The following is a 72,089-nucleotide window of genomic DNA, read 5'->3' on the forward strand; positions in this document are numbered from 1 at the left end:
AGTGATTGAAAATCAGGTACAAGCTTCTCCTTTCATTTTGGACTTTTTTCAAATTAAGGCCCCATTTGGAACCTGAGTTTTTTAGAAGTTTGTCTAAAACTTTACTATAGTGTATGTAGAAGTTTTTGGAAAAATTTTTTAAGATGAAAAACTTTTTTTTTCCTTTTCTTTTTTTTCTCTTTCTCTTTCTTTTTCTTTCCTTCCTTTTTCTTTTCTTTCCTCTCTTCTTCTTCTTCTTCTTCTTCTTCCTTCCCCCTCCCCCTTCCCTCCACCGTTACCTCTGCCTTCCCAGCAGCCATGGCCCTACCATTTTTTTTTCTTTTCTTTCTTTTTCTCCTTTTTCTTTTCTTTCCTCTCTTCTTCTTCTTCCTTCCCCCTCCCTCTTCCCTTGCGGTACCAGACGAACCAGCAGCCATGGTCCCAAAATTTTTTTTTTCTTTTTCTCTTCCCCTCTTCTCCCTCTCTGCTCCCCTCTCCCTCTCTACTCCCCTTCACCCTCCCCCTCTCCCTCCTGAAGCCAGAGAACCAGCAGCCATGGCGTGCACAAATTTTTATTTTTTTTTGCTTTTTCTCTCCCCCTCATCTCCATCTCCCTCTCCCCCTCTCCTCCCCTTCCCCCTCCCCTTTTGCCCAATCCGGTCGCGTGACCAGATCGCAGATGCGGTCTGGTACCGCACAACCAGATTGCAGCTAGGAAAGGGGAAGGTGGCCAGGGAGAGGAGGGAGAGAGTGGAGGGAAGGAGAGGGGGAGGAGGAGAGGGAGAGGGAGAGGGAGAGGGAGAAGAAGAAAGGAAGGAAAAAAAAAAGGGAAGGCTGGCACCGGAATAGGTGGCTGGCGCCGGAAGCAACGGCGGAGGTGGTGGTGGCAGGCGGCGGAGGTGGTGGCCGGCGGCGGAGGTGTTGTGGATCAGGGTGGGGGAGAAAGAAGAAGAAAAGAGGAAGTTTTTTGTGTATTAGATATTTTGAAGTGTGTAGGTTAAAAACTTTGATAAGTTTTTTTGGATTCCTGTAACTAAAGTTGTTAAAAAACTAGTAGCTAAAAAACTTGGCCTAAAAACTCGGTTCCAAACAGGCCCTAAGTTACTGGGGTAACTGTTTCTTGGTTGGATTTGCTAGCTAATATTTTGCTCCATTGAAATCATGACAAAATATTTGAAATTGTAACTAGATGTCAAATTTTCATTTTTGCCAATTGACATAACTTTAACAAATAGAAGTTTTTATGAACTCACGAATATTGACCAAGGCAATGGAGTGGGATAAGCTTTTGGATTAAGTTTTTATGTTAACTTTCATATTGTTTAGTTCAGCTTTTTATATTCTTATTGTTCAATTATTAAATTATGTGCAATTTTACAACATAGTGCATGGATGAAAAAATTTTGGCAATTAGGCGTACTGGCATTATAAGTACATATTTAAAATTAATGATGGGTGTAAAGGGTGGAGCGGGATAAGTTTTTATGTTTACTTTCATGTTATTTAGTTCAAATTTTTATATCCTTATTGTTCAATTAATAAATAATATATAATTTTGCGATATAGCGCACGGATGGAAAAAAAATTAATAATTAGGCTTATTGGATAATATAAGTAAATATTTAAAATTGATGGTGGATGAAAAGGGCGGTATAAAATTAATAATTTAGTTCACAAAATGAATTTAGATAAGTTTGTAAAAAATTAGAATAAATGGGTTGTAAATGGATAATTGGGTTACCCAACTCATTTTTTGACTTACCCACCCATTTTAACCAACTCAAACCCACCCAAATTATCCATTTTGACACCTTTAGACTGAAATAATAACTTTGATATATATATATATATATATATTCTTGAGCAAATTTAAATTGCCATCGCATGGTTAAAATTCAACCATGAACCAAAATTTTCTTTTCTGTTTACATTCATTTCAACTGACAAAAAGAACACCAGATCAATCACATTAAAGTTGTACTGAAAACAATATGACACCCCAAATCCTAAATTGCATCTCTAAGTAGACATGGTCACAGTTTTAGAATCGTTGTTTCCGGTTAAAAATCTGACGATTCCAATTCTTTTGAAAGGTGAAATATAATCAGCCCTTATTAGGATGGTTATGGTTATGGTTCTTGAATCTCCTATTCTGGTTACGGTTCCGATTTCTTCCGATTATGGTTCCAGTTCTTTTAGTTATATTTAAACACTTGTTGTTATAAATTTGATTCTAAAAAAAATGACAATGAATGTAAAAAAAAAAATTATTGTATTATCATGTGCAAGTAAAAAGAAAAAATGATGCAAATATTGTGAAAAATATCTCATTGTTGATTAGATTAGATTGATTTTGGATTTAAATTAGTCAGGGGGTATAAACCTACTAATGGAATGGGACAATGGGTTATTGGATTAGCATTGAAACTATTAGCATTAGATTGTGAGTATTAGTATTGAATTCTAAACTGACCAAATAGATTTAGATAGCAAATGTATTTTTAGATGGTTTGAATGGATCGTAAATCGCTAGTCCGATTCTGATTCAAAATTTTGATGAACCTGAGCTCGAACCTTTAGCCATAGTTATGATTCTGATTGTAGTTTCTAAAATTTGGTTGTGGTTCAACAAACTGCCGAGCACAATTTATACGATATGTATGAACTAAATGATGATCTACTTTCTTAATTTTAGGGATATGTGTGTTTGTATCTGTGGCTCGGACACATCGTGATTTTCGGTCGCTTAGACTCTCGAAAACCATTTTCTTGCTTCACAATCAGAAACACGACAAACTGTCATTGTCCAAATGCCAAATTATTTCAACTAGCACGGTACAATTTATACCATAATTTCCTCCACGTTTTGAAACTGGACATTTAGACAATTGAAAAAGTGCAGCACTCGCACATGTCATGTCTATAATTAAATGGTTATGTTATAAGTTTTAATTTTTTTTCTTGTTTATGTTGACTTAATGTCATGTGCACATTACGTGAGCTAGATTTAGAAGAAACTAAAGTAGAGGCCCGCCTTCCTTGTTGGAAAAAAAATTTAAAAAACAAACTCTTAAAAATAAAAAGAAACTAAAGTAATGTACCTAATTTACCCTAGAATATATCTTAGGTTGTCATTCTAGGACTAATTTGTTCCGTTTTTCGAAATAGGAGGGATAACTTTGTTTCATTTTAAAAGAAAAGGATAAAAAATATTTTTTTTTTTTCAAAATATCAAGATGAAGTCAGTCATTTTTCCTAAAATAAAGCAAAAAATTGGGAAGGGGAGAAAGGGGGCAGGGGTACTAAGACCTTAATTGTATGGAAAGGCCAATCATAGTAATGTCGCGAGTTTTTTGGATGGAAGATGGAGGAAGAAAGAATATACTAAAGGTGATGGGCTAGGAGAGAAAAAGAAGAGCATGGGAATAGGGGCATGGCGGTGATTTGCCAAAAGGGCATAGGGAGAAAAAGAAGAGAATGGAAAAATGTCGATTGGACTATTTTTTTTTTTTAACAAGTAGCGCAATTCATAGGTTAAAAACTCCATTTTCTTTAAAATCTTATACATTGTCTCAATATTATATAGGTAGACATGGCCATAGTCCCAGAATTGTTGATTTCGATTCAAAAATCAATGGTTTTCTAAAGGGTGAAACCTAAACTGATGCTTATAGGAACGGTTACGGTTACGGTCCTTAAATCTCTGGTTCTAATTATGGTTCCAGTTTCTTTTGATTATGGTTCAGTTCTTTTTGTTATGTTTAAATACTTGTTGCTATAAATTGATTCTAAGAAAATATGAAAATGAACATAAAATAAAACTATTGTATCGTCATGGGTAAGGAAAAAGAAAAATGACAAAAATTTTATGAAAAAAATTTCATTGTTGATTAGATTAGGTTGGTCTTGGATTTAGATTAGTTAGGGGATATAGACTTACTAATGGAACGAGGCCATAGGCTATTGGGCTTGGATTGGAACTAACAGTATTTGATGTTAATTATTAATATTGAATTCTAAACTGACTAAATAGGTTTAAATAGCAAATATTTATTTAGACGGATTGAATGGATCATAAAGCGCCAGTTCCAATTCTAGTTCAAAGTTTTGGTGAACTCAACCTAAACCTATAGTCAAGGTTATGGTTTTGATTTCCAAAAATCGGTTCCAATTTCGATTCAACAAACCACGGGCTAATTTTGGTCTGATTTCGATCCAAAACCTGAACTATGATCACCCCTATATATAGTAATGGCAAGGAGACTATTTTGGAATGGGAGAGGGTCTCCGCCCCCCCCCCCCCCCACCCTCTTTAGGTAACTATCCTCACCTCGCTTTGCTCCACCAAGGGTGCCCATGTGTGGCAATTTCAATTTTTTTGGGCTTTAGTCCAATCGCTCAATTTACTACTATTGCTACTATTGATAGTACTATTATTATTGTCACTATAATTATAATTGGAGCTCACCTATAAAAAATGACTCTAAAATGATAATTTTTAAAATGAAAGAGGTGAGTTATCCATTAGTTTGTTTTTGTTCTTAAATCGTATGTCACTTAGTATAGGATCTTTCTTACCATTATGATTGCTACTACAACTAGAAATATCAGATTAATTTTATACGTGATATGTCTCGGAGAATGAATCCCAGAAATATAAGTTACTCCATTTGTAATAAAAAAGTAGCATCATACTACGTAGATAGATTCGAGAACAAGACTTTATCAGATAAAGAAATAAGGATTCTAGGAAGCTTAACTTATCGATTAGCAAATTCAACATGCAGAATTCATTAGTATAGATTGTGGAGGCGACAAAAGTTTCACTGATCCCAGTACAGGCTTAGTATGGAACTCGGATACTGGAATTATGGCTCATGGAAAATCGGTGGAAGTGAAAAACACAAAATGGAAACCCGCTCCAGTACAGCACAAGGAGAGAGTTTCCTATAGACAACAAGAAGTATTGCTACACTTTAAAAACTGAAGAAAGAAGGCGATATATTGTTCGAGCAACATTTCTGTATGGCAGCTCTGAAACTGAGGAACCATACCCCAAATTTCAGCTTTTCTTGGATGCGACAAAGTGGTCAACTGTATCAGTGGCTGACGACTCTCGAGTATATGTTAAAGGAAATGATCGTCCGGGCACCTTCGTATTCCATTGATGTATGCTTGTGCTGTGCAACCACGGGATTTCCATACTTTGATTTACTACCATTATGACTACTACTAATGGTACTATCACAACCACTAATGATTAACAGCCAAAACTTAGATAGATCCAATTTTCAAAATCTAATGATTCATATTGTATCATTTTTTTTTCCAAAACGACATTTGATTATACTGATTTCAAAAGTAATATAATTGCGAGCAAAAACTCGAGTTAACTTTACCGTCAGTGTATTTGACACTGAGGAAACATGATTTCCTCATCTAGTGTGATGCCTAAAGCATAAGTGCTAATCTTATAACTTATATGATTCTTATCATTTTAAAAATAAAAGGAGCACATTTGAAACAACCCTCTTAATTGAATAATATCTTCCAACAAAGTAGCCGTTCTGATGTCTTGTGCCCTCTTAATTGATTCAGATTGTATCACATTTGTAGCACAATTTGGACCATTGAGTATTTGAAAATCAGGTTTATCTAAATGTGAGCCATCCTAATTAGTTACAAATACAAATAACTAGTAAAGAATTTTATTATAATTAAGACTCATTTGCAATTATTAGGTTATAAGATATATTGTTTTTATTTTTATTAAGTAGGGCATGAGAAGGGATGGAGAGAAAAAATGCTCCCGCTCCCGCTCCCGCTCCTGTCTTGCTATTCACCCGCCCTATTGCGATTCCAAATATTATACACGGAGAACGAGACCTTTTTTTTGACTTTCTAAACAACGTATACTTTCTTACTTGAACAGATTCATATTTGCCATCACGTTCTAGAAATTCAACCACTAACCAAAATTTTCCTTTCTATTAGCGTGGATTCCAACCGACAAATTACAGATCATTGCATTAGAGTTGCATTCCAAAAACACGACAAATTTGCATTTAATGGCCCTGTTTGGAGCACTTTTTTTTTTTCCTTAGCAAACAACTTTATGGTTATTGTAAATAATTTTTAACAATATTTCTCGATCATCTTTTTATCTCGCATACATCATATTTTTAAAAATAGTACATTAAATTTTTCCTAAAAATTCTTCAAAAAATGCACTCCAAAGAGCTATGAAATTTGCATCAATATCGTATGCTATTTTCTTTTATAACAATCAAAATAACCCAAATAAACATCTCATGAAAATACTTGTTACTTCTATAAATTTGTTAGATTTTCCATTTGAAACGCTATTTTTAGAGTTTTTGTAGAAAAATAAATTATAATAATTTAATATATATAAAATAAAAAATAATTACAAAAATATATTTAAGAAAACTGCAACCCAAACATAAATGCAGCTTGTCGTGGGTAACACGACAAACAACTTTCATTATCCAGAGCCAAATTATTTCAACTAGTACAGTCCAATTTTACACCATAGTCTCCTCCACGTTTGGAAACTAGACACCAGAGGAGAACACTTGAAAAGTGCAGCAGTCGCACATGTCCTATCTCCATCACTATAAATACGCTCTGCTTCCGTTTCCCTCTATTATCTCTCTCCCCCATTTCTCTCTCTCCATAGAAAATCCCCGAAACAGAAGATACTTCTAAATATCTCCAACCGACAAGAAAGTTCAGAAATGGCGGAGAAAGGAGAAGAGCGTGATACTGGTAGTTCCGGCGGTAAAAATCACGGACAAGGAGGAGAAGCAGCAGCAGAAGGAGGAGGAGTAACTTCACCGGTTCGCCGAGTTCTAGTCATCTCCGCCGGAGCAAGTCATTCCGTTGCTCTCTTATGTAAGTCCGTTTGAATTGTAAAGTTTTTGGAGTTTTTCATAGAAAAGATACTGTGACGATGTGATGTGATGTACGTGTAAGTAAAAATGTGATGAAGAAATGTGTCGAACGAATTTTGGAAAAACTCACAATCCAAACAAGGCCAGGCCTTGTTTTTTACTTTGTTCCAATTTTCTATGCAACATTTTATTTTATTTATTTTATGTTTTTCCTTTTGTTCCGTTTTGCTGGAATCTGAAGAAATTAGCTGAAAATTTAGTTGGTGAGGTATTAATTGCGTGCATAAGACCCCGTACGTTATGCATTAAAAGCTGTACATTCTTGTTATGTCTAATCAGGCTCAGTATTAGTTAATGAACTTGCCTAATTTTAATTGAGCCGGTTCTTCTGTGGACTACAACGTTACACGTCTTCCTCTACCCTTTTTCCTGTTCTTTTCCATTTTTTTAATTTTCAAAATTTTGACTGTTTAAGCTTAATGAAGGATATTCTTGGATTTTTAAGGTTGACTGAAAGACTTTTCCACGTAAAATTCGTATTGTGATAGTCTAAGGATTTTCTTTGTACCTGTTTCTGAACAAAAAAAAAAAAGAAAAGGAATAATAAGGTTTTTTTTTAATGAGAAAAATGTTGAAGTTGAATTATGGGCATGAATCAGGGGAAAAATAAACAAATAAAAGCTGGCTTGGATTAGCTATGGATACTTACTTGAATGTCTAAAACTTGAGGATAAAATAATGTACATAGCACAGTTTGATCTTACTACTAAAACAGTTAAAAGCATCTTGAAACAGCCTTGAAATTAAATGTTGCTTTTTCGTCGATCATAGTCCAAAGAATGTTAATTGGGCTTCACAAGAACCCCAAGTGAGGACTTAGGGAGAATAAGTTTTTTTTTATGTGATGAATTGGTTGAGTGAGCTGATATCCAAAATGTAAGTCAAATGTCTATTACTCAGTAACGGGTGGAAAAATGTAAGTCAAAGCTTTGCTTTTTCATGTATTGCAGCTGGAAATGTAATCTGTTCATGGGGGAGGGGAGAGGATGGCCAACTGGGACATGGAGATGCTGAAGATCGATTTTCGCCAACTCAATTGAGTCCACTGGATGGACTTGAGATAGTATCTGTTACTTGTGGAGCTGATCATACTACTGCATACTCGGAGTTACGTATGGAAGTATACAGCTGGGGATGGTAAGCAAGCTCACTCCTGAGTCCTGATTAAATCTGCATTTGTTTACTTGTTTAGATTTTGTTTGAGTTTTGATTTTGTTTGAGGAAAGTTGCAATAATTTCCTAATATCTGCTTTTTACACATCAAGGATTTCAAAGGCTTGGTTCTTGGACTTGAGGATGGATTGCCAATGAATTCCCGCAATTACTTTTGATGCATGCAAGGAAAGCTAGTTTAATCTTATAAATGGGTATTAGATGGTGTAAATTCAAAAATATATCCAAAGCTATTAGATATTGCTCCTTAAACACCACAAGTAAATAAATGGTATTGAACACAGCTTCCTGATTTGCAGAATTGTGCCCGACATCACATTGGTTCTAATGTTTTCTCCTTTAACTTAGCTTAGGTCAGCTTTTTCTGATCCTACGGGTGTATTTTCTTGTACTTGATCTGCATGACATGATTCCACTCTCATCCCATAGACAGAGCAAGAAATCTATTACTAGAGATAGAGAAAAAGAGGCTATATGAAGTTGATGCTCCTCTTCTGGAATTTCAGAACTGATCTTGCATCCAAAACCTTGTTTAGCTCCATGCTGCTTTGATCTTCAGTTTGGGCCTTTCCAAGTTTAAATTGATTGCCATTTTGAAAATCCACAATGTACATGAATCGTACAGCCAATATGATTGCCTCAGCGCTCCCCATTGCTCTCTGGATTACCCGGGCCATTTTAGACTAATTTCCTATGTGATGCAAAACTAATCTCCCTTCCAGTATTAAAACCTGAAAATGAGTCAGAGCGAAAATAGTAGGGAGACAATTCATGTCCTTTCCTTAACCTTCAAGGAAATCAGCTGATTTCAGATACAAAATAATCAGGACATATAAGATGCTTCTACTGAAACTATATTTTAGTATCATTTGCAAAAGGTAAGTGCCAGATGGCCAACCGCATTCTTCCTAGTTAGGATTTGGAAAAACTTCAATCTTTTTGAGTGAAAATAAAAAAGTAATGGTGACTATGAATCTCGCTGCATTGGAATATTTCAGCTTAGCTGTTTAAGTGATACTCTTGAAGTTCATATATGAAGATTACTACAAAAAGAATAGTATGTCATGAATACCCTTTTTCTTTCGGAGAGGATCAAAGCAGTTACTAAATTTCGCAAAGTGTTATATCACAAGAGTGTCTCTCAGGTCCTTAAAATGAAATCAAAATAAGAAGGTGTGAAATGAAAAAGTAGCACCACAAGACATTAAGGTCCTGTTTATTAGTCCTCCTGCAAATACTGTACCAGCATATAAATGAACTAGTTACAAAGAAAAGAATGTTTAAATTCTTTTTGAGCCCTTTCCTGAAGTAGCATATAATTTAACAGGTTAGTTTATAGAAGTAAAGTGGAAAGAATAGGCAAGGCAATAGATGAAGTAAACAAGCAAAACTCCACGGAAGGACGAATGAATTTGATTCTACAAAGAAAGCAATAAAGATCTTTAAATGCAACGATACAGACTTGACTTGGGTTACTGAAAGAACTGCTTGTGTTTAATTGATAAAAGACTTACTGTCGTACTCCATGCTGGACCAACCATACAAGGTCTAATTTGCAGAATTACGTCAAACAACGCTTTAAGAGTTCATTCCTATGCGAAACAATTATACGAATTTCTTGAAGCTATTCAATGTCATGCTGATCTTCTCTAAAGGAAGAGATTCCATTGAGAAAATGTTTCGTAAACGTGAGAGATTTTATGTTGAAGTTCTCCATACTTTTCAACCTTACTGTTTTTACTGTTGATTGATTAAAAATTCAACAGGTATTTTTATGTTCTCTCCCTAACTTTTTTATGCGTTTTGGTTGAAATTAAATTACTGTGGAAAGGAATTAGAGAGAACTCAAGCTACATACTTATGGATGTCTGATTTAATAACCTATTTGCAAATAATTTGGTTTGCTCGATTGATGATTAAATTGGCTCCATAGTAGCCTGGTGATTATGCTGGTTAGATACAAGGTACTTTTAATTTTTGGAACACCTGCTTAGGTCCTCACTGCTGAGATCAGACTTATTAATTTATGGTTGCTACCATAAATATGCAAGTGGTTCTCTTGCTTTTGCTATATTATTTGTTTCTATGCACTGATTTTAACTTCTTGAGGAGTCAATTTTATTTAAAGTGGTTTTCTGGCATCAGAACTACGTAAGATTCAAGCAATTTCTAATGATATCTTCATCTTGGACTTTTGTAGGGGTGATTTTGGAAGGTTGGGTCATGGAAACTCTAGTGACTTGTTTACTCCTCAGCCAATAAAGGCATTACATGGTCTAAAAATCAAGCAAATTGCTTGTGGGGACAGCCATTGTTTGGCAGTGACCATGGAAGGCGAGGTGCAGAGGTTAGCTGTGCTCCTTAGTGTAATTTTTCCTATACTTCTTTACTTAGAAGCTGGCTTTTTTTCCCCCGCCATGCTACCCAACATGGTGTAGTAGTAATACAATCAAGATTTCTGATCTTGGGTTCTGAGTCAGATAAGTTGTAGAACTCTTTACTTCTTTGCGCATGAACTGGTGTTATACCATTAGCGATTCTGCATTCTATTTTTCCAGTTAAATGAAAGCAAGAAAAGACTTTAGATGGATATTCAAACTCACAATTCTACTGTACAGTTTTTCCCCTAGTGAATATGGTAAACAATTCATCAAAAATTGACAAACACATTCAACTTTGAATTGCATGTCTTATAAAAAATGCTCAAACACAAATGTTTGGCATCTTCAGTGAACTGGATTTCTTATATAACTAGAAACCGGCTAAACAGATAAGATAATAGATTCTCACGCATAAAGAAGATAGCAGAATTTGCCTCCTTGAAAGTTTCTGAATGCAGTGGAGGATATCTCTATTTTCATTCTTTTGCTTGAATATAAAGCAGCCATCAACTGAGTCTTTTCCTTTTTCATTTTCTGACTGTAAGTTTGGACCTCAACTGAAGATTTGGTTATGGATTATGAAACATCCTTGGCTTTTGTTGATTTATTTGTTTGACATGTGTTGGATAGCTATATGACCTGGACATGTAGAAAAAGTCATTCTTAATTTTCTAGCGCATTAGACTTGGATGGGTAAAATTGGAGGATCTCTTAGGGTCATACGGTGGATGTGTTCGGTAAACGCATTTGCAAAAAGCCTATCAAAAAAATAAATGGCTAGAATTATAGGATTGGTAAATGATCTAGTAATGGGATTGGCAAGATGATGGCCTTGAATTATCACCAAATTATTAAAACTTAGTAGAGCATGTAATCGCAGAGAATATTTCTGAACAAATCATTAACTATAACAACTTCGGAATTTGGTGTAGAATCTTAATGCATTTCAAGTACTTTGTGTGATCTCTAAATCATTTTTGAGTCTAAGAGTTACAGTGAGAATTAGAGATAAGAGATTAGAGATAGAAGAAAGAAGTGACTAGTTGGATAGAGTTCACTTTAACAGGCTTTATAACAGGTAATTCATGCGTAGAAAAGGAATACTGCGAGATACTTAAAATGGCCAAAGTATTCCTGTATTGCTAACATTAGTTATCTTTTCAGAACATTGTACCTTTTTTTGTTTCTCAATGTGCTTTGAGAATGTGCCTATCATTGCTTCTTTTTTTAAGTAAAAGACGGGGATGTCTACCTAGGAACTTCTGAAATCTGGCTAGCACCTGTAGGTTCCTCTAATAAAACTTTACCTTCTGAAAAAGAAATAGATACTGTAATCGAAGTTCTTATGTTTTAGCTTGTAAATCGAGATTGAGGATCTATATGATTCTGGATTCTGGTAGTCATTGTTACAATAATAGGGTGTAACTAGAGTTAACAACTAGGCAATAACTCTTTGCCTAAAAGCAGTAACTTTTTCTATTTGAATTGATCTATGTGAATTACAAACTTCATTTAATTCAGTATTTTGCAAGGATATTGTGAGTATTAAACCATTCATTGGATCTGGAGAAGTTGGAGGAAAGAATTCAATTGCCAATGAAAGTTATGCACAAGAATTACGTTAACAAACTGATCCTACTTCCAGCAGGAGCAGCCACTCCTGTCTAACCCTTCCATTTTGTTCACTTAGCATCCTTCTTTTTTTCTTTTTTTTCATCCTTTTCCTGGTCTTCTTTGGAATCTAAAGTGCTGAAAGTATATACCGTGTACAACTGACAGTTAGAGTTGACCAAAAACATTTGGTTAAACTGTATTACCCTGGAACAGGTTCAATGGGAGTTAATGGCTCTTGTTCCTTAAATGTCCGTATCATGAAAATGAATTGTGAAAAATCTGGAAGCTATTGATACTGTTATCTAATCTCTAATTACATATTTATGTTTTGATATTGCTACAGATAATAGAATAGAGGAAACAACATACTTTATTTTTTCATGAATATATGTGACTTCTCTAGACAACAAATTTTCTTTGTACTAGCAATGCAAATACTTGTTTCCAATTCTGCAGTTCATTGAAATGAATTCCATCTTGTTTGGGTAATTACCAGTATATATCATATAAATTCATAGTTAACTTGGACTAAACCTGATCATAATTTTATGGAAAATTTCATGTCGTTGCATCTGTTGCATGACGTGTATTTGTTCATAGTTGTGCTTCATAAGCAATTAAGGTGAACGACCATTTGTGAATGGATGACTGGTCTTGATGTACATGAGTGGAAGGACGATTAATATTCTTGTTGATTAAACTGTGTCATTGTTTTTCATATCTTGATTAAAGGTGGCCTGTATATTCTAAAATTTTTGTTTTCATCATTTTTACCAAATTTTTTTAACACCAAATTGGTTATCCAAGTTTTGTCTTTCATTTATCAAGATGGAGATCATTGCAGGCGATCATGGTTTTTTTTATTTATTTTTTATTTTTAACCACCTTCTAGCTAAAATTTTGTGCTAAAACTTTAGAGTTCTACTTAAAGAAACCAACAAACTATTTTCGGTGTTGAAGATGATATTGGACGTATTTAGGCTCTTATATGAAATTTAAACAGCATCCTTGCTTCTTGTTCCTTTTCTTTGTGTTGTGCCAGACACGAATTACTTCTAATTATTTATGTGTTGGTCATTTTTTGTCTAAAAGTTAATTTATTTAAGCTATATGCACTCTAGTAGACAAACATTTTAGAAGGTCATTCATGCATGATGTGTTAGCTTATGAGAGAAGCTGGTAGTAATCTGTCACTGACATTTACTAGATGTACCAAAGTCTGTTTCCTTTTGACATTTTATTTTGGATGATCCTTTTTCATGTATGTTTGTCAATTGAAGTTGGGGTCGGAATCAAAATGGTCAGTTGGGCCTTGGCACAACAGAGGACTCTCTTGTGCCACAGAAGATTGGAGCTTTCCAGGTAGTTCAAGTCGTAAGATTGTTTTTGTGTTTATTTGCTATACTTGCTTCACTAGCTTTTACACCTCAGAACTTGCTTCTTTCTTCTGCTTTTGCTTTTTCAGCCATGTTAGTTTTATGAGATTTAATCTGTACTTGATCACGTGACTCTGTATTTTATGATAAGTGCGAAGGAAATACATAGGCGACGTATTTTTATCACATGCACTCATGTGCTGGATATAGCAAGGGTTGGCGCTACATTTTCTAGTTCCATTGCTTGTGCATTGCGAAATTATATGTGAGACTAGATTGTCAGTGAGGATCAATTTTTCTTTTTCTTTTTTTTTACTTACTTTGACATAGGTCATTGCTAAGTTTCCTGAGTTTGTTTATTAGGCAAGATGAAGCTTTTCATTCACTGAGCTTATATAATTCTTTAATGTGAAAAGTGGAAAGCAGTACTCATAAAAAAGTTGCATGTTTTAGAGCTTTGACTTTTGTCATTTATGTTCCTGCAAAAGAAGAATTAAAAGTGATACTTGCTCGTTCAGCTGAATGTGTTAATGGCAGAAATTGGTTGATTCAGTTTGAGCACTTTACCTTCAGGTTATTGCTTTCATTATCAACTTTTAAACAATCTCATACATAACCTTGTGGAATGTAGAATCAGCAAGGCATGAATGACAACAAACTACAAAGGCCTCCAATGAACCGTTGAGCCTTTCATTTGATTGCCTGGGTGACCTGTGGTTACTTTTATAAAAGTTGCTGAGAACATAGCTACATTGATCTGCAAAATTTATTTTTTTGTGATGTACCATCTGTAGGGAGTACCTGTGAGGATGGTTGCTGCTGGGGCAGAACACACTGCTGCTGTAACAGAAGATGGTGAACTTTATGGTTGGGGCTGGGGTTGTTATGGTAACTTGGGTCTAGGTGACAGAAATGACCGCTTAATTCCTGAAAAAGTTTCAGCTGTCGAGGTCTATCTCTTATCTGAATTATATTAATAATTGCATGTTTTTCGCTTTGTTGTAGATGGTAAAGATGGGAATAAATTAATTCTTTTATCACTTAATACATTTCATCCATTAAAACTGGTAGTTGATGTTGGTAGATTCAAAAGAAAAACTGAATTTAAGATAGGATATTCTGGATTGTGTTCAGAAGCTTCTGACAATGATAAACATCTACTACCTTAATCTTGATGAGTTTATTGTATGAATCTCTGAATACTAGAAGTTTATATGATAAATATTTAATCGGTGATCACAGATGTAAGCTGAAAGTGCCTGATTGATCTCTGGTTAATTTTAAAAACGTAGGATTTGAGTATTTGTCTTGCTGGTAATTTGTGCATGACCATCTTATCATCGAATCATTAGCAAATTTTGGTTTATTTCCACTCCTATTTATTAGAGGTATTTATTTATTATTATTATTTAAGTTCTAGTTCCTTGTAACAATTGATTGCATTATTATAATTTTTAGGGTGAGAAGATGATTCTAGTTGCTTGTGGATGGCGACACACAATATCCGTCTCCTCTTCTGGTGATTTATATACGTACGGCTGGAGTAAATATGGTCAACTAGGCCATGGAGATTTTGAAGACCACCTTGTACCGCATAAGTTGAATGCTCTTAGCAAGAGTTTTATTTCTCAGGTACCTTTTATTCTTTGCCTGCAATGTGTATTCTTCGATTAGGTCTCCTAGGACATCAAAGAAATAAAGAAACATTTGCACTCATGATGCTTGAGATATCCTGCTGAAGATTATCAACTCTTCTTATTCATTTTAAACTGATTTTTTGATGGCAAAACTAATCAAGGCAAATTTGAGAAGTTTTAGCTGGTTTTTGCTTGATTTTGTAGGATAAATCCCAAAACAAACAGTAAAGGAAGACTCAAAAATGTGTTGGTTCTTGCACAGTTGGTGCAGACAAGATAATAACTTAAAATGCATGCTCGGTTTCTCCTCCCATGGCATTAATATTTTTCCTTTTACAATTCATTTGAAGTCAAATAAGATTTTGACAGTACTTTTATCCTTCTTTGTGTCAGTTTTCAAGTTGGTGGCTATGCAAACGGTGATAATAGCTTATATCTCCATCATTCTTATAAATGCACTGAAGTGTTAAGAATCCATAGCAGACAGATTGAGAGGTTTTTTACTTTACAAAATAAATATGAATTTGAGCTATGACATTTTATATGTACAAGATATTTGTCTGCATTCTGATACTGCAACACTTGTCTAAAACTGCAGTTGGTGAAATGCAAAGAAATCTTCTGTACATAAAATTATGTAAACACCTACCCAAAATTTGTCATGTCCCTTGCAATCATTTAACTCTGTAAATGTCTTCATAAGACTATTAAAGAGCAGACAAGCATCATCAAAAAAAAAAAAAAATATTGACGATAATTATGTCTTTATGATTCTTACGCAGTATGGTCGTATTCTTTCTTTTATTCGTTTCAGATATCAGGTGGATGGAGACATACAATGGCAATGACAGCTGATGGCAAACTTTATGGTTGGGGATGGAATAAGGTACCTTATGCTTCTTCTTTGGCTTTTGTTTGATCACATTGCAACTCGACCTAAATATGTGCAATCTCCAATACCTGTAATAGTGAGCTTATTGGGCGCAAACAAATTCCTTTTGTCAGGTTTCACTCTAATTTTCTTCGTACATACAACCTCATGTTTTGTACATCTTGTACATTCTAAGTACATTCTAATGTTTAATAATTAAATTACAAGTATTGGTTTTTCTTTTTTTGTTTATCATGGGTCTTTTTTTGTTTACAAGTATCTTTTTATATTTTTTTGTTTATCATGGGTCTTTTTTTTAGTACTGAAAAAAATCAAATTACATGTTGAGGTTACCCTCCAGTCTTTGAAAAAGAGGCTAAGTGCAAATGAGAAGTACTTACTCCCTTACAAAGATATGGAAAACTAAATTAATATTACCTAACAAATTTTAAGATCTATTTTTTAACCCCATATGAAAGAGCACAGGGCCGTTTCTTCTCGGATATTGAGCTTGCTTCATGTTAATATCTTTTCACACTTGCACCTTGCTTCTTGTGTAGTACGTGGTTTAGTAGAACTTTGATTCTTTGAGAGAGGTAGAATTTATCATGGGTCTGTGCTTTTCTTTAATGAATGACTTCCTAAAGTTCCCTGTAATTTACATGATGTTGACTTCAGCAAAGCCTTCTAATGTTTGGATATTTGACTGTACTTTTTGGTCTTAAGATCTCTAAGCTGGAAACAGATTAGTACATTGATGTTCTGCTGTGACTTAGCTTATCTTGGCTTTCTATTTTTTCAGCTCTCTATTTTAGGAAATACTTGACCTCAGTTGTGAGCTGGTCCTGACATGGTATTTGTTGCATGTCTTATGAATTTCTCGGGAATGCTATCATATGATGTGTTGTTATTTGGCTTTTTGTAGGTGATGTCTACCTTATGTAGAAAATTTATGACTTATTAGAATGTCCATGGGTCTTTAATTTTATAGCCCACGTATTCTACAAGGCCCAGGCACAATAATTATTACTTTAAACGATTTACCTATTAGCATGGTCTGGCTAAGTATTTAATTTTGGGTAAGAGGTGGTGCTTCCTTTGTTGAGTGATCAAAGTATCTAGAAAAATTATACTATTTTGTAGTGAAGTAATGCCAAGTATCATGATGTAAACCTCCACTACAAAAGGAGGTGAATAGAATTATTTACTGTTGTATGCTTTAGATTTCACAGATCTTATAGACTGTTCCATATTTTGGTTGTTAAAGTTCCTCTTCCTAATGTAGGAGAAAGTAATTACATCATATAGCTGTTTATTTTGTTTCATCATATCAGGTATATGGTTTGTTGACTTCGCCTGTTTCTTTCCTATATTTACACAGTTTGGACAAGTTGGTGTAGGTGACAACATAGATCATTGCTCTCCTGTGCAAGTTAGATTTCCACTTGATCAGGCACGTTCCTTTTTAATACTTTTACACCTCTGGTATTGATTATATGTCCATTTACTCTTGCACAAATAACGGCTCTTTTTCTGTTTGAATATTCATGTTTCTTCGGATGACAGAAAGTAGTTCAGATATCTTGTGGTTGGAGACACACTCTTGCTGTTTCTGAAAGGCAAAATGTCTTTTCTTGGGGAAGAGGCACAAATGGACAACTTGGGCATGGGGAGTCTGCTGACTGGTAATGCTACTGATTGAAAATTTGAAACTAGCAAGTCCTAGACATATCATTTTTCCTCCTTTCCTTTTTGGGCTTTAAAGGTGTCAAGAACCAGGAATCTAACTGGTCAATGATGGGAACATAGAAAAGTTGGGTACGGATTGTAACGTATACAGGGTGCTAAGAGTCCTGATTAAGAGTTACAAATGTAACAGAAACAATGTAAACTCTATGAATCATTACCACATGCTATAAGAATATTAAACAAGAAGAGGCTTTTTATTAGAATAATGTTGATATTAATCAAGTACGTATCCTTCTTAAGTAAGTTTTTAGTGCAGGTCTCAAATCAAACACAGAGTGAGATAAAGTCATAGTGAAAACAATTGGAGAGAAAAAGTATTTCAATTTGAGGAGAAGAAACAACCATATTGTACAAACTAGAATGTAATCAATCTTATCTCAAGCTTACAGGGATTTTATGTTTGTTTTTTATTTTCATTGTTGTGTAATATGTCATAGTTGGGTTGTATATAGATGCCATGATTCCTTTTGCTAATTCTGATTATTTAGTTTTATTGTTATATGCAATCCCAATGTAGCTTGGTGTGGAACCTTTGTTTAGCTTCACTTGAGGTTGTTTTAGTTATTTCTTCCCCTAAAACTTAGAAAGACAAGACATAAGAACCTTTGTTTAGCATCACTTGAGGCTGTTTTAGTTATTTCTTCCCTAAAACATAGAAAGACGACATAAGGATAGCTGATATGTTATTGCAGCACTCAGGACTGTTCCTAGTACCAAACCCATTTGCTTAGCCCCTGATGATATGGTACCCCATATAGATGTTTGTAAATGTGTGCTATGAGTGTGGAGAGGTTAGGGGATTTGATTACAAGTGTACACAAAATCCTAAAGTGAATTAAGATTACGTTTCTGATAGATTTCAGATCAGTATCACAGAGCTTCATAAGCCTAGATGACGCTGGCTTGGACATCAGGAATTTTCATTATATGTTATGTAGTTACCTGTGCCATGAAAAAATTTCAAGGAAAACTGGATTGACACTTATTCCTGTAAACATTCCTCTGACGTATTCTTTTAAAGCTATAGGTGAATCTTTCGAGCTAAACAGCTATTATAATTGTAATTTGCCTCACAGAGAATAGAAGCTTGTACTCTCTTGCTGGTTGTTTACTTTATCTTCCTTGCTGAGCGCAAAGCTTCAGGAAACCATACATTTTGTGTCTCTTATGGTTTTGGGGAAAACATTCTTTTGCATGGCTTGTAGAGGGGATAACATAAAAGTGAGGAGGTCTTACAACTTAAGGACTTTACTCATGGCAATTCACTTGTCTTTTGTATGCTTTCTAGCTTTGTTAGTTTATTCTATTTACTGGACAGAGCTCCATGTGCAAAATAACTCCTTTTTGTCATTGGCTTATGCTGCTAAATTTGAACATTGAAGCAATGTTCCCAAGATCATAGAGGCTTTGAGTGTCGATGGATCCACTGGACAAGTGATAGAGAGCTCAAAAGTTGATCCATCCTCAGGTGTGCTTTTGAGTTCTTGTGGTTTTAGTTTTTATTAGGTTTAGACATAATGGTAGTTTCATGTTCTAAAAATTGCTTTCATGTTTCTTTTGAGCAGAGAAATTTTCGGTCTCACCCACTGATAGATATGCAGTTGTCCCTGATGATAATGTATGTATATTCTGCGAAAGTTGTTCTTCTCTTTGTAATGCTGAAATTGTCATGTTAGCTTTTTCGTTTTACCACTTCTCAACTATGTCGTATCCTGGGGTGGGAATGGGGTTTGTTGGTTGAAGGATTTGTGTTTGTTGAAGCTTGTCTTTGAGTTTGAATTAGTGGATTTAGATTTGGAGAAAGATTTCAAACTAATCGATGTTAGATCATCATTAATAATGCTTTTGATGAAACAAACAGGTTGCTTGATGGATAAAATTCTTCTTCTAGATAGAATAAATTGAGAGATCAATGCACGTTAAGATGTCAGATAGTCTTCACACCAATAAAAGCTTTTCTTGATATGGAAGTACCTGGATGGGTACATACAGCTCCTCATACCATTTTGCGGGTGAAAAGGTTATGTTTGCATTGTTATATAGTTGTAAGTGCATGTATTCTTGCATGTGAGGATGCTCATAACTATAATTTGTTGCTGTGTGTTTTGGTGGAGATGTGAATGTTCGCTTTTTTCTGGTGGGCTTGGGTGATTTTATGTGAGAATGTTGATGAGCATGGATGTATGGTGAAGTGGGGTTGTGCTATGTGAACACTGTTAAGTGTTAGTTATGTGATTTACATGTGCTCATAATGATTTTTGTGGCTGTAGGTGTCTGTAGGTTAATGCATCTCTTTTTCTGCAGCAGGGTGTATGGGTATGTATAAATCTTTTTATAAGTGGCATGTCTCTGTGACTAAGCAACTGTATGAGCGGGTAGTGGGTTGGTGGGGCTTTTTATGGGTATATGCCTGGGGTTATGTGTCTTGGAAGTTTCCAATAGTAAATTGGGTTGATATATAACCTGTGGAAGGGAGCTTGAAATTCTTTGGATCTATATATGAGAGCAACATTTTCTGTAGAGATTTCTGGTATGGGGCTGAAATCCGTTGGAGTTCAAAACTTTCTGGGACAATCAATTCAAGTGCATCATAGGTCTTTGGTGTTAAATTTTTGTCGTGGATTGTTTTATATTTTACAAGACATTGTATATAACGGAAAGGACCATACTCATTGTTTTGAGATATTTAATACATTTGTCTTGATGTTCACTCTTAGATAGGAAACCTGTGTGCATGATCCTTCGAGGAAAAATAGTATATTAGAACATTTTGCAAATTGATAATCTGGTGGAAGAACAAAAATTTGATCGTAACGGATACCAAAAAGGAAGAGCATTCTTTCATTTTTTTTTTTTTTTGAAAACATATGCAGAAGTTGCAACGATGTAATTGAGGGTCTATTTATGTCATTTTGATTCATCTTCAATTTCGTTTTTCCCTAGCTGCAAAGTCAGACAAGCACATTGCTAGGTGGCAATGGGAGTGATGTAAATGTCCCTGAAACTGATGTGAAAAGGATTAAAATGTGAGCTTGTCTTCTATCCAGCATTTGCTCTGGACTTATCAGCATGGACTTTTCCATTTTTGGAGAACTCAGGTGCTGTTCTTTTGGTCCATAAAGTATTTGACTCCTATAGGCATTTTGTTTGGTTTAAGCTACCAATGATGTGTTTGGTTATCTGTGTGGCTCACTGTTTACCATATGTATAAGGTTTGATGAAATTTGTATCTACAAGAAACAAGAAGGGATTCACATGGCTTGCATATCCTTCCTTAGGTACAAAAGATTGATGAGTGTTTTACATCTCCCTATTTCGTCTTGGTTGTATGCTTGATTGGTGTTTATGTCTCCTTAATATGTAAGAAGCAAGTGGGAAAAGAGTTGTCAATTATCATATCTGATAGTTTTATACATCCCGATCCCTTCTCATCATTGCTGACTTTGTCAATTCATCCAACTGTTGGAATGTATCTTGCTTCATGAAATGATGTCAATGCAACCATAAGGAATGTTCTTAAAATTTGAACTTGCAATAAAAAGGGAAACTGATACACAAATAACTTGAAAAGTTGATACTCTCTTTTTTTCCTTTTATAACAAAGAAGATTTTGTTACTAAATTTGCTGGAAAAGTTTCTTATTTATTCATTTCTGATAGCTTCATAATCCAGGTTCATCTTTTTCTTTTTTTTCTTTGAGGGTAAAACATGATTACTGCTACCTCCATTGCGTTTATTACGATAAGAATTTTGGATGGACTTACTCTTGTAGACCAGTTCCCCAAGTTAAAGGTGCTAATCTGTATTATTTATTGGTTCTTTTAAAAAGCTACAAAGCTTTTAAAGTGTATAGTTATATGGTCTACAAGAACAAACTAAACCACGAATTTGCTTGCAAAATTCATGCCCACATCTCTTAGGAATTTGTATTAACCTTGGTTTAGAATCGAAAGCAAACCTTATGCGTGGGCATTACGAGAGAGGTCACTGAACGTTAGTTATAACGGAAAGTAAGTGTGGGAAAACAAAATTATTTGAAAAAAGGTTATACTTTTGTTGTAGCAAAAGATTGTGAACGGACTTAAGGCCAGGTTCATGCTAAAAAACTCTCTCTCTTCTCTCTCTAATAGAAACAATATCAATTTTCATTGCAATAAACCATCTGTACTAATGGCAGAAAAATAATTAAATGACAAACAATACAAAATTAGATTGAAATCAACAATACAAACAAATTAACAAAAATGCATTGCTAAACCGTCGAACAATCTTCCAATTTGAAATTGTAGTTGAACCATTGTTGGCTAGGTTTTCATATTTTGGCGTGCAAGTCCTAAAATTGGATTTGAGTGGGAATCTGTTGACATTCTTAGACAAAATTAGAAATAGTGAAAGTATTCCCAACGGGAAATTACGGTTAATATCTGACGAATATTTTATTTGAAATCTGAAGAATACACGAAATTTTTAATAGCTCTAGAAAAATCCATTTTGCATATTTTAGACCTATTTTGGTATGTCTCTAGGCAACTTATAGTACTGGACTTTTTTTTTTTTTTTTTGCATGCTATAAAATTTGTTTCATACAACTTCATAGGATTCGAGCTACAGCCTCTCTCAAATGTAAACTACAATTAATCTTTTAATCTGTACCATAACTATTTTTTTTTTTTTTGCCCCCTCTCTGTATGTGTGTGTGATTGAATTCCACTTGGTAAAAGTAAGGGGTTTGGCATGAATTTCTACTAGTTTTTGTTAACCGAAACAAAATTTAAGACGAAGAACTTGGCTTCCAAGCCATAGCTTAAGATGTAGGAAATGAGAACTCATGAGAACTACAATTAAATGTATGCTAGCTTGTAGATCAGCTTCCCAAAAGCACCGACCAAAATCACTATGTAAAGATTAAATTGCAGATCAGCTTTCCAAAGGCAACATATCCCCTCATCCATCATTGATAATTATGCTTACCTTAAAAGAGTAATTATAATTTTTAAGCCCTCAAAGTATAGAAGTATCTTTCAGAGAAGAATTTTTGCATCATACCGAATTGTAAGTTCAGAATTTTTTTTTTTTTTTTGGGTGATTTGATAAGAAGGGGAGATGGTCGAAATTTTCTTGAAATTAAAATGTAAACCAAGCAATAACGATCTTGAGGTTGTTTAAATTGTAGTTCTAACCTCAACGATAGCTGTCTTTGTAGCAAGTTTGCTGCAAGATCCAATTTAAAACTTCTATAAACAAACTGCATCAGCATAATCTGTGATTGAAGACATTGTTGATGCTTACTCAATAGGGAAAAAGATATTTTTGTGAAGACAATTCTACAAATGTTATCATCTTTATGGGGTCATTATTCATCCCATTCATGTAATCAGCACTAAGAATTGGCTTTTTCATACAAAACCCATAGATCCTTAAAATGGATATCAAGAAAGAACTGCAAGTTTGGTCCCATATCTTGGGATGTGCATAAATATGGTCCCTTTTACTGAGAACAAAGTCAATCATCTATATTTTGGAAATGAATTAGTTGCCTTAAAATTTGGACACATACAATACTCTCAAATTTACAAGTTTACCTAGTGTACTAATGCGATTGATGATTGAATAACAAAGACTTTTACAAGTGCTAAAAGAAAATTAAAAATTTTATATGGATGCATATAGGATAAAGCATATCTAAATAAATTTATCATTTACAAAAAAAAAGTTGAGAAAAATTCCCCAACTTCATTTTTCCTCTTTTGGCAAATAATAAGATTTTCATGGCAATTTTATCTTGTGCACATTGTAATAAAATTCACCATAGTGCTCAACAAGTTTTCTTGCTTTTGTGAGAACAACAAAATTCTATTGTTTGACAAAATCTAAAAATTGGCACTAAGCACGTTTCTAAAAAATAAATAAACTCTTTTTTTTTTCATTTTAATAAAGGGATGCAATGACAGCAAATTTAAGTTATTCTATGGGAATTTTGTTTTACAACAAAAGAAAAAAAAAGATACTATGGTTTTTCTAGGTGCCTCTTTCTCCTATTATTAGAGTTTTTACACCTATCCATTCAATTCTAAAAGCAGCTTCATGTTTTTCACTTTCAGTGTTTCTTTTTGACTTTTTTATTATCCTTAAATCGGTAAAAAGTACCTTTCCATTTATGGTATTCGTCTGTCTTGCTCATTATATTCTTTTAAGTTTGTCATCAAATCTATAAGCACTTATATTCTCAATTTGTTTAGAAAATTCTTGCCCATTTTATATTTGCTTTTTCAACATTGGAAATGCTGATTTTGTGCTTTTTTTTCAATTTGATTGGGTTTTGTCCTTTAATTGGATTATTGATTTTATTCACCAAGTTTACAATACATTATTATTGACCAATGAAAAGACTATTGCGGGTGTTAAAAGAAATTAAAAATTTTAAGTGAATACATATAGGATAAAGTATACGTAAATAAAATTTTATTTAAAATAAGAAATAAAAGAATTTCTGAGAAAAATTGCACAATTTTATTTTTCTTTTTTCGTCAAATAATAAATTTTCCATGATAAATTTTTCTTTTGCACACTATAATAAAATTCACCACAGTGCTCAGTAAGTTTTCTTGCTTTTATGGGAACTCTATTGTTTGACAAAATGAAAAAAAATTGGCACTAAGCACTTCTCTAAAAAAATAACTATTGTTTAACAAAATGAAAAAATTGGCACTGAGCACTTCTCTGGAAAAATAATTTTTTCTACTAGAGTAATGCAATGATAGCAAATTAATTTCGTGCATAGGAATTTTGTCTTATAACAAAAGAAGATAATATTATGGTGCTTCCAAGTACCTCTTTGACCTATTAATAGGGTTTTCTACACCTATCCATGCAATTCCATATATAGCTTGATGTATTTCACTATTAGTGTTCCTTTTTTCACTTTTGTATTATCCTTAAATCTATAAGAAGCAATTTTCCATCTATGGTGTTCATCTGCTTTATTCTTTATACTCTTTTGACTTTGGTGTTAAATCTATAAGCACTTTTGCTTGATTTGTTTAAAAAAGTTCTTGCCCATAAAGAAGCAATTTTTCCATCTATAGTGTTCATCTGCTTTATTCTTTATACTCAAGTTAAATCTATAGGCACTTTTGCTTGATTTGTTTAAAAAAGTTCTTGCCCATTTTATATTCACCTTTTCAACCTTGGAGATACTTATTTTGTGCTACTTTTTCAATTTGTTTGTGTTTTTCCTTTTACTATATTCGATTACTTATTTTATTCAAAAATCATATTTTAATATGGTTTAATTATCCTTTGAACACTTAAGATGCTCTTTATATGTAATTACATTACAAATGTATATAAGATTAATACTATATCAATTTTAAGCTCGCAATCAAATGAGCTATAAATAAAAGACTACGGGGAAAAGCCTGCGCAATGCCGCAGGAATGAGTACCTGTGTGTTAATTTGTTAGCATCATAAGATTAAGAGTAAAAAATACTATCAATATTGGTAAAAAATGAGAAAGTATAGTGTTTTTAAATGCACAAATAGAATCAAACACATTAATTTTGTTTAGTGGAGAAAAGTAACCAAATGGTCATTTAATCACATAATCATAAGTTAGTAGGAATTTTCACAAAATTTACGAGCAAACATTGACAAAAATTTGAATCAGTTTCGTCATTGCAATTATAATTATTAGAAACAAAATCAAACCATATTTTGCAGTACTTTCCTTTGTTACTAAAGGATTATGAAATTTCAGTACAATAATAAATTCAGCATGCTACAAAGAAATTGATCCTCCACAAACAATTCGAGACAACTTCCATTTGCTATCATGAAATTCTAACTGAATATGAGGCGAATTGATCTTGCAAATGTTATTCTTTTGTAATATTTTATCCCAACCCTATCAATAAAAGCAGAAAGTCATAATCAATCCACTTATATTAAAATAAGAGAAATTGAAGGAATATAAGATCTTAACGAAGGAGCTAAAGATGTAAGAGTAAAGTATAATTTATCAAATAAAAATCTACTGATATATAAGGTACAGTAAATAAGGTAATTTTCATCTTAGACCAATGCCAATTGCTATCAGCTCAAAAAAAAAATTACTAAAAGATAATATTATATCTCTGCAAATTACTACTTACAATATCACATCACTAAAGCAAAAATTATTATGAATCAAGAACATAAGGTATACAAATAAGAAAGAGAACAAGAAAGAATTGCAGACCTTCAATAAGAAGAAACATAGGGTAAGAAGAGGAAAAACTAGATAAAATAAAAGAAGATAGATAAAGTTATAAACTAAGATGAAGGAGGAACAAATAGCCGGTTACAACCATAACAGCTATTCGGGCAACTTAAAGGACCGATGCACATTAATTTGTAACTATTGCAATTTAAACCATTCTTGAAGTAAGCAACATGGAGGTTACAATTGGAATTTTCCAAACAATAGCTAAAGGCCAAAAAAATAAATGAACAAGCAAGAATGCAGCCAGCCATTGCACCAACCAAAAAAATAGTGTGCTGCCAGCACTCCAAATTATTAAACTACCCTTGGATGAGGCAGATGAAATTTGTGAAAGACTACCCACGAAAGTGCTTTCTATATATATGTATGTATAGACGTTTCAATTGATCTTAGTTTATTAGAATAATTAAAAGTAATGGCATCCAATAACAGACATTGTTTATACCCTATTCACAATTTAATTGTACATACGCCTATATATATATACGTGTGTATGTATGTATGTATGTATATATATATTTGTGACTAGCATGGACTAGCATAGCCAGTGGCCCACCGAAGGATGATGCATTTGTAGTTTTGAAATTGGTTATGGAATGAGTTGTGTTTTTAAACTTTTAGTTATATTTCTAATAGATGAGAAATAAACTACCATTCAATCATCAACAACAAACCAAGCAAAGTTAAAAAAAAAAAAAAGCCAGTCTATGGTAGTTAAACTTTAAGTGGAACATGTATTTAGAGAAGCAAATTCAAGTTAGCTCAAGTCAAAATGTAGGCCATTCATATATGACATTAAAGTGATAGGGTAATAGATCATAATATTATAGGGCAATGTTCCCTTCCATATTGTTACACCCTTCTATCCAAATGCAATAAAAAGGGAAAAATTAATCAAATTATTGGTGATTTTCTATCCATGCAACATTTATTTTGTGTTGTGGATGCAAATAAAACAACTAAAACAAATAGAAAATTCCCTTACCAAAGAGCACCGTGAGCACCAGTTGATTAATACTAGTTGTGAGCACTTTTTCTCCGAGAAAGAAACCTGTGCCTAAAAGTTTCCAAAGCCTTATCGAGGTTATGCTTTTCATCTAAAACCAAACACTGAGGAACAACAAAAGAATCTGAAACCGAAGAAATCAAAAAGACCCAAACTGAAGATTGCAGGCAATTAAGGCTTCAACTCATATTGTAAGAGTGAGATAGCTGTCTGAGTGCCTTCCCAATTTTCTGGCTCATTTAATTGAAATTGAAACGGTTAAATGAGTGATAAATTAATGTAAGGGTTAAATGTGTCCATACAAAAATTACTAAAAACTGTATGTATTTGTACCATATGCATCACTGATTTCAACCAAGCACTCATATTCCTAAACCAACCCTCCATGGTTTTTTTTTTAGTGTAAGTAGGAGGACTCGAACTCGAGACCTCTCACTTACACTCCCTCCCCCGGTACCACCCAATCCAACCGTCCATGGTTAAACATATACCAAAACACACATGTCAAGTGGTCAATTACAGATGACAATTGTTAGTGAAAGTAGTGTTAAAACAACAAATCAATCAAAGAATGCCAAGTCAGTTTAAGTTGTCCACGTGACATTTTTTGGTGAGGGTAGTCTTAAATTTTTAGATAGTAGTTGGATATATGTATGTATGTATTAGTGGTTACGCTAATACTTTGGAGAGTTCATGTGGCTGACACATGCTCATTTGCTCCCATATTTAGTGAGGATTCTGGAGTTCCACTGCTTTATATTTGTAATCATGCCGTTGTGCCCTATCGACAATTTGTTGGTTTTGGTTTGGTTACTTTGACCGGATAGTTTAATTTTAATGAATGATTACAATTTATTTCTTAACATACATTTTAATTTTTAGTTTACCCCCTAGCCCTTTTTTATTGTCAACTACCCTTCTATTATGGTGAAATTTGTTTTTCTTTTGACTTATCTCTTTTCATTTCTATTTAAATTATTTTTCTTTTTTCAAATTCCTATTTTTGAGCTAATAAAAGAATTTCTCTATCCAGTAGTTTTATTTTCTAAAATTTGTATTGGCCCAAAGAATGAAATTCTAATTGATTTTATGTTCTACTATTTTACACACACACACACACACATATGTTCTACTATTGTATATGTATGTATGTGTGTATGTGTGTGTGTGTGTGTGCCTATATATATATTTGTATAGTATCTATATTAGTTTGTCTCTCTTCCATATAATTTGTCAATTACAAAAAATTACATGCTAATTAGTTTCATCAATTTTTTCAATCTAAGAAATTAAAGGCAAAAATGTTTATTACATATCCTTATAATTATACAATTCAAAATAGGTTACTCATATTTTTGCAATCACCTTCACATGTGATTAATTTAACATCCTTTTATTCTCTTTTCCTCAAATAGATTTTTGCTTGTCATAATATTTTCTTTACCATTTATCCTAAAGTAATTAAATATTAGTATATTCCCTGATAAAACTACTTCTCTCATGTGATACTATACCACCATAATTGGAGTGCTCAAAATTGCACCATTGGTAATGATTATTTGGGAAAAGAAAGAAGAAAATAGAAAAAAATAAAAACCTAGCATGATAGAGTAGTTTTATCCCTCAGGTGGTGAAGTGACAAAAAATAAAGATTAGGGAGTAAAGTGAAATCAGGTTACATCTTAAGGGATGAATTGTAATTACCCCTAATTTCAATTATCTAACTAAATGTAGAGCAAAAGCCTTTGATGGTTTGTATGATTGACAAGTGTCCATTCCTTCTTCAAATTTAATGACAGTTTGGTGTTCAATAGTTTTTTATTAGCAACTTTACCATTGTCCTCAAATGACAATTACTTGATCTTTAACTTGGTTTTTTTGGACAAGTTTTTCTATATGGATATTTTTAGTTAGTTTTGGACCCACACATAGTTAAGTCATATATGTGTAGGTGGGAAAAAAAAAATTAGAGCAAACTTACAACAAACTTAAGCAGTTTAACCCTTTTTGTATTGGTTTAAAGCTCAATCAATCTCTCAAATTTAAGATCAATTTAGTATTAGATTTTAAAATATTTTGGTTTTTGGTGTGAATACATAGTAGAAATTTATTAGTGTGAATACATTGTAGTAGGCAATAACCTTAATATATATATATATATATATATATATAGTGACACACACACACACACACCAAAAGGTGATTATATCCTCCCTGTCATTGTCAAGCCTTCAAGATAATTGCTGTTTCAATTTTTGAATCTAAAATTTGAGCATCTAATACAGATAGAGAAATTAAACAACATTTATTTATTATTATTATTTTTTGGTTATGTCTATCCCTCTTCTCTAGTTTCATTTATCAAGATTTCATAAATCAAACTCATGGAACCCTGTATTTTGTTTACTTTACAGGGCTCAACATTTTTTTTTTTTGGTTATGCCTGGGGATGGCAACGGGGCGGGGTTGGGGCAGGGGACCCCTCCCCCATCCCCTGCCCCCCTGCCTACAAACTCCCCCCGCCCCTGCCCCATCCCCCGTCCCCCGCTCCCCCCGCCCCGCCCGCTTCCCTCGCGGGTGCCCCCGCAGGGCTAATTAAAATTTGTTATATCATTTTATTATGGTTAAATTTTAGCAAATAATCAAGTACTAAAATATCAACACATCATCAAATTATTATTCATTGTAATTTTACAATTGAAACTTATAAAAATAATCAAATAAAAATTATTTGAATACAATCCAACATGATGAAATAAATATAACTAAAGTAGTCAAGTTTTCACTTTTGGCACAAATACAATCACTAAATCATTATTGTGCTTGTGCTTTTTTTAAGAAAAAAATGTTATTGTATTAAGTGTAATTAGAGATTTAATATAAATGTATTAGTAAATTTAGTATAACCAATTAATAATTTGTATTAGTACACATATATAATTATTAATATAATTAATAATATCAATTATATTATATATACTAATAGACATTATATAATACATATAACTAATAATATCATTATCATAAGTTTGTAACTAATTAAATTATATATTATATATATAATTATATATATTTTATATATTTATTTTTTTAAAGCGGGTGGCGGGGCCCGCCCCGTTTCTAAGCGGGGGAGGGGGGGAGGGGAAATTCCCCCCGCCCCCTCCCCAACCCCCTCCCCATTAGCCCCCTGCGGGGCGGGTGACCGCAATTGCCATCCCTAGTTATGCCTATCCCACTTCTCTAGTTTCATTTATCAAGATTTCATAAATCAAGTTCATTGAATCCCATGATTTGTTTACTTTACACGGCTCAATATGTTTTTTTTTTTTAACTTTGAGGTTGATATAGATTAATTCATAGAAAAAGGAGTTTGATGTTGTATTTCCCATCTGTAAGACTGTTAAAAAATTTAAACATTATTTATGGACTAATGCAATTTAACTTTTGCCTAGGACATTTAGTAGTTCTGCTTTTGTTTCTCAATGTACTCATTTCATTTTGAAGCAGACTTGGAAGACCCTTTTTTTTCTTTTTTTTTTGGCTTTTTTTGGTTTAAGTTATGGGTTTCAAATCCCTTCTTCAAACCTTTTTGATGCCCCAAGCAACTTAATTTCGTAATTACAGATTTGAAATCCATTCCTTTGAAATTTAGCCCTAAATCCAAATTCTTCTATCCAACTCAAGTAACTCAATTTGGAGCAAACAAAGTCCAATGTTGTATCAAGGGCCCTGTAAATTTGGCACAAACAAAATCTTTCTATGGAATTAATCCGAAATTGTACTGCACCACATGAACATAAGAAAGTAGAGAGGAGTCTGATCAGATACCAAGGGCTCCTTAATACCAATGCAGGTAGAATTACAACATATATGTACTAATATTTAGCATACAACTTAGAAAATGCAGCATAAGAACTAAACGAGATTCCATCCAACATCTAGTGGCACTTTAGGCAGGACAAAGAAATGGTTTTAATCCAATTTTACTTTGCTGGATACAAAACCATCATCTAAACAATATTTCATTTACAACAGAGGCTTACAAGGTGCTTGCAATGGCAATTGCATCCGCGATGAATTGAGTCAATTTTTGAAACCATCTCTTGAGCTTCAAGGTACTATGAATAAGGAACAGGGACACTAAGGGATCCAGTGTTAAGCAATCTTGGCAGTATCTGCAAGATAGATGCATCAACATCAGAAAAGGTTTAATGCCATATGAGACTGTGTTCAGAAAAATGTGATTTAACTGAAACCGTACCTCACCAAGTCGAGCGTTGATTTTTAAAGGCACAAATTTATCAGCTCGTGTCTCGCCAAGGTTTACAATTGCAGTAGCAGCACCAGCTTCATGAGCAGCCCTAACAAATAAGACCAAAAAATAATCTTTATACATCCCTTATTGAAAAGAGATCTTTGTGGAAACTGTCCCATAACCGTCTTTTAATACATGACCTCTTTATTCAAATAATAAACACCCGTGCATAAAATCTAATTGAAAATGATACTCTTAGCAAGTTCAAAAAGACATCGTAATGCCAATTAGAAAAAAGAAAAAGAAACTGAACCAGAAAACAGAGACCCTTATAAGCACCAGTTTAAATTTAATGTTCATAAGTTTGGGTTTTAGGACTTCATAATGAATATCTATACCACAGCATGGCAGGAACAGACGAAAATCTTGAGTTCATACTTGGCTTATTGTATGGAATTATAGAGATTGAATGAGAACAATGTCTAAACTGAGAATGGATTCCCTCCAAATGAATTACTAAATCCAAAAAATGCAAGAACAAAGAGAACATATCAGACATCTCATGTGGCAAACAAAAAGGAGGGGAAATCTATTAGTAACTGCTGCAGAAGCTGCCAAAAAACAAAGACCTATAATCAAGTCGACAAATAAACAATACAAAAAGGTTGATGAAGACCAGACCAAAAGATAGGGGCATAACTAACAAACCAAACCTTATTAGGAAAGGATCTGCCAGTCTTGAAATGGGTAACTTTCAAGCCAAAACACATACCAAATGCAATTATACTTCAGATACTCTTGGACTTGAGCTCAAGTCCAACACCCCAGTTGCAGCATACACAAGCATGATAGCAAATTTAGGCACATACAGGACAAATTTCAAAGCACAAATTTAGTCCACTTTTCCATCTGATGCAGTACCAAGGAAATGTGGATAAAAAAGGATATCAGATACTTGGCTCCAGAAAGTAGGACAAACTGTGGATAGGAGAAGGAAAAGTAGGAAAGAAGGAAGAAGAAAAGAAAGAAAAAGAATTACCAATTCCAAACAAGTCTCCACAATAATTTTTCACTCATTCTGGACCAGCATAACTTCCATTGGACAAGGCACTGATTAGGATTCTAAGCATTAGGATGAGAATTTACTTATATTAGACTTTTATTTTATAGCTGCAAGTCAATATATAATCAGGTTTTGCTCGCGTTGCACATCAGCTTTTAAAACTTAAAAGAATATCGTCCGTTCTACAAGTTTTTTCATGTAAGTATCCAGGCGTTGGGCTAATTTACCTAACCAGAACAATGTCTTTCACCATTTTGCTTTCAAGCCCATAAGCGGGCTAATTTACCTAACCAGGACAATGTCTTTCACCATTTTGCTTTCAAGCCCATAAGCTGGTCATGCACCAAAGCTTTCCCTAGTCTTCTCAGGCTTCTGTCTGCATCAGAACATTCCAAGCTTCACCTAAATCATACTTAGAAAGATGGCAAGGCTTGGACCTGGGACACCAAATAGAGTAAGTGAACTTAACAGCCCTAAGCAAACTTAACAGCCAAGAAAATGAGATGCTAGAGAGCGTAGGACGCCAGATTACACTCATAGTTTCTCACAATATATCAATTACATGAAAAGCCCTCATGAAACTGATACAGAGACCTACTTTAGCTTTGGTTCAAATCACAAAATCACCAACAACAAACATTGAAGCCATTAGAGGGCACATTAACTGCTATCGACACCTTCCTTTGGACTAAAAGCTTCTCTTTTATGATATAATCCTAGTTGCTGAAGCCTTCGATCATTCTTGCTGGAGAGATTCTATACAGGAATAAATCAATGCCCAGACATAAATAAGACTTGAGTTTCACTGCCTGCAGGGAGAGATGCCCTTTTTCATCCAAGAAGATCAATGGCAACTAGCATTTAAACTATATATCCCTCAAAACTCTCTTACACAAACTCCAATGTTACATAGGCATTAGCAACAGAAGGGAACTCCCAAGAGAACTAGATAGTTTCATCACTGAAGTTGAAATGTATTGCCTTAAACCATGTAGAAGCTGAATAAGGGTTGAGCGTTTGCTTAATATGAGACTTCCCGAGTGGGAGTTGCTTTGCTTTACTTCAAAATTTTTCTCTGGGAGAGTGGAAAAAAAAGGGTCTTTCCATTGAAATTTTAAGAGCTAAGCAACTATTTAATATTGAATATTGTTTACCAGGGAAGGTACATTTCTTTACATATAATCAGGATAGAGCATTCTTGTTATCTTAAATTTGTTTTTGAATATGTATTGCTATCAGTATCAACCTAATACATAGCTCTTTGCAATTAATATGTATCAATCTTGAGGTAAGCCGCTTCATCCATTGCTTAGCCTGTTGGAGTCTTAGAGGAATCCATGTGTTTAGGGTCTTATATGGGGCAAACCACACAAGCAAGACGAAGCTCAAGAGTGAAGATATTGAGTCTGAAAGCCTGTATAGTACCTGGAAAGGCACTAAGATAGATTTCTTGCTGTGAGAGGGGTCTCTATAAGAAATATTTTTTTCTCTTTCTAATCTTTTTTCTTTCTGGGTAAATAGGCCAGCAACTGGGTAAAAGACATCTTAGGAAAGCATTCACTTCCACCCTTTCCTTGAAAGGAATTTATTCTTATCCTGGCCAGTAAGCAGGGTCAAAGGATGAGGCAGGGGAGTTGTTGTGCGCTTTCTACTAAGACAAATAGCAGCAACATACTTGAAGCTCTATCCCTAAGACATGGATTGTAGTATTGAGCTCCATGTGCAGCTAAGACATCACTTGAGACAATTTTTACCACCCAAACTGACATCTGGCTGCTGATTTCTAGCACCCAAACTGATGCATGGTTGCTCATAAATCTCTAGGTCCTGCCTGGCTGAAATCTGTTCAGTGGACTTCTCGATGTTTGAAGTTATTTGGCTATTTATCTTAAAGCTAAAGTATGGACCAAGAATGCAATTATACTCACAAGCAGCAATCAACTCACAAACATGTTTAAAGAACAAAAGATCATCTAATGCAAGTATGTTACAAGGAAGAATATAAACTAGTTCAGCTTGTGTAAACAGAAAAATTCCCTTACCTTGGTCGAGCTAAGTCAAAGGTGAGAACCACTTTTATCTCAATTTGCATAGCAGGTTAATCGATTAACACGTAATTATAATTCATTGAATTGCATATTTTATTTCAAATCCTCCAAATATTTGTCAGCCACAATATTGATAAGTTTTCTTTGTGTCCTATAATGACCCACTTAAATATGTGGTTACTGCAAAAAACTTGCTGAACATGATCATCTTGCCTCCATCCCCCTCTTTGTTTTTTCAATAACAAAAAAAATAGAATAGTAAGATTAAACAATTCTCACCTAATAAGACGGAAAGCAGACATAGTCATCAAAGATGAGCCAAGCACAAGAAAAGCATCACATCTCTTTGCAGCTTCCATGGCTGTGTCAGCTCTATCCTTTGGGACATTATCACCAAAGAAGACAACCTGCAGAAAGTTAAATACATTAGACATTAAGATGAATATAGACATTCTAGTTCCAGTATATGTCAACCAATAAAAGATGGTTATGCAAAGTAGCTAAAAGAAAAGAATAGATAAGACAAGCATTTAATTGAGATAAAACATCATCGCCAAATGAAATCAAGGAAAAACAAGAATAATTCATCCAAAGAAGTAGAATGAAACATACAAGGCAAAGTTAAAATTATGAACCAGCAAGTCCCGGTAATGTCAAGTAGACCGATAAATTTGTAAACAAAGTACTGTATGCATCTGAAGTATTATACACTCAAGATTTACCAAAAATCTAGCTCAACATTGTTTTAGCAAACTGGGGAACCATTTGATACATCTGGAAACTAAATACTGTCCATTTTGTAGACTTTTAACTTCATGAAAACATTCTGTTTTATTTTTTTTGGTTTTGTAGATTTTTAACCTCATGAAAACATTCTGTTTTATTCTTTTGGCGTGTCCATTGTGATTATTATGGTATTTGAGAGATTTAACAGCCACATTGATACACGATAGGAGATTATGTCAATCCAGTGGACTGAATTCTGGAAAGTGTGGCTTACCTGGCCTACATCTAACTATTCTATCAATGACAAAACCTAAGTGCTCCTGCCACACAATGTTTTCCTTTGTTGCTGAATCCAAATCTCCACTTCCTTTAAATAACGTGTTGAGAGAGAGAGAGAGAGAGAATAAAAGGTTTCTTTTTACATGCCAATTTAACAGAATGCGCAGCTTCTTACATTCAAATTTGAATTGACAAATAGCATACCAGCCTCTATTCTGCATGAAACTTGCAGGAACCTGAGCAAGTTGACAGACAAATCTTTTTGCATTGCTTCACAATGTAGAAGTTTTTACCATTTCAAAAAAATAGGTAAATCTTTGTTGTAAACTTTACTTATAAATAGCACTGTGTTCTGATGCACTTATGAGGATGGAAAATGGTAATTTGTTGAGCTGGAGGCTTCAAAGATGCCTCTGTTCAGTATCCTGTCAGAATTTGTTTGCACAGGAAGGAAAAGAAGTGCAATTGAAGCAGTAGAAAGAACCTTGAGAAACAGCTTTCCTCTTTGTGGAACTGTTGGAATATAAGCTATCCAAAATAACTCCCGATTTTATCTTCGCAGTAGAGATTCACAGACTCGCTATAAAATACATGGGGGCCATTTTAATGATGCCTCTTACCGAGAAATGTGCTACTCTAAAGATAAAAAGAAAGAGGAAGAAATGACAATGTGAGATCCTTTCCAATTGCATCTCAACCTTAATGATGCAAGTGCAAGAAGGAGCATGTAAGGTTAATAGGTTAATCAACATCTATTGTCCTTACTACGAATATATACCAATTAAAATGTGAAAACAGTTGAAGCTAATAGCAAATATTTATCAAGAGAAAGGAAAAAGGAATTCATCCAGTAATCTGGCATCCAGTCTTTGTGAAACTAATTAATTTACCAGTTGAATGGAACTTTCTATTTAATAAAATCAAATGTTTAGGCTCGAATACAATTTAGTTTACAAAGACAATTTCTGTACTCTCCACCTACCGAAAACAAATTTCTGTACTCCCATTTCTATATCTGTACAATAAGAGCTCATCATTAGTTGAAAGAGAAACATATTAATCTAAGAATTCTTTGTTGTCCAAATGACAACTTCAGTACTTTCACAGATTATTTCAAGGAATACAAGTGGAAATGTATTTTTCTGGGGCGAAAAGGCAAAATAGTTTTAGGCATTTATCTAATAAAATAAAAGATGAATGCGGAAAAACTTTTAGTTATCATGTTTTTCATTAAACTCATGTGCTAGATCCAATTTCAAAAGACTTCTTCCTATTTAATTTTTTACTTTTTATTTTTCCATTTGTTTTCAGTAAGCACTGATATAGTGTAAAGAAAGGATATATATCTCTTTGGAAGAATCTTTTTTGACCTTTAGGTAAATCAAGAGCTAAAACATTAAAATGTCAACTGCAAGTGCAAATTTTTATTTGCTACCTATTATTATTTTTAGGTGACTTGCATGAACCCAGTGATACTCTCAATCCAGGAAAAATAACAATCCCACTAACATCATGTAAATGAGGAAATGGCTTACGTCAGGTTTTAAAATTCCATCACATCTCTGACAACTAGGAATATGAAATTCCTCCTCCCAGAATTTCTCATCAATTTCAACGTCGCCATCTGGCCTAATCTTCATACCAAAGCTCTTGTCGGAGACACTGTCATAGTCTAAACTTTCAATTGCAGCTGCCCACTGGCAAATAGCACAACATATTGATTGAGAAGTAGTTCTCATAGAACAGGAAAGTACGTCATACATATGCACAATTGTTAGGTTAATTGAGCATTTCAAGTCAAACCACCTCAAAGAAATGAGAAAAAAGATAAATAATCAATGTAGAGACAGCTTGATACAAATAAATATAACTGACAGTTTAGACCTCAAAACCTCAAAAACTTAAAACACAAATACAATGATGCAAATTTCGGAAAGCAGACACATAGTTGGACATGCCTATAAATAGCAGTTCCATGGGAGAAAGGCAAAACTTCACTAGTATGTAACTTTGGCCAAGACGAACGAGTTTAACCTTCAACACATTCTGGCCTCAGCAAGGGCTCCTGTAAGTTATAGCTTGGCACGACTATAATGAAACAAAAGCACCTAATTGCATAGCAGCCAAGGCATAGTACCCGGATAATGACCCCAGTTAAATTGAGAGCTAAACTTTAATGATCAATCCTAACACTCATGCCAAAACGAACTTCTTGAATGGGAATTGTGAGGACAGGGTTTGGAAGTAAGAAGAAACTGATGGGGTTAATTTATTTGATCAAAGGCACTCTTGCTGAAAGAAATTCATGAATGTCCAAGATCTAGCTATCAGCAGTGACATAAGAGCCAAAAAGCCGTTCTTTTGTATTTTTGCTTCATTAAGGCATTAATGACATAAAACAAAGTCATGAAGTACTGGCAAATCCATTGTGGGCAGAATTGATCCTAATCTTTATAGAGAGGTTCTTTACAAATTTAAAAATCTTCAGGTTAAGACTATACAAGAAATATTCTTATGACAATACCTAGTGGCAACTCAACCAGGTATACAGATCTTACAAAAACAATTCTCACAATAGACTGAATATTCTACTAGTAAAGGTAACTAGCTGTTCTCCATCATATGCACACATCCCAGTCCCCACCTAAACAAGCAATTAATGTATTCTATAGATAGAAAATGTACCACCAAAGTATAATATTTCAATGTAAACCAATATTTTCAGGTTTCTTGGACATCATCTGAATAAATTCTTCCCAACCAAAGTAAAAGAGACAGATCTACCACAAAGTGCTGAAATTCATACTCAAGGTAAGTAAGTGGTATCCTTCATACGTAGATCCCCGAAGTGGTTTCCAGGCACGACACCAGAACAAGCAATGGGCGTCTTCTAGAGACAGACAATGTACGAAATGAAATCAATATTTCAGAGTAAACTAAGGGATATTTGGGGGCATTATTTTTCCATATCCCCTTCTTGGTCAACAATATGAAATAAATTCTTTCCAGCCTAAGCAAATGAGACAGATCCTTACACCAACAGCCCATCACATACAGATTTCTGATGTGCCAATTTTTAACATGATCAATCCCTTTTATCAACTTCAAAAATGGAAAAACAATGCAGCTATTAATGTGTGATAGCTCAATTGACAAAAAAATAAAAATATGTGATAAATCAGATTAATTCCCAGGCATATTTGTACAAGAAGATCAGAGCTGAAAATAACAAACAACAGTATGCAAGATCATTTACTTATGCAGTTAGAAAAACTAACCTTTTTATTATGGGCTTTTACTTGATCTTGAAATACACTTCGAGAAAGTGAAAAACCACAATTTGTACAATTAACATTGTATACGGTTCCATGTAATTCCAGGGGATTACTTCCAGCACGATGATGCAGCCTGATATAAGGAATTTATAGGGTTAGCTGCTCCTCTAGGTTCTATACCAAAAAAAAATCTATGGAGAAAAAAATGCACAAGTTCTAAGGCAATAAAACACCAATAACTAAAGCAGTGTACCTGTCTACATTTTGTGTAATCATAAAATTTATCCGTCCTGCTTTCTCAAGAGATGCCAGAGAAATATGAGCTGCACCAGGTTGTGCAGCGGTGAACTTTCTCCATCCGGCATAGCTCCTTGCCCAGTATCGTCTTCGTGCCCGGATGGATCGCATAAACTCCTATTAAGCCAAGATGGAAAATTCTAATACTTTTTAAAAAATCTGACAAAACATAGAAACAAAAATAAAGCCCAGAAATTATCGATTTCTAGAAATAGGCAAACACCCTTGTTCATATTCGCAAAATTCTGCATCGTGAAATCGTTCAAAACATCCCTCACATTTTTCCATATGAATTTTTTCATCCTTCACATTTAAAATGGTAACTTTACGTCCCTTACAAAATCAAGTCGGTAAAATTTGGTCTCAACCTAGGTTTTCGAACACTTTTTACTCTGAATCCATCACATAACTACAAATGGTCATTTTTTGGTGCCAAAAAGATTAGATTTCATTTATAGTTAAGAAAAATGACCTGATCGATATGCATTTTTGCCCCTAAAAAAGTTGGATATGACCCAAACCATCTTCATTTCTTCCTGAAAAAGTGGGTCGTACCCAATCCATATTCATTTTTGCCACTAAAAATGTGGGACCTAACCATTTTGTACATAAAAATGACAGCATGTGAGTCACGTGGCGATTTCGAGCTAAAAAGTGATTGAAAACCCAGGTTGGGACCAAGTTTTACCGACTTGACTTTGTAAGGGGCGTAAAGTTATTCTTTAAAAAGTGAAGGACGAAAAAATTCATTTGGAAAAGGTGAGGGACGTTTTAAACAATTTTCCCTTCTACATCAGTTATTAAATGAAACATAGCTTCTAAAATATCAATATAGCTCTCTAACTTAAAATATTGATAGTGTACGTGAAGGTACTTCCAAAAACTAGAATTTGGCCCCTTCTAATATGGAGAAACCTAGGGACAGGTCAACACAATTTTCAAAAGTTATAGCTACACAAGTGAGCTGGTATCAAATAACATAATTAACACACAGAGGTTCCTTTAGCACCAGACGCAAAATAATCATGACCAAGCATTAGCAACTTTTTCAGCTTTTTTCCTCCAATGTCCACATTTTAATGACTTTTTCTTTTTTGGCATGCTTCATCTCCTTGATAGGATTCAAATACAGATCAAGGAACTTGTAATCCAACTCCATCAACTCAGGGGAAGCTCATTGTACATAGTTTTTCCAGCTAGTGAAATCAAGCTTGAAGGTGTGTTAGTATTTGTTAACTTACAAGCTCAAATTCACATCCCCTCAACACCAAAAAAAAAAATGTAAGTATAAATTCTATACTGATAGTGCATTTGCAGTTATAGAGACATATACAGAAGAAGCAAGCTTCAAGAACCCTGCTAAAGGCCAGTTGGACAATGCTTGTTCAACAATTAGACAAGACAAGCTTAACAGCAATTTTAATTTTTTGTTTGCAATAAAAACATGTTCAAACAACATAGCACTTGGCTCAATCTTGACTGCCTAAAGCTCTACTGCATGATGTCTATCATCAAATCTAGTCTAGGTGGCTAATATCTTTGTTAAAAATAATAATTTTATAAGTTGTTCAAAAAAAATCAATAAAAAAGGCTTAGACCAAATTATGAGCAGTTCATGCAACATTTAACAAAAAAGGTTCAATGAATGGCTCCACATATTTTCAAGTCTAAACGGCATTTAAAAGAATGGGGCATCTCTGACTTTTTGGAACAGTAGAAGATTATCCAACATAGTGGAAAATCACTCAAAAAACTAGCTAGATTTCATGGCGCGTGCCTTCAGTTCACCTGATGGGTTATGGGTTTGAATCCAGTGCTATAAGCTCCATTTGGACTGCAAAGAAAAGGACAAAATGATATTACTTCTCAGCTTCAAAGCAGATTTTCACTTTTACATATTTGATGTGCAAATTGAAAATTTGTCATCAGGTAGGATATGCAGGCCCAGCTGGTTTTAACATTGATGAGATTCTTATTCTAGCGAAAGAAAACACAGACAGACAAGTAGATGACTCCTGCTAGAATACACATCTTTGAATCAGTATTAGAAAACTACACGATTTAGCTATTTCATCAAAAAGATTGTATTCAATATTCTATAAAAGGAAATACAAATATTTTGTCAAAAGTGGCTCACAAACTTACATTGGGGAGCAAAATGAAAAATGAGATGAATTTACTCGCATAACCTGCATATATTTGTTCATCAACTACTCCCTGGAGACTGTTATCACTGAATGATTTAGGATGTGGAACAGAAGGAAGCAGATGGCATAATTATTAAAAGTACACATTTGCACTCAAGTACCTGAGCATCTCGAATGGCATCTCAATGGTATGAGGTGAAATATTTCCACAAATGCTACTGGAACCACATTCTAGGCTTGCTGAAAAAAGTAATTGCACTTTTCTATCATTTTGTTTTCTTTCTTCACAGGCTTTCTCGGTAACCATCATCAGCCTCATTGCTACTTTTGTTATTAATGCTGCACTTGTAATTGTTAGAGTTATTGCCATTACCATTATCATCAGTTCCTTCGGTAGGTTGTATATTTTTTTTTCTTTTTTGAGTCAGCAGGTTATACATTTTGTGGTCAATGTTCACTAATACGAATATAATTTGTCATGATCTTTCAATTTGTTCTACTAGTTTATCTAGCATACATCTGTAAGTTAATGAAATACAGGTAACAACTTGAAAATGTAGGTCCACTCAAGTAAAAAGAAAATTACTAAAAGGTGAATTGAAAAATGGTAAATGATAGGAAGTTCTCCATCCACAACCAAATTATACTTATACATTGATTCAAACACACAGTGCAGCTTGATGGCTGCAACTCCACTCTTCTGCTTTTATCAAATGGACCAGTTTCATGAATGACAGACTTATCTTTATCCATTAGGGGTCAACTAGAAATTTTTGAGTGCCTACTGTTCCCTGAAAGCATCAGATATTTTGTTTTCCCGTTTTCTCATATTAGTTTGAACTCTCCAAAGCAAGAGGGGCCCCCGGTTTCTTCATCGCATTTGCAAATAATCAGCCAATAGCATACAATTTTGTAGTTTTTCAACATTGTTTCTCATAGGATTGCTACATTATGCAGCTCCGACACGGAAAACTCAAGCTTCCAAGGCTGTACTTTCCGACATTTACTTACCAAAGAATTTCAAGTCTCTTCTTCCAACTTCATTAAAGCCCACAGAAAAAATCCTCTATTTGTGTCCTAATCCAGTAATACTCAAAATGAAGATAATATTAACTACATCTTTTCTATATTTTCTGCAACCTCAGATTTATTTAATTAAAGGGTAAAAAACAAAAAGGCCCCCCGTGGTAAACTTAATATACAGAAAAGCCTCCCGTGGTTTCAAAACGTACAACACGACACCCCATACTTTGAGCTAAATTGTAAAGGTGACAGAATCCGTTAAACTTAACGGAAATAGACGATATGACCAAAATGCCCTGATATAATTAAGCAAAAGACAGCCCAAAAAAATCATTTGTTTCATTCTCTAGATAGAGAGAATTGAGGGTTAACGGGTAGAATAGGTATATTTGTTAAAAATTAGGTATAAAATTTTTTTTCAGGTTCCAATAAGTCATTTCCGTTAAGTTTAACGGATTCCGTTACCTTTACAATTTAGTTCAAAACATGAGGTGTCATGTTGTACGTTTTGAAACCACGGGGAGCTTTTCTGTGTATTAGGTTTACCACAGGGGTTTTTTTTGTTTTTTACCCTTAATTAAAATAAGTGCAGACTAAGTAATACTTCTTAAAGGTTTGTCTCCAAAATCTCTTGCCCAAGCCTTTTGATTAAGGAGCAAAACTATCTACTTTCTTGTTACAAAGGGGATGCTAACACTATGATCCGAATCATGGAAGAAAAACTTCCCTACTTTCTAGATCTAAAATCTGTCCTAACTCCCGAATAATTACAAATGCCAAACCCCCAATTGGAAAGCTGGTCCACTGCCCTGTTTAATTTACTAAGAGTGTGCTAAACAAAGGCCTCCAGTCTCTAGATATTGGTCTCCTGCAATGCACTGTAACTTTTGCTGATGACTGATAACTAATTTCCCCTTGTTTGGATCAGTTGCATAACAACCTGAAAAACTGTTTCAACAACCATCTCTCCCTAAATACCGTGTTCGATGTCATCTCCAAATCCTCTTTTATATTTAAACTCATGTACCTGTAAAACTCATTCCACGCTTCTAATAGCCTGCAGCCAATATACCATCTCACCAAGCAACATTAATGCTCTTCAGATGAGCATATCCATGGAAAAATTTTTCATTATTGTTCAATTCTTCCATCCACAAGTTTGGTACAGCCAAAAGATTTTGCTTTTTCGCATTGTTTTGACTTATTACATGTCACTCAAACCTTGCAAACATCTTTGTTATCCCTATACTTCAGTGCATTTGATTGTTTAATCTTGAGTGCTAATGACAACAATAATTTGCATTCTATAGCCATTATCAAATCTAGCACTTTAACAAGATACCTAGAGGATACTTTGCCAACAAATGCTCTAATTCTGTTTCTTCACATGCTTTCTATGATAGCATTAACACCAGAAGCTTTTCATTATATATATGTAACTCTTTAATGAGAACGGAAAAATATATTTGTATTTGTTTATCGAGTTTTCTTTTTAGTCACAAAAAGTATATACATTTTGAAACTGGTGCAGATCAGTAAAATGCTGCACCTATTTGTTTTATAACATTTCATTTGTGCAAATGAATAATGATTTAATGCGGTCGGCTTAGCAACTTCAAATGTCAGAAACAGCATACATACAAAATTCTAATCCAACCATACCCTACACCCCAAAAAAAGAAAAAAAGAGAGGCAGGAAATGAAAACCAAACACTCTGCCTTTCTGTCTTTCCGGCCCTTCTTCCCCCTTTGCCCCTTAAGACCTCCATCTCCTCTTAGGTTAGAGTTTTGGGTACAGATCAGGTACTGCTTTGTTTTGCAGAAGTAAAAAAGGTAGTAATACCTAGAAGGAAATCATGCTGGTATTGGAGCTCTTGTAATTAAAGGACTAGACATAAAAACTTAAGGGGTGTGAAATATAAATTCCACTAAGACAACTTTCAAGTTGGCTCCTGTGAACAGCTTGATGCAGATTAACCAGTGTTAGATATCACATAATTCAAGGAACCCTAGATGCTGTTGGACTAAAAAACTAGATGATGTAAGTGAAGCTCTTGATAAGGAGATAGTTGCACCACTCTAGTAGAACCAACCAGAAAGTTATCCTCAAGTTCGTGGATATAAGCAAGTATATAAAAGTAAAAAATAAAAATGTACTCACTATCACTAGTTCAACCAATTGACAAATGAAAGAACTTTAACTTCTGATTAGTTGAAGATCAACAGCTAAGTTATTGCATTCAAAAGCAAGCTTCTACTCTTTTATCCTTCATTACTGATTTGCCATGTCACTAACAATAATTTCTATTGGTTCCTGCGATACCTCATCCCACATCGTAAAAGTAAAGTGCTATAGACCAATACTTAAGTAGAGCCTAAGCACACAAGTCCAACTTGGGATATCCATTTTAGGCTAGCGAGGACGGAGCCCAAGTAGTTGGACTTGCCTGCTGAGACTTTGGTCGTGTTCTGGGCTTGCAGGCCTGGGGTGTGACATTATGGTATCAAAGCGCCATGTGTGGTCTCTACAGCGGGTGAGACTGGGCCAGTGGTATTGGGCCGGACTACACAAAGGAGCGGAGGAACTAAGTGCTGTGCAGGGCTAAGTGCCATGTTGACCCAAGGGAGACTAAGCCAGTGGTATTGCGCCGGACTACACAAGGGAGTGGAGGAACAAAGTGCTGTGAAGAGATAAGTGCTACATAGAATCTGACACAACTGAGTGGATAGTCTGGATTTGCGAGAACGCAAAGCCTAAAAAGGAAGGGTGAATGTGATACCCCATCCCATATCGAAAAACCAATAAGTGAAGGTCGATTGAGCTTATACTCTCTCTTATCTTGTCTCAACTCCTTTGGTCTAGAAGACAAGCAAGAAAGATACTTAAGTAGAGCCTAAGCACTCAAGTCCAACTTGGGATATCCATTTTGGGCTAGCGAGGATGACGCCCAAGTAGTTGGACTTGGCTGCTGAGACTTTGGTCGCATTTCGGCCTGCGGGCCTAGGGCGTGACAGTTCTCCAATGTAATCTTAAGGAAACCAATATGCAAGAGGGCTAAGGCTATTCTAATAAGATGTACAAGCATCTAAATATGAAGGTTGACGGGAAACATATGCAACACTCAGCATGAGAATTAAAGAATAGCATTATGATGGAGTGCTAGCAACCCAAAAAACAGCAAGCCTGGGGCGTGACAGTTCCTCAATGTAATCCTAAGGAAAACAATATGCATTATGAGAATCACAGAATAGCACTATGATGAAGTGCTAGCAACCCAAAAAACAGAAGTCAAACACAACACTGACACAATTAAAATATGACACATCTTTTAATCCTACCAGATATGATTCTAAAGTGCCAATTGCTAATTCCAAGCACCTTCCAACATGTGTTCTTATAGAAGTTGTCAATAAGCAAAAAAACATATCAAAAATACCATGCATACTAACACATTGCCAGGAACATAACATGTAAGCACGGTAATCTGCAACAAAGCAACCAAAAAAAGTTTGAAAAAGACACTAACCTTCTATAATCAGGAATTCCACACTCTGTGCTAATTCCAGCACCAGTCAGAACAACAAGATTTGAACTGTAAATTAGCAAGAATCGAAATTGGTCAGAGATTTTAACAAATCATGTAAATAACAGTTTCCCTTAGAAAGGGAGTAAAACTGCCTTGGAATGGTAAAATTCATAATTAGGAATTTCAGGTGTCATAAATGAAACCTCTTTGAAACTGAAAGTGCACAGTTTTCTGCAACATTTTCACATATGTTATTTAAACAGCAGGTTAGCATGCAAAGGCTAGAGAAAAGTAGAAAACCAGTTTGGATTGGCCATCTTGAACATTCAAATTGTTAAATGGAAAACCTGAATTTAAAAACATAGTGTCAATCCTTTAGAAAATACCTTTGAAGACCTTACAGAAATTCAATTCTTTTAAACCACACTGGAACAGCATGTTCTTCAGTAAAAACTTGCAACTAAATTTAACTTTATAGCTAAACAACTTAATGCATGCTGGTTCCTTCTGTAAGAAGGTAAACCAAATGCGCATTTTAAACTCTCCCACACACATACTACACAAAGTACATATTACTTATATGGGACAATGTTATGTCAAAGAGACCCTTATATGCCAAAAGTGACCCCTGGGGCAGGCTTTTTACGCGACAACCGAAAGTTTCAGAAGTAAGCAAATTATAGACAACTAAGGAACTCAAATTGAGTTAACTTTCCACATCCACAAAAGAGAAAAAGAAAGTGCTAATTGAATCATCAAAGAGGGAAAAATGGTGAGCTTTTTGAACTAGAGATCAATCTGGATGCTATTCTTCTTGATTTAGTTAGAGTTATGAGTGCAATCAGATCAGTTGTCCTTGCCAAGTTGAGTGCACACACAGATGACAAGAAATTGAAGGATAAAGATGAGTTCTCTACAATCACATATATGCTGCTCCTGCAGATTCTCCTGAGATTAATCTAATAGGTACACAAAAAAGTGATGCAATACCACCAATATCAATCATACCTCCTATGAAAAAATTGATAGAGAATGTTGACATCTTGAACACTAGGTGGATCTGAATCAGGAATTATCATCTTTTTCCTCAAACTTGAAGATGCCTTCTCTTTACTTTCTAAAGTAGCCCTTGGAAATGAGATTCGGCAAGCTGTCTGCACATGCTTTGAGGATCCTTGAAAAGATAAAATCCTTCCCACTCTACCAAGAGATTTACTGTTCTTGCAAGTTGATTGAATGCAACCTGTAAATTAGGAAGACAAGACTTGTTTTCAGATTTTATCTATCAATTACTTTCAGATATGGAAGAACCAAAGCATATATCAAGATAATATCCAACTTGCTGTCAATATTTGGCAGAGCAATTCTCCTGTACTTCTCGGCCCCTGAATGGTAAAGGAGCAAAGTAAGAATTAAAACCATGCATGATGGGCCAATTATCTATGGAACCACTCCAAAACAAGATAACAGTTAATAATCAAAACCGTTTATGACTCTCTGAAGCATTTGGAAGCATCATGACTTTAATTTCATAAATGTTCCTGACAACATTTTCTCTTAGAGAACTCCTGTAGCTGTCTATGAGAAGAAACCCAGAGATTACTTTAAAAAAAAAATAGAAAGGGTGCAAACCAAGTGCATTGCCTGGTCTAGATAAAGCTAAATGTGTAACAATTGCGTGCAAACATACTGTTGTCCAATGGATCACCGTGTAACAAGCTTATACTAGCGCAAAAGTTCACTCTTGGAAGAGATATGGACATGAAATTTCAAGAAAGGAAAAGAGGAAAAGAAGCATTGTGAAACAAGAATAGCACATGGTGCACTAAGACAATTTTGTCACCATTAAATTTTCTCACAGATAGCCTTAAAACCCACGGTTGAATCATCCCAAAACTGGAAATGTTGAACTCATTCAATTTGGCCACATCAAATACTTTTAATCTCCTATGAATCACTCTCTTCTTAGGCAAGTGCCCTCAAAATTCAAGGTTGACAGCCAAGTTTTCAAATTAAAAAATGCAAATGTTAAATGCATTTAATTCAGCAACACTAAACAATTATACTCTCCTCAGAATCACTCACATCTTAGGCAAACAAACATTCAACGCCAATAGACAATTTTAATTTAGCACAGTGGAACTCACCTACAGTAGAACTCAAGTAACTATAGCCTTCTTCATCAAAAGTACAGAAAGAAATTAAAAGAAGAGAGACAATTTCCAGGACATGACATTATACAGCTCATAAGAGCACAAAAAAGGTTTCTTTCTTTTCCTTCATTTGGATATACGTAAATATGTTCATTACACGTTGAAAATAAGTGTCTACAAAGGACCGAAAAGAGAGAGAGAATATCATATAATCTGAATGAAATTTAAACCCAAATATGTTACAGTTTTTACCAAATTCTTGAAAATTCAAAATTTTGTCACGTAAGTTAACTAAACAAAGAATCCCATTAGATTATATTGACATGTAAATAGATGAAAGAGAAAACATAAGCATGTTTTTTTTTAGCACAAACTATAAGCATATGTTCTCTTCAAAGCAATTGAGAATTACACTGTCTTTGAAATTTTTGGGAACTGAGGTTTTAAGAAAACGAAATCTAGGACATTAAATATCACTTTTCTTGTCATGTTAAATCTGTAAATTGAGTTTTTGAATAAACATATTGCAATGGAGGGGGAAAAAACAATAGATAGTTATAGGAACTTGAAAATGTATCATTTCAGTATAGAATTAAAGTCCCACGAATTGAAGAATATTCAAATCCTATGAATTTGGCATGAAAGAAACTGAAATTTAAAGAATTTCATAAATCTACATATGCTATCAACAAAGATCATACAAAAGATAATAAAATGAAAATTTGAAGAGAAAAGAGGTCTAAACTCTTGGAGGAGAAAAAGAAAACTCATAGGAAAGAGGAATTTATGAGTGAAAGACAGACAGTTTCTAAGCTAGTGACCAAAGCAGCTGGATTGGCAAGAAATTTCATAAGCGATTGCAAAATATTTGCCACAACTACAGTCTGGATTCTCCTCCAAACTTTCTGCCTTCACCTTTCCAGTTGTGTTGTATATGCCACCAGTATCCAATTTCATGTCCTATATCAGGATATTCCAAGTGTTCACCACTACCCATCAGAAGAAAGAATCCAAATTTAAACACCCAAAAGATCCAGAGCCAACATAATTTATGCTTAAGTTTATGCCTACCCACTTTACATAAGGTGACAATAGTTTTTTTTCTTTGATTCGATAATTCAGGACACACAACAATGTAATATATTATAAGTAATACATTTCCAATTACCAAATTACATATCAGGCAGTGTCAATCTTAACGACTAAAATGATATAACATTGGCTAACTAACATATTTCTAGATCGATTCCCACACGTTACATTCACAATGTGATTTCCCCCTCAAGGAATAGCCAAATCAATCATGGCATATATACAATTGAAGCAGACGAGTCTGACGTGATCAAATTATAAAAATATTAGACATGTTAAAGAACCTTCCATGTTTAATAGCTTTTCTGGAACATCATATTTTCCCAAAATTCTAGAAAGACGAAAGAATAAGAAAAATCACTCAAATAAACAAACGCACCCCACTAGCTCAAAAGTTCCACTATTTAACAGTTACTCCTATTGGTCCATTGTCCTTCCTAAGCCCTAAGGCTCCTACTATCCACCCTCCCCACTACACCTTCAACCGGAGCCAAACCAAACTCAGCTAAAATAACAAAAACTGATCTTCTCTCTCAAATACATAGAGCAGATCCAGAATATAACACCTTGCTCTAACTGTCAGATATATTCTACAAAAGGTTCAAAATGAGAAAGCAAAAATTGAAAAACAAGAAGACCCCGCTTTTTCTTTCACTATCGCTGCCTGAAATTTAACCTCAAGGTTTTCATTAGGCATTTCTACTGGATGAACATATAACTGTTCCCCTAAAAAAATTACTGTTTGCTTCCGTATATATCAATGACTATTATATTGTTTCTGTTCCTGGTTTCTGTACTATCATTAAAAGTTATCTGAAGAATATACCAGACCTAATATGCTTCATCTGTCTCACTAAAATATTTACTTCCTTCCCAAATGACCATTTCGGTGTTCAAATAACATAAAGCTAATTCACCAATATATAATCTAGTGTCAGTATATTCCCAACAAAAAATAAAAATTACTACAATCAATTACAGCATCTCTGACAAATATTCTTGCATAAATTACAGCACAACATTCAAACAGTGCAATATATTCCAGAAAACTAAAACACCATTGGAATAACCATTCAAGCTGCAAATAGAAATTTCTTGAATCAGACACTTACAGAAATAAAGGGTCCGTAAGGAAATCGGAAAGCCATGGCCATAGGAGCTGAATTGCTGGAAATTTTTTTGCGCTTTTTTCTTTAGGTGTTCAATTCTTCCCTTTTTTCCCAATTGGGATGCATTGTCCTCCTCAGAAAATAAAAGGGCTTAAAAAAAAAAAAAAAGGCGTGATTTTGCTCCCCCGTACGTGGAAGCTTCAAAATCCTTAGCATAACGCTTGTTTCAATAGTTGCAATTTAGTTTCCCATGTTTGGCCTATGTGCGAAACTGGTCCTTAATATTTCAACTAAAATAAATTTGGTCCCGAAAGTTTCAAATTTGAGGCACTTGCCATTTAAGACAATTAATAGGAAATCAATAATGATTAATCGTCAAAATCAAATTACCATTAGGAATAGGGATGGGTTGGGTAGTACCGAGGGTGAGAATAGAAATGAAAGGTCTTGGATTCAAGGCATCCACTTACACTATATAAAAAAAAAATTAATTACCATTAGTCAAAAGTTTTTTGGCATTGCACCTATAATCACTAATATCTTGAATTTAGATTATTATGGTCCCTTAGATTCTAAATAGTTATAGCCACATTTTCAATTTGAAAATGAAAACGAGATATGAATTGATTAAATATACAGTACATGTGCTCTCTACTTCCTATAGAATTTCATAAACACTTCATATCATTCATCCCTTTATTAAATAAGTTGAAGTTGTAATACAATATAAATTTGATATGTAAAACAAAAAGTAGTATAAGAAAAGGAAAAAAAAATTGTAGTTTTAGTATATAGCTTTATTAATTTCGATTACACAAATTCTTGCATGACTAGTGGACATAAGCTGCAAATTGGTGTAGTCAGTAGTTTAATTATAAAAACTATTGAATATAAGTACAAATGAAGTGTTTTTAGGAATCTCTGAAAAACAAAAAACTTCCTCTATTTTGTTGTTTTTCCTACCTATTAAATCCAATGTTCAAATAGTAAAGTTTTAAAATATTTATTTTACTATTTGTTTACCCTAATAATTTTATCGTGTGATTCGAATAACTATACAAAAAGCCAATTCAGCTCATACTTAATTGATAACCTATTGAAATTGAAAAAAGAAAGACGAACAATCTAATTTACATATAAAACAAATTTTTTATTTCTTAAAGGGTCATTTAATTGAGTGTTTAATTATCAATACAAATGACAGTAATAATAGAGTTCATTATCATTTAACTCTTCATAATGCAAAGTAATACATACATACATACACACATACATACATACATGCATGCATATGTGTGTGCGTGTGTTATGCCAAATCTAAGACCAACTATGCAAAATGAAAAAGTCTATGAGAAATTAGTGGGATGAATAAATGAAATAAAAAGAAAAGGAAAAGGAAAAGGAAAAAGTTTTACTTAACATTTGCACATTTTTCAATACAATTTCAATCTAGCTTGCATATTGGAATATGAGTCATCTCTCTAGTAGAGGCATTTTCTCTCTCTAAAAAGAGAGCTCTCTCTCCCCGTGGTGGGAGCTTTAGACCGCACCAAAAAATTACTTTTTGAATCTTGAATTTGAAATACTCCTACTCAAATTCAACCGGTTGGCGCACTTATTTCTCAACACTCCTGGCTTTCTGAGCAGCATTAAACTTGTTTATCTCAATTCATATCTTTTGATGATTACAAAACATTTGGATGTTACTAATACTTTTTGTAGAAGATCCTTTTCAGAAAAGACACCAAACAGGAAAAGAAGATCAAAGAGGATGAAGAGTACTGAAGATGATGTCGGACGCACAAAAGGAGATTATCGGACGTCCGACATCCTTTGAGTATCTTCGGACGTGTGAAGAACTCAGATTCGGACGTCCGACAACCGTTGCTGTTTTTCGGACGCAACACTCTGGACGCATCGGCCGTCCGAAGAAATTGAAGAAGAAGTTCCAAGTGTGCATCCTACCCTCGGACACATGATGATAAGGGATCGGACGTCCTAAGAGATTCAAGAAAACCTCCAGAACTCATTGATCTCGTTCGGACGCATAAAGACTAAACATCGGACGTCCGACAGCACCAACGGCTAGTTAACTCTTCAGTTGCCTTCTATCCGTTGACAGCATTAATTGAAGAATTTTCTGGTCTCCTATAAAAAGAACAAAGTCAACCACCTCAGAATAACTTTGCACATCAAGTCTACATCAGATCGTGAGTGATTCAAGTGTTAGAATACTCAAAAGGAACATTTGTACTCTTAGTTTGTGCAATCTTCTGGTAGTTTTTCAAGTGTGACACAGCTTCTTCAATAGTGTAGCTTAGTGAGGGTTCTTCGAGTGTTTGTAAAACTTCCTTGCTTGACCAAGTGTGGTTTGGTGCAAGAAGGAAGTGATCCCTCCCTTATACACGAGATATTGGTTGCAAGACTGTTCAACTTGAAGTAACTTGGTATATAAGAGTGTAGTTCAAACCTCAGTTGTGTTTGAAGCCTAGTTTGTTTCTCTACTTTCATTTACTGCTTTTCTACATAAATTGTTCTCCTCTTCATCTCACAAATACCTGTGCTCTCCTGTTATCTGGTCCATTAGGTGGTCTTTGAGAAAAGAAAGGAAGACTTTCAAAAAGTGGCCTATATCTTAGCTGTTTTTTGAAAACCTAATTCACCCCCCCTCTTAGGTTGTTTTCGATCCTTACAATTGGTATCAGAGCTTGGTCTCCTAGAGATTAAGCTCAAGCGGCTTGGAGTAAAAATGACAACCAATCATGCCATGTTTGTTGAGGGACAATCGGTCACTTGGCCTCCCATGTTTACTGATTCCAATTATATTAGCTGGAAAGAAAGAATGATTATCTTTTTGCAATCCATTGATATTGAGCTATGATTTATTGTGAATGAAGGACCGTATGATGCTAACTTTCTTGATGCAGAAACAGGTTTGTTACGGCCAAAAACAAGAGCTGAGATGAATGCTCAAGATAGAACCAATCTCACATTGAATGCCAAAGCCATGAATGTTCTTTATAGTGCCTTAGACTCAAATGAGTCAATTAGAGTAAAAGGATGCAAATCTGCCAAAGAAATGTGGGATAAGCTAAGAGAAATTCATGAGGGTAGTAACAACGTGAGAGAACAAAAAAAGTCCATTCTGGTCACTAAGTATGAATCCTTTAAGATGGAGCCTCATGAAAATATCGACAAAATGTATTGTAGATTCAATGATCTGATCAAGGATTTAGAGGTGCTTGAGAAGGAGTACTCTCTAGGGGAAAAGAACAGGAAAATTCTGAATGCTCTATCAAAGGATTGGGAAAGCAAAGTGACTGCCATAGAGGAAGCCAATGATCTAAACTCTTTATCTATTGAATCTCTGATTAACTCTCTAACTTCTTACGAACTGAAACTTAAATCTAAGATGCAGGATGAAGAAGACACAAAAGGAAGAAAGAGTATTGCCCTGAAAGCTTCACAAGGTGAAGATGAAACAGCCTCACAGGATGAAAATGATTTGGAAGGTGATGACAGTGATATTGCACTCATCACAAGAGGCTTCAAAAGATTTCTCAACAAGAGAAGATTCAGGAAAGGCGGATCCAGCAATTCCTTCCCAAATCAGTCTAATGACTTCAGAAACAGAGGGAAACTGGAGTTCAATAAGAAGCTAACTGATAAATGTTTTGAATGTGGCCAACCAGGATACTATGCAAATGAGTGTCCAATGAAGAAAAAGAAGGAAAACAAGGTTGAACGAAAACCAAAGTTCAACAATTTCCAGATTACCTGGAATGATTGCAACTCAGAAGGCGAAGTCGAAGAAGAAGAGGAATCTGCACAAGTGGCTTTCATGGCCATTGGAGATGAAGAGGTAACACAGTGCAACTCTCAAACCAATAGTGATAGTGAATCTGATGATGATGTTAATTCTTTTCTAGAAAAAATGCATAACAGCTTGAAAGAATCCTATGTTAAAAACAAGGAACTAAAGCAAAAAATTAGCTTTCTAATACAAGACAATGCAAATCTTTTTCGACAAAACAAGTGTCTTAAGCATGAAAATGATAACCTGAAAAGGACTGAAACTGATATGCTTGCTGAACTTTACAAAAAGAAAAATTTCTGTGACACATTCAGAAGTGAGCAATGTAGCTTAAGAAAAAGGATGGATGATTTATGTCAATTGTTACACCATTTGAAACAGAACCATCTTCAAAAGAATGACACTGTACCTTATGTTAATACTCATCAAATAAGACTGAATCAAAATGCAAATGAGTTTGCTATTCACAGGAGAAGGCAAGTCAGATTCATTAAACCTGTTCATTTGATTGATCCAATGTCAGTATGCAATTTTTGTTGTCAGTTTGGTCACATGAATAGTAACTGCTATGTTAAGAAAAACATGAGAAATGGCATGAGATGCATGTGGATAGTTAGACATAAGACTAACTCTCAAGGACCCAACATATAAAGGGTACCAAGTATTATCTTGTGGGTTTGTGTGTAGGTGAATCAGAATAACATTGCTAAAGAATCAAAATGGTTCATTGATAGTGGATGTTCAAGACATATGACTGGTGATGCATCACAATTCATTAAACTCAAGCAAAAGGCAAGTGGAAAGGTAACGTTTGGAGATGATAACAAAGCCAAAACTGTTGGTATTGGTGATGTTGGTAAGAATGGTCAAACCTTTATCCACAATGTTCTTCTCGTTGATAATCTGAGCTACAATTTATTAAGTGTTAGCCAATTGTGTGATAGGAATCTGTTTGTATTGTTCAAAAAGCTTGAATGTCTAATATTTGACTAAAAGTTCAACATTATTTTCAAAGGAAAAAGAGTTAATGATGTATATGTAGTTGTTCTTGAAGAAATTGATTCCTCCTATCTCAAATGTCTAAAAGTAGCAAATGAGGACCCATGGTTATGGCATAGAAGGCTGTGTCACTTCAATATGGACTTGCTAAAAGAAATTTCTAAAAAGGAACTTGTTAGAGGTCTCCCAAAAATCAGATTTGAAAAGGACAGGATTTGTGATGCCTGCCAATTTGGAAAACAAGTTAAGGTATCTTTTAAACCCAAGAAATGTGTCTCTACTTCAAAACCACTTGAACTTCTGCACCTTGACCTGTTTGGTCCTACACAAACTACAAGCCTTGGTGGTAAGAGATATTGCTTTGTGATTGTTGATGATTATTCTAGATATACCTGGGTGATATTCCTTGCTCATAAAGATGATGCTTTTAAGAATTTTACCTCATTATTTGCCAAAGTACAAAATCTGCTTGGCTTGAAAATTATCAGGATTAGAAGTGATAATGGGACAGAATTCAAGTTCTGTGGCTTTCCAGAATTTTGTGATCATAATGGCATTACTCATGAATTTTCTATTGCTAGAGTCCCCCAACAAAATGGAGTTGTAGAAAGAAAAAATAGAACTCTCCAAGAGGCTGCTAGAACCATGCTTAGTGAATGCAATTTATCAAAATATTTTTGGGCTGAAACCATAAACACAGCCTGTTATACCATGAACAGAATTCTTTTAAGACCAATTTTGAACAAAACCTCCTATGAACTCATGTTTGACAAAAAGCCTGTTGTTGGTTACTTCAAAGTATTTGGTTGTAAATGTTTCATTTTAAATATCAAGGAACATCTTGGAAAGTTTGACAAGAAATCTGATGAGGGAATTTTCTTGGGATATTGTGAGAACAAAAGAGGCTTCAGAGTTTATAATCGTAGGACACTGATTATAGAGGAGGCGATACACATTACTTTTGATGAATCTGATGGTGACATCTCTAAGAGTTGTGGTGAAGATGATGATACAGGTGTTCAAGAAGAACTAAAGAAGCTAGCAATCAAATAATCATGGCTCTGCCCCACCAGAAACTGATTCAAAGGATACTGACACTCAGGTCAGTCCAGCTGGAGAAGTGAATGAGAAAGATACCACTGCTCCTAATGATCTTCCAAGAACCTGGAAATTTGTTCATAACCATCCTAGGGAGCTTATAATTGGTGATCCTTCTGAAAAGGTCAGAACTCGTTCCTCTAGACACTTAGTAGATAATCTTGCTTTTGTATCACATATTGAACCTAAAAATGTTGTTGATGCATTGAATGATGAGCACTGGATTTTAGCTATGGAAGAGGAGTTAATCCAATTCGAAAGAAACAAGGTTTGGACCCTGGTTGCCAGACCACAAGGCCATCCTATCATTGGCACAAAGTGGGTTTTTAGAAACAAAATGAATGATAAAGGGGAGGTTGTTAGAAATAAGGCCAGGCTGGTGGCTAAGGGATACACTCAAGAAGAGAGAATAGATTTTGATGAGTCTTTTGCACCTGTGGCCAGGCTGGAGTCCATAAGAATGCTTTTAGCATTTGCATGTTTCAAGACTTTTAAATTATTTCAAATGGATGTTAAGAGTGCTTTCTTAAATGGCTTTATAGATCAAGAAGTCTATGTTGACCAACCTCCTGGTTTTGAAAATGAATCTTATCCAGATCACGTGTTTAAACTCTCAAAAGCTTTATACGGATTAAAGCAAGCTCCTAGAGCATGGTTTGAACATCTGAGTGGATTTTTGATTGAAAATGATTTTAAAAGGGGCATTATAGATACTCCACTTTTCACAAAACAAAGCTCACGAGATCTTTTAATTGTGCAAATATATGTGGATGATATCATATTTGGTGCTACTAATGACAGTTTGTGCAAGGACTTTTCCATTATCATGCAAAAAGAATTTGAAATGAGCATGATGGGAGAACTGAACTTCTTCCTTGGACTCCAAGTGATTCAAACCTAAGATGGAACATTTATAAATCAAACAAAATACACCAAGGAGTTGCTGAAAAGATTCGGAATGGAGGATTCAAAGCCTGTTGGAACACCTATGTGCACATCTACCAAACTTGACAAAGATGAAGAAGGTACAAAAGTTGAGGAGAAGAAGTACAGAGGTATGATTGGAAGTTTACTTTATTTAACTGCTAGTAGGCCTGACATCATGTTTGCTGTGTGCTTATGTGCTCGATTTCAATCCTGTCCAAAGGAATCACACTTGAATGCGGTAAAAAGAATCTTGAGATATCTTAAAGGAACCTTAAATTTTGGCTTGTGGTATCCAAAATGTCATGAACTTCCTTTGTATGGATTCTCTGATGCTGACTTTGGTGGTTGTAAAATAGATAGAAAAAGTACTACTGGCATATGCAACATTCTTGGAAATTGCTTGGTCTCTTGGTTAAGTAAAAAATAAAATGCTATCTCACTGTCCACTACTGAAGCTGAATATGTTGCTGCTGGTGCTTGCTGTGCTCAATTGTTATGGATGAAAAACACATTGAATGACTTTGGTTTAGTATATGAATGTGTACCCATGTACTGTGACAACACTAGTGCAATCAATCTAACAAAAAATTCCATTCAACACTCTAGGACTAAGCACATTGATATAAAGCATCATTTCATTCGCGATCTTGTCTCCAAGGGGGTGATCCGTGTTGAGTTTATTTGTTCTAAGGAACAGATCGCTGATATCCTCACAAAAGCTCTTCCGCTAGATCAATTTGTGTCCTTGAGGACAAAATTGGGTGTTTCAGAAAAAATGTTCTAAGTCTTATTTCTAGTCAATCTTTATCGGACGTCCGATGAATTGGAACGGACGTCCGACAGTGTTCTTCGTCCAAGTTTCAGAAAAACCCTGGTTCGGACGGTTGTGTCGGACGCTTCACTTCGTTCGGACGTACGACACTCAAAAATTGAGTCCTATAAGGCAGTTACCCATTCTTCTCAGTTCATTTTCCTCCATAAGTCTCGGACGCAACCTTTCAGTTTCCTCTAATATTTGAAATTCAAATTCCTCTCTCCTCAAACCAAGTTCCGAGAAATTGAACCAACCAACTTAATTACACCTCTATTGCTCATTGATCACTCATAAAAATCACTCCTAACCCCCAACTACCCCAAAACTCCCAATTCACATACGAAGCCCTAACTTCACATAACTCCCTCCTTGCGGCTTCTTAGTGCACTCTAGTTGGCTTTTACTGCATTCTTCCTCTGTACACCACATTCTGCATCAACAATCATATCCACATTGCATCATGGTTAGAGTCAGAGGAGGATCTACTAGTGCCGGACGATCCTTTAGGCTTAGGGATGAAGACATTGAAGTCGTGGAACCACCTTCTGTGGCACCCAAAAAGAAGATTGTGACCCGTGGTGATAAAGTGAAGCAAACTGCCCAAAGAAAACTGGTTACTCCAACTGCTGAATCATCTGATGAGCAGATGGAAGGGCAGAACTCTGAAGGGAACATTGTTGGTGGAAATGAGGAACCAGAGCAGGCTACCCATGGTGATGAAACTGTCACAAGATCCTCTGCTAAAAGAAAGAGGACTGCAAAGAGGAAGGGCACTCCCCAATCCAAGAAAAAGCAATCTGCTGATCCCTCTAATGATCAGCAGAATGTAGGAAACACTACTGGGAGTCAGCAAACTCCTGAACCCTCTACCAGGAAGTCTCCAAGGACAAGAATTGAGGCTCAAAACGTAGAGGCATCTGCCACACAAACCTCAAATAGGAAACGTTCTGGAAAGGCTCCTGTGTCTCAGCCAATAGAAGAACCCACTCCTCCTCCAAAATTCATTGATGATGAAGCTAGAGACAGATTTGAGTTAGTCTCTCAAAAAGGGTTTATCACCCAAAGGCTCATCCTTCCCTATGAATTTCGTAAGCTTGAGCTTGAACCAGTTATTAAACTGTTTGAATTTCAGAAATGGACTCATCTTCTGACCATTCCTAATGTCTTTTACCCTGACATGCTTTATCAATTCTTTGCTAACCTTAGAAAGGATAAATCACACACTGAACTCATCTCTAGGGTCAATTCTGTAGACATGATGTTAACCCCTGACATTGTGAATTCCATTCTGAAAACCAGTATTGAACATGGTTTCAAAGGAAAAATTGCAAATTTCTTTTCGTATGAGGAGTTTCCATCTACCTACCATCATTTTCATAATGCTAAACTCATGACCTATTTTCAAACCACATTCAATACTCCTGCTGAAGCAAGACTGGATGATCTCAGTCCTCAGAATCTGATCATCTTTACCATCATTTCAAATCTGTTGGTGCCAACTGATGGTCACAGAACAGATGCAAACAAAATGAAACTCTATCTTTTCTACTGCTTTGTTGAAAAAATCCGCATTGACTTTGGTTTTGTAATGTGCAAGTTTTTGCTCAAAATCAGCACTGACAGTCGTAGGAAGCTCTCTTATGGCAGATTTCTGACTCCTATCTTTGCCCATTTTGAAATACCTTTTTCTGGAAAATCTCCCAGAGACAGTGCTTCATCAGTTTTCTCAAAAGCTTACTTTGAACGAAAGAACTTAAAATTTTTTGAAGGCCATTGGTGCTATAAGGAGACTGTGGCTGAGTCTAGAAGGAAAAATTTTCATGAAACCCCTGTCACTCCTAGGACTCCTCGTGATCAGTCAGACTTTATCTCTCCTTTCACCATTCATCCTAGAAAGTCTGCTAGCAAATCCTTTGCATCCAATTCTGAAGTCATTTCCTTGCTGGAAGATCTCAAACAGCATGTCTTGCTTATTGAAGAAGGTCTCATGATGACCATGACCTCTGATCAACAATCCTCCTTCATTGAAAAAAAGAAACCTTCTTGTCCCTCCAATACCTGAGAACAATGTAAATGAGCCAAGATCTGTGCCCACAGGACCAACTACTGGTACTGAGACAACACCAGCTTCCAGTTCTCAGCCTAAGGATAAAGGCAAGGCTCCAGCAACTGAGGAAGCATATGAAGATGATAATGAAGAAACTGAGGAAGAAGAGGACCCTGAACAGTATCGTCTGGCCAGGAGAAGGCCTGGATCATCAAAAATTACCATCTAGGCACTACTAGGTCACTGCACCTTAATCTAGGACTATAGTTCATCTTTTGCATTGCACTTTTGTACTAAGTGTTGAACACCTGGTCTGTATAACTGGATATTCTCTATTGTTTATGAATGTTATAACTAAGTGTTTGTTATGAATGTTTTAAATGATTGTTATGAATGGTTGTGTGTTGTTGGAATCTGCTGAATGAATGTGTTTGTTATGAATGTTTCTGATTGGAATATGCTGAATGATTGATTCCAAACTGTGCTGAACATTGTTAATGAGTATATTGATAATGTTTCTGATGGATCGTACTGCTGGTACCAAAACTGATACTCAATCTTGTGATGACAAAAAGGGGGAGAATTGGATTTGGATTAGCACTGATGATGTAGAGTAACTAGTTAGGGGAAGTCAGTTTCAGGGGGAGTTGCGTTGGAGCAGCACTGATGGTGTTGATTGCGTTTCTTCTTGTACACTCATGCACTTCGTTAGGGGGAGCTGTTATATCCCAGTTTGTATATTTTTTTGCTCTATCCAAATGTTTTGTCATCATCAAAAAGGGGGAGATTGTTTATCTCAATTTATATCTTTTGATGATTACAAAACATTTGGATGTTACTAATACCTTTTTGTAAAAGACCCTTTTCAGAAATAACGCCAAACAGGAAAAGAAGATCAAAGAGGATGAAGAGTACTGAGGATGATGTCGGACGCACAAAAGGAGATTATCGGATGTCCGACATCCTTTGAGTATCTTCGGACGTGTGAAGAACTCAGACTCGGACGTCCGACAACCGTTGCTGTTTTTCGGACGCAACACTCTGGACGCATCGGCCGTCCGAAGAAATTGAAGAAGAAGTTTCAAGTGTGCATCCTACCCTCGGACGCATGATCGGACGTCCTAAGAGATTCAAGAAAACCTCCAGAACTCATTGATCTCGTTCGGACGCATAAAGACTAAACATCGGACGTCCGACAGCACCAACGGCTAGTTAACTCTTCAGTTGCCTTTGTCCGTTGACAGCATTAATTGAAGAATTTTCTGGTCTCCTATAAAAAGAACAAAGTCAACCACCTCAGAATAACTTTGCACATCAAGTCTACATCAGATCGTGAGTGATTCAAGTGTTAGAATACTCAAAAGGAACATTTGTACTCTTAGTTTGTGCAATCTTCTGGTAGTTTTTCAAGTGTGACACAGCTTCTTCAATAGTGTAGCTTAGTGAGGGTTCTTCGAGTGTTTGTAAAACTTCCTTGCTTGACCAAGTGTGGTTTGGTGCAAGAAGGAAGTGATCCCTCCCTTATACACGAGATATTGGTTGCAAGACTGTTCAACTTGAAGTAACTTGATATATAAGAGTGTAGTTCAAACCTCAGTTGTGTTTGAAGCCTGGTTTGTTTCTCTACTTTCATTTACTGCTTTTCTACATAAATTGTTCTCCTCTTCATCTCACAAATACCTGTGCTCTCCTGTTATCTGGTCCATTGGGTGGTCTTTGAGAAAAGAAATGAAGACTTTCAAAAAGTGGCCTATATCTTAGCTGTTTTTTGAAAACCTAATTCACCCCCCCTCTTAGGTTGTTTTCGATCCTTACAAAACTGCTCAGAAAGCAAAACTCTATCGGAAAAGCACCAACATTAACAAGCTGAAATCTCAATTCCCTGTTTTAAGTTCATACGAAAAGGAAAAAAAAATCCAAGTCTGCAAAATTCTCGCGGCTTCAGCTAACCAGTCGCCATCCTAGTAGTATAAGAAAACTAAGAAGAAAGAAGAGGGTTGACCAAGCTGGAGCTCTGGACCACAGCTAACAAACCACCTGTAGACTCCGACAAAGTTAAGACTGGTAATTTCATGGACATAACTATCTCGTCCTAGCCTTAGTTTTGTGTCTTGTTTGGCTTTCGTTTCTTCCTTCCAGGTTGCTTGAACCAGGAGAAATAGAGTAGATTTTCTCCTTCTCGCATAGGTTTTGTGAGTATCCAGACTCTAAGGGGTAGTGTGTGGTATACCAATAGTATTTGCTTAAGACAATGACGGATGAACTAGCTGAGATCATGCAGAACTTTGACCTTTCTAGCACAGAACTTCAAGCTACTAGCCTTGGTAGCGAGGAGATAGGGGGAGGGGTGAAAGAATGCAAAATCAGCTTGATTGGTAAAGTAATGGGAGAGAAAGTCTCAAACTACACTGGGGTCAAAAACTTTGAGACAATAATTTGGGGATACCCTAGAGAACTAAAAGTGGTGGAACTAGGACCGAATATGTTTCAGTTCATTCTACCAGTGGAAAGTGACAGGGAAAGGATCCTGAATGGAAGACCCTGGATAATGGATAACCAAGTGCTTGTTATGAACAACTGGTATGAAGGAATAGAGGAGGATGAAAGGGCATTCTGCTTAGCACCTCTATGGATTCAAGTTTGGAACTTGCCGGTACACTGGATGTCGAAAGAGGCAAGGAAGAAAATAGGTTCAATCTTTCACCAGGTGAGAGAGGTGATAGTTCCCCAGACTGGGGGTAAAGAAGGTAGACATTTGAAACTTCTAGTGGTTGCTAACATTTGCCAACCCCTACTGAGAGGAACCATTGTTAAGGTTGGAGATGTAACTAAGTGGGCTAGTTTCAAATATGAGAGATGCCCAGATTTTTGTTACAATTGTGGCATTATAGGACACAGTGAAAAGACATGCAAAAAGCAAGTCTATACTGGAAGGGGGAAGAAGGATAATCAATATGGTTAGTGGTTGAGGGTTGGTAATCTGAGGAGTTCTCCACAGGAAAAACAGTCCAGTATTGTGTATAACCCTCAAACACACCACTGGAGACTCCAAGATGGGGAGTGGAAGGAGAAAGGGAGGAATGGTGTGCAGGAAGGTAAGCATAAGGACCAGACACCAAAGGCTAATACCAGCATCAAAGAGTCTGGAAATGAGATTAGAACTCAGGCATTAGGAGGGAGTAGTTAGGAAGAACAGTGGAGAGGTATAATTGATGAATTGAGCATACAATCTAATAAGTCTATTGAAGTGGTTAATAGTATAGGGGATAATAGAGCTAGAGATCAGCTCCCAAAGGAATCAAGGGATGGGTATGAGGAACACAAGGAACAAAGTAGGAGTTTAGGAGAAGGTAAACAAATAGGAGAAAATGGAAATGAATGAGTTAGTTCAGACATACTGATGATGGAAGGAGGAAATAGCATTGTGACGGTTCAGCTCCCCAATACTGGAAACTATGAAGAGGGAGACACAGAAATGGAGTTCATAAGCATGAGAGCAGAATTGGAACCAAAGATGAAAGATGCTCTAGGTAGACAGAATAGAAGGATTCTGAGAGTTCTGAGATCCCCCAAAAAACAAAGACAGCCTTTGAGTGAGATTAGCACTAATACCATCAGAGAGAAGAAGTCAGGAAAAAGAAAAGAGGTCATGGGGGAAATGGAAATGGAAATTGATAAGGACAGCATGCAAAATGGAAAAGAGGAATAAAATTGAATTGAATGGAACCTCAATAGGTATGGATACTGAGGGGGAGGGGTCCAACCCAAAATGGACCCCATTGGATAAATGAGAGTTTTAGTGTGGAATTGTCAAGGAGTGGGAAGCCCCTTGACAATTTTCCAGTTGAGAAAGGTGAACAACCTCTCCTTTCCAAGTATGTTGTTTTTGTGTGAAACCAAGAATAGCAGTAAATATATGGAAAAGGTAAAAAACATTCTGAAGTTTGATGAGATAGCAATAGTGGAAGCTATGAATAAGGCAGAAGGTATCGTCCTCATGTAGAAAGAGGAGGTTAGGATCAAGAAAGTTTTATGGACTGCCTTTACTATTGAAGTTCAGATAGAAGATCAGGAGAGTAGGAATGAGTGGTGGTTTATAGGGATTTATGCCAACTCTGAGGACCAAATAAGAAAACAGCAATGGAGAGTGATTCAGGCAAGGAAAGATCTTTAAGAGGGGAAATTGTTACTAGCAGGTGATTTCAATGACATACTGTCGAATGATGAAAAGTGGGGATGTAACTGGAGAGAAGAAGATAGTTTCAATGCCTTTAAAGATTTTATTAATGAGAACCAGTTGATGGAAGTAGGCTTTGAGGGTCACCCTTGGACTTGGTGCAACAACTGGGAAGGCGAAGAAGAAATTAAGGAAAGACTGGATAGAAGGTTGTGTAGCTTTCCTTGGTACCAAACTTTTGATAAGGTCAGCTGCAAACACTTGGACTCGTTTGCCTCAGACCACAGCATGTTGAAGTTTGACACCAATCCAGGTCAGGATAGGAGGAAGAAAAGTTTTTACTTTGATAAAAGGTGGCTCCAAAATGGAGAGATCAATAAGGTTGTGGAACAGACTTGGTAACAAGGAGATGAAGACACAAGGATGTATAGAGTAACATAGAAGATTAAGAGGTGCAGGACTGCACTGCTAAAATGGAAAAATAAGCTCCAAAGTAATTTTAAGGTTAACATTGAAAGGATCAAGAGACAATTACAGGCACTAAAAGAAAGTGACATAGGTGACAAGAAGAGCAAGGGGAAACTTTTGAAGAGTAGGTTAAGAGAAGCCTATAGAGAGGAGGAGGTTTATTGGAGCCAAAAAGTCAGATTGCAGTGGCTAAAGGAAGGGGACAAGAACACTAAGTTCTTCCATGCCTGTGTTAAGGATAGAAGGAGGAGAAACAGAATTACTGATATCCAGAAAGAGAATGAAACTTGGACTAAGAATGAAGAGGAACTAAGTGCTGAAATTGCCAGTTACTATAGGGACCTCTTCAAAACATCAGATGAAGGAGACATGGAGGAAATTCTGAGTGATATACCTCATACTATCTCAGGGAGTATGAATGATAGGCTAACAAAACTTGTAGATGAGGAAGAGATCAAATCTGCTTTTTTTCTCTATGAATCCAAACAAAGCCCCTAGAATAGATAGGATGCCTCCTATCTTTTTCCAGAAGTTTTGGAACATTGTTAAGAAAGACCTGATCAGTGGTATTCAAACATTCTTTCATACTGGTCATCTCATCAAGTCAATCAACCATACAGTCATCTCTCTCATTCCCAAAGTCATGAACCCCACATCTCTTAAGCACTATAGGCCTATTAGTTTGTGCACAACTGTGTATAAAATCATAGCTAAAGTTCTTGCTAATAGACTGAAGCAGGTTCCCCATTTCTGTATCAGTAAGAACCAGTCAGCCTTTATTCTTGGAAGGCAAATCCTAGATAATTTTATGATTTCCCATGAATTCTTATATTATCTAAAAAATAAAAGGCTAGGGAAAGATGGTTTTATGGCTGTGAAATTGGATAGTCAAAAGCTTATGACAGGGTTGAATGGAGGTTCTTGAAAGTAGTGATGCAGAAAATGGGATTCAATGACAAATGGAGGAGGTGGATCATGGAATGCTTGTCAACAGTTTCTTATTCCTTCACAATCAATGGCGAGGTCAGAGAATATGTGGTTCCTCAAAGGGGAATTAGACAGGGTGATCCTCTATCACCCTATCTATTCCTCTTATGCTCAGAAGGACTATCTAATCTACTCCACAAAGCTACTGAGGATAAAAGAATTGCAGGGCTGAAATCAGTAGACAGGGTCCTAGTGTAACTCACCTATTTTTTGCAGACGACTCTCTGATATTTTGTAAGGCAGACCCTCAGTATGCAGCTGAGCTTAGGAGATTACTTCAAGTGTATGAGAAAGGAACAGGACAGATGATTAACATAGAAAAGTCGTCAGTTTTCTTTAGTAGAAATGTGGAACATGAGACAAAGCAGGATACTTGTCAAGCACTAGGAGATATTCAGCTTGTTAATCAAGGAAAATACCTGGGGCTTCCAATGGTAGTCACTAGAACCAAGCAACAGCTATTTGGGTACATCAAAGATATTCAGCTGGTTAATCAAGGGAAATATCTGGGGCTTCCAATGGTGGTCACTAGAACCAAGCAACAGCTATTTGGGTACATCAAAGATAATATTCAACAGAAGTTACAAAAATGGAAATATAAACTGTTAAGTGTTGCAGGGAAAGAAGTAATGCTTAAATCTGTAACTCTGGCAATGCCAACGTCTATTATGTCATGTTTCAAGCTTCCCAAAAGGCTATGTAAAGATATAAACTCTATCATGGCAAATTATTGGTGGAGAGAGACAAATGGAAGAAACAAAATGCACTGGAGCTCCTGGAGCAATATCTCTTTGGACAGGAAATCTGGAGGACTAGGATTTAAGGATTTAGGGGCATTTAACATAGCTCTGCTTGGCAAGCAAGTTTGAAGACTACTCACACAACCAAATCTACTGATCAGTAAGGTGCTAAAAGCCAGATACCATCCAAAGGATTCGATCTTCACATGTAAAGTACCAGAAAATACCTCATGGATTTGGAAAGGATTGATGGGGGCTAGGAAGTTGGTGGAAAAAGGAGTCAGGAGGAGGACAGGTAATGAAAAGAGTACTAACATATGGGAGGACTGTTGGATCCCAGATAATCATCAAGGTAAATTGATGTCAAAAAAGCCACAAAGGTGCATCCTAGAGAAGGTTGAGGAACTGATACACCAAAGGAGATGGAACAGACAGCTAATATTCAGGAACTTCAATAGTAAGGAGGCAGAAAGGATTCTGAGCATTCCCATAAGCTTAGTTGATAGAGAGGATAGTAACTTCTGGATATATGGAACAAATGACAACTACTCAGTCTGTTTAGTATACAAGATACAAGCACAAGAAAAGGTGGAACAAAAAAGGGAAGCCAAGGACGATGCTAGCACAAGCTGGAGCAAACAAAACCAAAGTAATTGGAAACACCTGTGGAAGCTCAATAATAAGCATAAGGTGAAGATCTTCTTGTGAAAATGCCTAAACCAGACCCTACCAGTAAGACAACTAATCACCAACAAGACTAAGCAAGGTGATCCAATATGCAGAGTGTGTGGAGAGGACAGTAAGACAATAGAACATGCATTGATTAACTGCAGCTATGCCAAACAAGTGTGGAGGTTAGCACTAATCCAATGGAAAGGAATTCTGAACTAGCAAGGATGCTTCAGGAGGTGGTGGACCAGTGTTGCAGAAGCAAAATCAAGAAGAGAGGGCAATGAACATCTTTCCTTAACTGCTAATATTCTTTGGCAAATCTGGAAAAGCAGAAATGAGAAAGAATTCAACAGAAAACAGCAACTCTCAATGAGAACAATTCAGAAAGCTCAGGAGGAGTGGCTAGAATTCAAGGAAGCTACAGAAAATACACTAAAAATGAGTATAGAAGAAACAGGAACTCAGGAGACATTCTTACAGCAACATGAAGAGAATGAAGACTCAATGAGACTGAGGCTAGCTATAAAAAAAGATGAAGGACAATCCCTAAATAGGAATAGGGATCACAGTTTCTGTGAACAGCCAAGAACATGTTCGAGGTAGGGCATTGCATGAGAGAAGCACAGGAAATCAGCTCATTGATGAACTAGCAGCTATCAAACTCCTAATGAGCAAAGCTGTTGTGGTTGAGTGAGGGAAAATTGAGGTGCAGATGGATAACAAACAAGTGTTCAACCTCATACTGCACAGCAAAACTCAGGATATGTGCTTGACAACGTTGCCGGAGGATATCTATAGTTTGAAGTCTTTGTTTCGCATGTGCTTCTTTTGTTTAGTTAGTAAAGATCATAATCATATTAGTGATAGGATTAGCGCTTATGCGTTAAGCATCCTTCAAGATGAGGAACTTTGGTTTCCTTAGTGCCATAGTGCACTGGTTGTATAGTGCTTATCGAGCCTCTGTTTGATCTTGTAAAGTTTAAGTTAATCTATAAAATCACTTATCGTTTCGGGAAAAAAAATCTAATTTGCATATATTTTCATCTTAAAATCAAGATGATCTTTTCATCTTAAAATCTTTTCATCTTTGCATATCTTTTCATCTTAAAACCTAAAGTAGATGATGATCCAAATTCAAGATATTGAAATCAAGAGCACAAAATTAAAACTATTGGGCAACAACAATTTGACTTTGACCATTAGTCATTGTTGATTTTCTATCAATTATCCTAAATATGCCTAAAATTTGAAACTCCGGGGATCAAATTTATTTTGGTTGAAACATTAGAGACTAATTTAGCACACAAGCCAAACATTATGGAGTAAAATTGCATTTCTTCCTTATTGAAACAATGAATCAATTTTCTATTAAAACATGGGAATCTGAGGGTATAGAACCCAGGACATCTTCATACTATGGCATCAACTTTAACCACTAGGCCTACTAGTATAATTAGTTAAAACTCTCTTATGTTTCAAAAGTTCTCTCTTTTTCCATCTAAAATAAAAAAATATTTATTGTTTATTTTCTAAAGTTTATTCTATTGTGAAGTTTTTTTGTACACTCAACATTTATAATCTAGTCTCAAGTCATTCTTTTAGTTTTCCTAGTCATTAAAGTAGAGCAAATTAAGTTCACGATATTCAATAACACAACAGAAAATGTTGAAATCCAATTAGAGATAAGCTACCTATGAGCATCATGGCACAGGTAAAAGAGAACAAGAAGGCAAGCCCCCCAACTTCTGCATCAGGTAATTTCCAATTTTTCATCTAAAATGATCATTTATTGGACTAATGACAAAAGAATAAATAACTTTTAATGTAATAGAGATAAAGGAACTATTATTGATATGGTCATCTTAAAACCCCGAATAAGATTTAAAGTCATCTAAATTAAAAATAACAAAATGAATAAAACGAAGTTTCATCTTCAAAAGAAAAAACACAAAAGTATATATGTAACTATAAAAATCTATTAGTTAATGACTCTCTTCCATTAAATACAAAAATAAAAATAAAAGACTTACGTAATAGCTACACTAGATTCTAGAGTCATGGGAAGATGAACTAATGAAATAGTAAGTAAAATCATTTTAGGACAAAAGTTGGATAGAAATTTAGAACATGCAAATCAATAGATTTATGGGATGGGATATCGAATTTGGATTAGCTATCGTTTTAATGGAATAAAACAATAGAATGATAGAATTTAGACAATAAGTGATGGTAGGACAATGAGCTTTTAATTCGTTGGACTTTGGTTTTCTATGATGGGATTGGATAAGTAAATTGGAATTGGGTTTATTTTTATATGAATGAATTTAGTTGACATGGTTAAATTTTCACTGCCACTAGACTCTGATTTTTTATTGAGATTGAACTTTTTTTTTCAATTAGCACTAGATTTATATACATAATACTGTTAGGGGGCAAACTTATCTTTTTGTTAGTGAAAAGCAATCATTTAAAGATGTTTTGCCATTGGTATGGGTTTAGTTTGGAATTGAGGTAAGCTCTTTCTATTATCTTTGATTTGGAATTTTTTGAATGTGAAATTTAGGAAAACACTATTTGCTTCAGTTTTGCATTAGATTTAGTTGCTAATTGGAAGTTAAATACTTAGAAGTCAATTTTATTGGTTTGGATTGGAATGATTTGATGAATAGGTTGAAATTGTCATTAAGGCAACCAAATTAATATAATTTTTTTCTAACTTTGTTAATTATCCTACTATAGCAAGGTGTGCTACAAAACTCTGCAATATTTTGAGTTGGCATTTAGATTTTGCATTAACTTTAATGAAAATCTTAACTATTGCCACTATTGTCTGTTTTTAATCTGAGTATCTACATTTGCCAATGTTTGCTCTATTAAATTATGTAGTTGTACTTTTGTCAGCAAAATTAACCACAACTTCTGAAATTTTATGTACTTCATGCTTAATAACATGGTACTACTTGTCACTTGCAGTTTAGATAAGTTTTTTTTTGCAACATTTCATCGAACAATTTCAATGCATTCTTACCCATGTGTAAATACTTTTTGTCATCTATTTCATTACTTGTACTCTTTTTCATTTGTAGCTACTTACACTTCACACTAATTTTGGTAATAGCAAGTCTAAAACCTTCAAGATTTATGCTCTCATGTCTAATGTGTGGGAATTGTAACCAATTATGCAATTTACTATAATTTTAATGGATAAGAATTTTCTTTAATCATATTCTAAATAACAATTTTTAGTAGTTTCTTTTTTTGCAGTTTATAATTGGTATAGAATACTCCTTTACTAGTACATTTTCTTCAATTCAACAAGGGGGTTATGTGAGTATTTTTAAACAATGAGAGGGGTTTTGTGTATAGTAGGCAAATTATAGGGGAGTTTACTGTAACCCAAAAAATTAGTAGATATTCACAACTATTAGTATTAAAGTAATCAATCTATGCAAAATAAAGTGACTATTGCAACGTGCAACCTAAGTAAATTTACCAATCAATGTACAAGAAAAACAATATTATACAATTAAACAAGTGTCAGACAATAATATTTTTTTTCATGATTTTGAAAATTGTGCTCAAAACTCAATCATCACCATTAAATTCAATGAACATACAATCCACACCAATCTATATCCTACAAGTATAAATCCACTAGTCCTTTGCTTAATTTTTTATAGGGAAAAGATAGCAAACATTTCATTTACAAATAAGGGCAAATTATCTAATTGGCCCTTGAACTCTTTGTCTAGGTAAAAATAAGCCCTTCATCTATTTTTTGCTGACTTTAAGCCCTTGAACTTGTAAAATTAGGTACCCGTGACCCTTTTAGCCAGTTTCTCCGGTTTTGCAACCGAAAGGCCAATTTACACAAATGCCAGTGTGCTTCTTCAAAGGGCATTTTTGTCCGCATCTTCTAAGCAAAAAGAGAACAACTCCTCCTCCTTCCCGCAAAACCACTAGAAACATGAAGAAGATGGTATCAAAGTGATGAGTTTCCCCAATCCAAAATATACCCACTTACCGGAAAAGTTAATAAAATACTCAAATTGAATCATATTATCCAAAAACCCCAAATCAGAAGCTGAACAAAAGATAAAAGAAGGTCATGGAAAGTCAACTGTATACTGCATACCCAAAACATCTGAAAACAAAGATGGAACCCATCATTCCTTTCACAAATTCAAGTAATGGGTCATTTACGAAATAAAGAAGTAATCAAGTAGGAACCTTGTCGGATTCTTCCTCCGCTCCACTTCTATCCGGGTTGCTGTCTTCAGGTAAAGAATTCGGTGAAGAAGGACGATCTTGAACTAAAGTATCATCAGCGGAAATATCATTAGATAGAGCTGAAGCATCTCCACCGCATTCGGAAGCTGCCACCGCAGCAGCCGGAGCTGGAGCCGGAGCCTCCAGCAGCTGTATCGTCTTTCCAAACAGCTTTATCGCTGGGTCCTTTGCTTTCGACATTTGTGGGGTTTTGGATAATAGTAATAATAATACAAATATAATAGTAATACAACAAATGCTACTACCAAGAGGCAGAGACAGGAGTTACGGAGCAAAGCTAAATCCGTTGATAAATGATAATGGAGTTGTTCCTTTTTTGTTTAGAAAATGACAAAAATGCCCTTTGAAGAAGTACACTGGCATTCGTGTGAATTGGTCTTCCGGTTGCAAAACCGGAAAAACTGGCTAAAAGGATCACGGGTACCCAATTTTACAAGTTCGAGAGCTTAAAGTCAGTAAAAAATGGATGAGGGGCTTACTTTTACCTAGACAAAGAGTTCAAGGGCCAATTAGATAATTTGCCCTACAAATAAACATTACGAAGAATGAATCAACTAGTTGAGAAGCCTAAATAGATGAAATAGCCTTACCTCTTTTGTCTTGTTTGTTCTTCATCATTTTGTTTGTGTCAGAAAATTTATGAATAATGGCAACTTTGAGCATTTATTTTGAAAAAAATTAGATGGTACATGCAATGACTGCAACTATTAAAGGAAGAATCAGATAGAGAATTGAGACAAAGGAGAAGAAGAGAAAGAGTAGAAATGAGAAGGATTTTGGGAAAGGAACAGAGAGGTAGAATATTATTCAGAAAAGAAGATTTACAATCAATCTTCAGCTTCTCTTTTCCTACATTCAGCAGCTTATTTACACAATATAATTATTCCTTCTCCTAACTACTACTGCTAGCTTGACAGTAACTGTCTAGTAACTATCACTAATCATTAGTGCTAACGAAGTACTCCAGATGCTCCAACTAAAACTTGATCAATCATGACTTGATGATGATGATCATGGCCATGGTTCATAACAGTATATTTA

At 35.2% G+C, this 72,089-nt stretch overlaps 3 protein-coding genes across 9 annotated transcripts; 2 read left to right on the forward strand and 1 right to left on the reverse strand.

The window, feature by feature from the left end:
- The first annotated feature begins 6,560 nt into the window (after positions 1–6,560).
- Positions 6,561–21,188, forward strand: LOC113778284 (ultraviolet-B receptor UVR8). 3 transcript variants are annotated; one of them, XM_027323637.1, is made up of 13 exons: positions 6,561–6,894; positions 7,904–8,090; positions 10,327–10,473; positions 13,402–13,483; positions 14,292–14,447; positions 14,956–15,129; positions 15,949–16,020; positions 17,387–17,458; positions 17,572–17,690; positions 19,137–19,222; positions 19,320–19,372; positions 20,025–20,070; positions 20,698–20,785. In XM_027323637.1, exons 1-12 carry the CDS (start codon positions 6,738–6,740, stop codon positions 20,037–20,039), a joined length of 1,320 nt encoding a protein of 439 aa, XP_027179438.1. In that variant the 5' UTR covers positions 6,561–6,737; the 3' UTR covers positions 20,040–20,070; positions 20,698–20,785. The 3 variants fall into 3 exon arrangements, with proteins under 3 accessions (XP_027179438.1, XP_027179436.1, XP_027179437.1); XM_027323635.1 differs by lacking the exon at positions 20,025–20,070 and having other exon boundaries at positions 20,698–21,188; XM_027323636.1 differs by lacking the exon at positions 20,025–20,070 and having other exon boundaries at positions 20,704–21,188.
- Positions 21,189–30,757: 9,569 nt separating this feature from the next.
- LOC113778388 (NAD-dependent protein deacylase SRT2) lies at positions 30,758–50,122 on the reverse strand. Of its 5 annotated transcripts, none has more exons than XM_027323787.1 (12): positions 50,019–50,080; positions 48,730–48,774; positions 47,001–47,046; positions 46,670–46,904; positions 45,662–45,727; positions 40,753–40,798; positions 38,921–39,081; positions 38,671–38,800; positions 36,928–37,089; positions 34,667–34,794; positions 31,283–31,382; positions 30,758–31,196 (listed from the first exon to the last, which is right to left on the reverse strand). In XM_027323787.1, the coding sequence occupies exons 1-12, from the start codon at positions 50,058–50,060 to the stop codon at positions 31,140–31,142; spliced, it is 1,218 nt and encodes a 405-aa protein (XP_027179588.1). In that variant the 5' UTR covers positions 50,061–50,080; the 3' UTR covers positions 30,758–31,139. The 5 variants fall into 5 exon arrangements, 3 of the variants coding, with proteins under 3 accessions (XP_027179588.1, XP_027179589.1, XP_027179590.1); XR_003469259.1 differs by lacking the exon at positions 30,758–31,196 and adding an exon at positions 32,626–32,776 and having other exon boundaries at positions 31,301–31,382; positions 50,019–50,103; XR_003469258.1 differs by lacking the exon at positions 30,758–31,196 and adding an exon at positions 32,567–32,776 and having other exon boundaries at positions 31,311–31,382; positions 50,019–50,103.
- An 11,843-nt stretch (positions 50,123–61,965) lies between these two features.
- Positions 61,966–63,423, forward strand: LOC113777025. Its single transcript, XM_027322074.1, has 3 exons — positions 61,966–62,671; positions 62,978–63,064; positions 63,125–63,423. Exons 1-3 carry the CDS (start codon positions 61,966–61,968, stop codon positions 63,421–63,423), a joined length of 1,092 nt encoding a protein of 363 aa, XP_027177875.1.
- Positions 63,424–72,089: the final 8,666 nt, after the last annotated feature.

The sequence above is a fragment of the Coffea eugenioides genome, chromosome 7 (assembly GCF_003713205.1).
Source record: "Coffea eugenioides isolate CCC68of chromosome 7, Ceug_1.0, whole genome shotgun sequence".
NCBI lineage: Eukaryota > Viridiplantae > Streptophyta > Magnoliopsida > Gentianales > Rubiaceae > Coffea > Coffea eugenioides.

Excerpts from the sequence above, each read along its gene's own strand:
- LOC113778284 (XM_027323635.1), top strand. The coding sequence starts at position 6,738 with ATGGCGGAGAAAGGAGAAGAGCGTGATACTGGTAGTTCCGGCGGTAAA. Across the intron at positions 8,091-10,326 it reads GAAGTATACAGCTGGGGATG|GGGTGATTTTGGAAGGTTGG; the intron begins GTAAGCAAGCTC and ends GGACTTTTGTAG. Across the intron at positions 17,691-19,136 it reads CATGGGGAGTCTGCTGACTG|CAATGTTCCCAAGATCATAG; the intron begins GTAATGCTACTG and ends TGAACATTGAAG.
- LOC113778388 (XM_027323787.1), bottom strand. The coding sequence starts at position 50,060 with ATGGCCATGGCTTTCCGATTTCCTTACGGACCCTTTATTTCT. Across the intron at positions 40,799-45,661 it reads GGAATTCCTGATTATAGAAG|TCCAAATGGAGCTTATAGCA; the intron begins GTTAGTGTCTTT and ends TTTTCTTTGCAG. Across the intron at positions 31,197-31,282 it reads TCAACGCTCGACTTGGTGAG|ATACTGCCAAGATTGCTTAA; the intron begins GTACGGTTTCAG and ends TCTATCTTGCAG.
- LOC113777025 (XM_027322074.1), top strand. The coding sequence starts at position 61,966 with ATGACGGATGAACTAGCTGAGATCATGCAGAACTTTGACCTTTCTAGC. Across the intron at positions 62,672-62,977 it reads GAAGAAGGATAATCAATATG|GGGATAATAGAGCTAGAGAT; the intron begins GTTAGTGGTTGA and ends TTAATAGTATAG. Across the intron at positions 63,065-63,124 it reads AAGTAGGAGTTTAGGAGAAG|GAGGAAATAGCATTGTGACG; the intron begins GTAAACAAATAG and ends TGATGATGGAAG.